The 72,089-nt window shown below is 40.0% G+C and overlaps 1 protein-coding gene across 5 annotated transcripts; it reads right to left on the bottom strand.

Annotated features, from left to right (window-relative positions):
- Positions 1–18,724: 18,724 nt before the first annotated feature.
- TFAP2B (transcription factor AP-2 beta) lies at positions 18,725–71,361 on the bottom strand. 5 transcript variants are annotated; one of them, XM_032214200.1, is made up of 9 exons: positions 71,281–71,328; positions 68,183–68,209; positions 66,463–66,921; positions 58,721–58,787; positions 51,310–51,333; positions 43,107–43,320; positions 38,840–38,958; positions 33,598–33,739; positions 18,725–19,025 (listed from the first exon to the last, which is right to left on the bottom strand). In XM_032214200.1, the coding sequence occupies exons 1-9, from the start codon at positions 71,326–71,328 to the stop codon at positions 18,725–18,727; spliced, it is 1,401 nt and encodes a 466-aa protein (XP_032070091.1). The 5 variants fall into 5 exon arrangements, with proteins under 5 accessions (XP_032070091.1, XP_032070093.1, XP_032070094.1 ...); XM_032214202.1 differs by lacking the exon at positions 51,310–51,333 and having other exon boundaries at positions 43,107–43,326; XM_032214203.1 differs by lacking the exon at positions 68,183–68,209.
- Positions 71,362–72,089: the final 728 nt, after the last annotated feature.

The raw sequence follows: 72,089 nt of genomic DNA, 5'->3' as shown, positions 1-72,089 counted from the left end.
ATCCCACCCTCAAAACATTTTATTCCAACAATGTTTTGTGTTCTATTTGACTGAGAATTTGTGGCTGGCCATTGGTTACCCAATGAATTTTATGGCTGAGTGGGACTTTGAGCCTGCACTCGCTTGAACTAATTCCATTGGTGATCTAGGGATATAGGTCAATGGACTTGTTCAGAAATGGTCCAGACACAATCATTTGCTGAGGCTCTATTTTTGTAGCAAGCCTCACTCAGCTGCTACATTTATCTCCCTACAACTCTCATTAACCCAGCCAGTATAGTTACTGGATTGCTGACATGAAGCCAGCAAACCCATTCGAAATAAAATTTACCTTAATAGTTTAATAAAAACTCACTGATACTGATTCATAGAGGTTCAGTGAATAGGAACAAGATGCTATGCAAGTATTAACAGGATGACAATACACTGGAGAAGTAAATTGTAAAGTAGATATATTTGGAGTAGGAATTGCATATGAGATGGAAAGACAAGAGTAGCATCAATAATAGTTCAATCCTGTTTGTGTCATTATTATTCTATTTAGATTCTATTTGCAGTCACGTAGCTATTATAGTATTGGGTTTCTCTGCCTCTGTGTAATGGCTGAGTCATTAAAAATATAGCTAGGAAAGGAAACTGAACAGTAGCTGTTGCAGAATAACAAGAAATGGAAGAGTTGGTGGTTGCTCTTGTGAGATCACGGTGCCCTTTCCTGGCGTCCACAGCTGGGGAGATCCCCAGTACGGGACAAGCCAGCTCGCCTTTCATTTCCGAAGCGCTGTTTCGCCGGCCCGCGCCATGCTTCTCAGTTCAAACACGCTTTGGCTCTTTATTATTCATAGGCCTTTTTCTCAGTCGGTGGTGCTGAATAATAAAACAGCTCAGGATCAAATGGGCCAATTCTCCACGCCTGACACCAACTGCTACTGTTCGCTGGGCTCTGCCAAGCGTTGCCTCTGATAATGAGTGGGATTTGGTTAAACAGTAAATTAATGAATAATGAAATATCCAGGTTGATCAGTTAGAGAGCACGCTTGCTTGGCCCCGGGCGGAACGCCGGGGGCAAAAATTACTTTCAAACGGGGCTTGCCTGTCTGCTGGGCTGGATAACTATTTTACAGCCTATTGCCTGACAGAATAGGCGGGGAGGGAGAAAGGATGGAAATGGTGCAGGGGTGGGGGGAAAGCTAAGTAGCCGAAAGAAAGCAGCCGGGGCGGGGGAATACTGGAGGAAGCCGGCGGGCCCGTCTAGTTATTACTTTGCGGCCTGCCGCAAGAATGAATAGCCTTAACACTGGGAAAGTCTACGGCGTTGCGAGGCAGGAAAAGATCTGGATAAAAGCGCAGGAGAGAGGGGGCACCATTCGCCGGAAGAGCTCTCGGAAAGACTAGCTTTGTTTCAAACGCTCATTTCGCCCCAAGTGAACCTTAAAAGGCACCGGGCGGCAGCACCAGGTAAAGAACTAACAAGGCCACACCTGTATAGAAAGAACACCTGAATACCACCTTGCTTCCAATCGAGGGGAGCCGGCGGACACAGGTGCTGTAAAAAGCAAGCAATGGGGGACGAATGGGAGAAGAAGCGGGAGCAGCTGGGAGTTTGAATTCGGCTCCAGCTACCTGAAAAACAGCCTGGAGCTTAAATCTTGACTATTTCAGACCGAGGAGAACGATCTGCTAGTTGTGTCTGTTCCTGCAGGTTTTTTTGTATTATTTTACTACAAGAACGCTATGATTTAAATGCTTTCTCTAAGTCCCTGATCTCATTGAAAGGGAAGGAAGGTGTATAAATATAAATAATTGGAAGCTACAGCAGTCTTCTCAACCTTAGGGAGTATTTAACTACAATTCCCAGCAAACACGTTCAAAAATCTCCGGGCAACCGCAGCACGCCAGAGCTGGCGTACAGCTGCCGCGTTGGCGCGCCTCTCCGCGTTGACGGCGCGGGACCCAGAAAGACTGGGCGGAAACAGACAACCTCCCATCGTCCCCTTGTCAACTTTCCGCGAGAACACACCACCTTGAGTAACGGCAGCGGGAGTGATCTTTCCATAGTAATCGACACCCGCAGGTTGCTTTACAAATCAGCAGCACCGGGAAAAGGCGCTCAGAGGCGAGCATAGTCCAAGCAGGTTAGGGGAACGGAAAGGCGGGCTTGGCACCCCAAAGGCACAGCCCCACCCCACCCCTTTCCCCATGGACGGCACGGCCTGCCGGGGCAGGAAAGGCGGGTCCACCGGATAAGCCGTCGAGCTTTGGCTTTCCAGGTTTTGGATTTGCTCCAGCTGCTGCCGTTGCGCAGGGTCGAAGGGAGGGGAAAAGGCTGCGCCCTTTCTTGGAGTTCGTGCCAGCCCGGGCGAGAGGCGAGGCCGCCCCGGTTGCCCTCGCTCGGCGTGTTCCATCTGGAGAGTTTAGGAGGCGTAACTGCTCCTGAATTACAGCAATTCTTGCAAAAGGTTCTCAAGCTCCCGCCTGGGGCTGGCTCCGAGCTTTTGTAAGCCTCGGGCAATGCCGTAAACGTACCCTCCTTCATTCTTGTTATAAAAACATCTTATAAACTAATCGACATAAAGCGAATTCAGATCGATTTAGTAGCGTCTGTTCCTTCGTTTTGAATCGCAGGCCGCGAGGCAAAAATTTCCAGGGATTATTGGGAATTCGCAGGCCCCGAGCGCTGAGCTCCTAGGTCAATATAGACCATCCAGCCCTGGTCCCGCTACTATGCAAAGATTGCTGAGGAGATCGGATGGGGCCTTTCCTTTCCTCCTAATCCTTTGGGGCACAACGAGAGACAGGATTATTGTGCTGACCTGTCTGCGGGGCAGGACAGCTTCAGGCAAAGCGAGGCCTCCCCTTCTACAATGGCCCCTCATTTAAGATATGATTATTGTTACGCAAAACCTGACGGAAGCAGTGAAAATAAATGCAATAAGAACATTCTGTTTTAGCTAGAGAAATCTTTCCAAGATGAATATTGGGTGTTCCTGATAACATGGTTATTTATTATATTAGTGTCACAGTTTGCCATATATTTCACAACTCTATTGCATCTCCTGTCTTAAAAATCTTAGGGAGATCCCATTGTTAGCATTCCTGAGATTCTGAGCAGGTCACCCAATTCAGTGGCAAGCTGATCCCAGAACTTCTATTTATCCAGGATACTTTTGTTTAAAATGAATAATAAGGATCCTTGACTCTTGCCGACTCCTAAACACTGGATCCAAAATTCAGTTTAATTGCAGTTATTGCACTTTTACTTTTCTCTGAATAAAAGTAAAATCATGGTACCATGGTCCCAGTGTCATCTAAAGGGCAAAGCAAACATCCCATGCTTGGATGCTCTTCTCTTAGCTTTTCTTTTATTATTTATCATAAATTATTTATTTGTTTGATTGTATCCCACATTTTGATCAGAAGCTCAGGGCGGTCTACCTACTACTTCCTCCTCCCTTTTCCCCAGCAGCAACAACAATCCTTTTGGGCTGAGGAAGACTGATTAGTCCAAAATCACTCAGTTGGATTTCAGCCAATACATAGCTTCTTTTTCTTAACAAATCTGCCAGTGGAACTAGGCACTAGGGTAATTTCATTTGTAAGACAAGGATATTGGTTATTGTTACTTTTACAGTAGGATTTACATTTTTCCTAGACACACAAAAAGCAACAGCTTTCAAATCTACTAATTTCATGTGTGTGTGTGTTTCTCCCTCCCTTTCTGCTCATGACACCAACAATAAAAGATGAAAGATTCAAATCTAATACAAACATTAAAAAACACGACTCAAACTGGAAAGAATGTGGGCTGAACTACAGGCTGTGCAAGTTGGGATTTCAGGTGTTTCCTGGAAATCAAAAAGGAAGCATGTAAAAATCCAAAGATTCACTTAAATTCTCTTGCAGGTAATTAATTTGATGTATCTACATTTGGGTTATTATTAACATGGGTTGCTTCTCAGTTCCCCATAGAAAAAGCTTTCTAGAAAGCTTATCTGCAAACCTGATAAGAGAAAATCTTAGGTTTAAGGTTTATCCAGAAAGTGGGTGATAAGGCATTTCAACTTATTTTCTTAAGTCACATAAAGAGATCTATGGAAATATAAACCACAAGCTCCCAAAGGAGCATATTAAGCAAACGTGGAAGTTTTCAAAGACCAACCCGTTTGTAGCAATTAGAAACAGAGATTGGTACCTTGCCTTTCTAAACAAAAAAATTATTCCTGGAGATGAGAAAACAAAACAATCCTGACTGTTTCCTAACTGACAAGGAATTTCATATATTTAAAATATTCACCTTTCCAACGCCTAAGCTTCATCTTTGGTAAAGGAGTTTTAGCCATCTGATGATGGTAGGATTCTTCAATAAGAGCTCTTGAAGATTAGATCAGACTTATGAGATCACACAGTTTTAAACACCCTGCTTGTACTGTAAATAGGCTTCAAGTGGCAAGTTCTTCCACCTGATAAGATTAGGCTAGACAAACCATTATTTACTAAACTAATAAAATTCTCCAGGATCTTTAGCAATGGGCAAGTTGAAGAGGTGGGATGGGATAGTTACACTTAGGCAAAGGGAATGGATGTGTGTGTAGATGATTGTATGAAATAGGTCAAAGTAAGGATATTTATGTGTCCCTAAGAAACATGATTTTGGTTTAAGCTGTGTGGGGCCCTGGATCTAAGATTGCTTGCCGTTGCTTTGGCCATGATGATTAAGATTTATGAGAGTTGAGGGCCAGTCTGCTGTAGTCATACTTAGCAGCACCAGACCTCTCTAAGTATGTCCCATTGATTTGCACCTGGATATAGAATCCAGTCACCCTCTTATCAAGGACCAATTCCACAGGAAATCTCTAGCAATAGTGCAGGGGTCAGAACAAAACTTTGAGGAATAATGCCATATCTCTACTCAGGAGGAAGAGCATTTTGCAGAGAGATACAGAGGTTTGCATATTGGAGGCAGTAGTTTTTAAAATGAATAGCTGTCTCTTTTAGTTTATAGTTGTAAAATGAGACTCAGGCAGGCTCAGGTATCTTCTTGTCTGGACTTTCATTCAGTTTTCCTTTTTCCTGCTGCTACTCTCCCACCTTTTATATTGTCATGGAAGTAAAATCCCACTGGGTTCCATAAAAGTTGCTATCTAAATTTGCAGCCATTTCTATTGGCACTATGCCAAGTCTTACAGGTTTAAATTGAACAATCCATTTTTAAGAAGATACTGGACCCAATAAATATCCAGGAGAGATCATTGGGAGAAGCAGCTGAAAGAGTATGCTAATCCTGGAAACCAGTTTCAGCAGGATGAAAATCAAAAGTGCACCTTCCCTTCTATCTTGCAAGGGAAAGTAGAGTTAAACTGGATTTCATCACCACTTATAAACTTCATAATGGTTGCCTGTACCAACACCTCTGTACTTATCTGTAGCTGAGACCATTATGGCTATGAATTATGGGGGTTATAATCCAAAATATTTGGAGGGTGCTGGTTTGGGAAGATAATTGTGGTGGTGGGAAATTTCTGCATTCTCTCTCTCTCTCTCTCTCTCTCTCTCTCTCTCTCTCTCTCTGTGTGTGTGTGTGTGTGTGTGTGTGTGTGTGTGTCTGTCTGCAATAACTGACATATAGAGCTAGAAATAATATAAAAGGTGTTACAGCTTGCAGTTTTATTTGATAGTCTCCACATATTTTTAATGGATTGTTCTAAGGGAAAGGAAAACTTGTTGGTAAAGGTGAATTTTAATGGATGGAGCTGAGGCACACATTTTTAAAGTTTAAGCCTAATTTCAGCCTGTTTAATATACTGTTCTAATTTGATCATCATACAAATCCCAGGAACAATAATTGCTTATTTCCAAGTAAATCTGCATAGCTCTGCAGTCTTAGATTATATATAGTGCAATTTATTCAACATTTTTCATTATCTCAGAAAAGGTGTAGTTTAACTGAACTATTTAAAATCAGTAATAAACAAAATTCATTTCATCAGATTTTTCTAATGAAAATAAGACATTAGCATTTTTCTGAAGTGAATAATTAAGCCACATCATCTTTTCCCTTATTTAAAACAATGGAAATTTTGAATGCTTAATTGATTGATACAGTTCTTCAGATAACTCTTTTATAATAGTAATAAATATAAGGCTATGTACCAGAGGCACGTATTGTAAGACATTTCAGATTGAACTGAGTAGGACTATTCAAATATAAATTATATGTTACAGCACACATTTGCCTGTGACTGGGGGAGGAGGAGGAGAGGATTGATTTGCTCCACTAAAGTCAGTGATAAAATAAACACTTGGTGAATCCAAGCTTTCAATCTTTTGTCTTTGATTTCAATGGAATGTACATCTTCGAAAATAAGTATAATGAAAGCAGAATTCCTAATTATTTCAAACTGGCTGTTCATCACATCACTCAGTGATACTATTTACAAGGAAACCTTACAAAGCTAAGTTCAAGTTAAGCCTAGAGGAGAGTTCTCCCTGAGGTTTTCAAGGAACAAAATGCTGCTTATAGCTATATACATTAAGGCAAAGCTTTAATGACCAAATTGCCACTTCAAAAGGAGAAAATAACAGTTTAGTGTATGCCTTTTCAGAAATAAACTCATTTCTGGATAAGTGTTTAAAATTGTAACACTGAGAGCACCACATGTAAATCAAAGTTTTATTCTAATTCTCTTTATATAGTCATCCTCCAATTTAATTAAAGATAATCCTGGCCAGGTTCTCCTTGGAAATCAGTCCTCGATTCAACTTAAGTCAGGATTAAATTTAGCTATATAAGAGTTCTTCTGCTGCCACCACATAGGAGGGCATTTACTGTAGATACAAAAGCTGAATAGTTACTAGAAAAGCTTAAGAGCAGAGTCTTTTTTAGATTTTGAACTCTTGACCCAATTCTGTCATAAGAAGTCAAGACTGTATTTTACTTATTCAAACATCCAAACTGCCTTTGTCTCATCTATGTCAACTTTTCCACTAAAAGTAAAATCTCTGCTGATTGGAACTCAGCTCCTGGCAACATGGCCCTTGGCAGCAATACTGATGTGGTTTCTCATTGCCTTCTGAGTTTTTTATGTCAACTTCACAGTATAATCTATAGCCCTGGGGTACCATATGATCTCCCATTCAAATAGTAATTGGGTCCATCTTAGAGATGGAGATGAGCCTCATTCAGCTGGTTGCTGCCACCTGTTTTAGGGTTTCAACAATCCACACTGCAGTCTCTACTGCTTGCTTTGGTGTTCTGGCCATTTCCCCTTTATCAATTTGAAGCCTTTTCTAGACTCACCCAAACAATCCTACACCCTTTCAGAAATGAAGGTGGTTTTATATTGCCACAAGATTGTCAAATAACACTTTAAATCCCCAATATATACTTTATGACCGCACTATGCTGAGGAACACATTCTAAGGGGCAATTAACTGTGGATAAAAAAATATTTTGTTCTTTGGTGTACTTTTGATTCTGTTTCTCCTTTTCTATTTGATACAGTGGCAAAACCTGCATGGGAAAGAGACATTTTCTCCCTGCCTAGTAAGAGATGCTATTGCGCTGCAAGCTTAAAAACTTTTTCTCAGTCACAAAAGTTCTTTCTATGAAGTTCTACACAGGATTAGTTTTCATTAATTGACCATTTAAGAAAGCATCAAGTCTACAAAACTTTACACCTCAAGAAAAGCTTTCCAGCATGACATTATCTTGGTACTGGCCAACCATGTTGGACTTCAATTCTGCGAAGGGATTGGGGATTGGGGATTGTGAGAGTTGTAGTCCAGGGCAGCTGGAGGCCCCAGTTTGGAACAGTTTGATTTGGAACACTGGGCTCGGAATGAAAGAATGAAAGAAAGAAAGAAAGAAAGAAAGAAAGAAAGAAAGAAAGAAAGAAAGAAAGAAAGAAAGAAAGGGAATGACTGGATTTTGGCACAGTGTCCTACAGATTTACATCTTTCATCATCCTTAACCAGAGGCTATGCTGGGTAAGAATTATAGGAAGGAGTTATAACTGAATATTTCAGGGAAGTGGGTTTGGCAAAGATTGCTTAGATACACCATGGAAGGAACTTTTGCAGAAAATTCATTTGGAACAGGAAGTATAGTTTCTGTTCCTGTTCCAGTGAAATGTTCTGGTTTCTTCCTACTCCCCTTCCATTAGAATAATAAAAAGTGTAGGCATTTAAATATTTGCATATTATTTTGTTTAGAATTGAAACCGTATGTGTACACAATGCAAATTTGTTATTCCAAATATTTGCCCTTCGTTTGGTCATATTTTCATCTTTTCTTTTAAAAGGCTTTCCACCTGATAGTTTTGCAAAGGACCTTTTAATAAACTTCAGTTAACAAAATGCATTTTGTTGGCCCATTCCAAGAACATCAAAGTTGATGACATCAGTCCTATGGTGCACTTTCAAATAAAACTTGATGAATTCCCTCCTCTCCCCCCCCCCCACCCCGATATTTGGGACACTGAGTAATAAAAAGGTAACCCGCGTAACCGGGAGGAGGATTAAAATGAACATCTTGCTTCAAATGAAAACGGAAAGCTTCCTTCAGTCTTTGCCCTCAACTTATCCTCGCCTTGAAATGCAAAAAGCTTTCTTTGGCAGATATCCCGATGCGGCAGTTTACTGGGCTTGGTCTCTTGGGCTTAACCCTCTGCACTATCTGATTGAACCGCCAAACTACAGTCTTAGGGCTGAAGGGGGCTTGGGGGGGAGGGGTTCTTTTCTTTTCAAATGAGCAGAGTACGACTTTGTTCACACCCATACGCCCGCACTAATTCATTTCAGTGGAAAATAATACATTGGGACCGTCTTCTTATTGGTAGATCATGTCCATTTAATAATAATTGTATTTACTTGTGAGATTCATATGCCCTCCCCTCGAAAGACGTCTAGAAATGAGTAAGGATTTATTTCACTCTATAGGGGCCATTTCCGTTAGTGAGAAAGTCTCTCACAGTATCACTCGGTGGTATTGCCGAGTTAATCTAAAGGCAGCCGACAATACGACTCAAATCTTTTATTTAACTTCAAGGAAAAGCAAAAAAACGAAGGTTTGAAGCCTCTTGGCGCTGGAGTCAATTTCAGAGAATCCAACTTTAAATTCGAAGATAGATTGCTTTAAACAAAGTGCTCAATCCTATCCCCGTCTCCTGAAAAAGAAAATCCAAACGATTCCAATTTTGGGAATAAAACTGATCGAATTCAGTTGGAATTACTCCTACATCACCCGTTTCGATTCAAAGCTGGGCTCTGCAGAAGGTAAACAGCGTTAAATTCGGGTTCTTCCTCCCTTCCCCCCAAATCGCCCCCACAAGCCCTTCGGCCGGAGGTTTTGTTCCCTTGCTGCAGGAAACTCAGCAAACTGCCGAGCGCTCCAACTGAATTTAAATGACAGGCGTCAAGTCCATTCCCAGAGTTGGGACAAAAATCCAATGTAAATCAAAATGCCTGTCTTTAACTCAACCCCGTTAAAATTCCTACTCTCTATGTTTTTTTCTTCGTCCATAGGCTCAACCATGCAGCCACTTAGGGAGGTGGGCATAAAACTTGGGGGGGGGGGCAGCAAGCCCTCTTTTACACGAAATAAGGACTCGAGGGACAATCTGCGGTTTTGGCAGCGAGAGGCTGACAACTCTCAGAGCGTTTAACAAAAGGAGCCGGCTGCGTCTGCCTGTAAATGCCGGTTTTGCTGAAAAGGCAACGGGACTGCGGGCTTAGGAGCCCGGACAATCGCCGCCACCGCCCGCCCCCCGTCTTGGTCCTCGCACATCTGGCCGGCGGTGCGGAAGCAGAAACTCGTCAGAAAAAAAAAAGGAAAGGGGAGGCTGCTTGTTTTTGGGGGGGGGAGAGAGACGGTCAGCAAGTTCAGACAAAGTCAAATGGTCAAACACTTCTGAGAAGCAACGTTTATTATTATTTTTTTGCTTGTTTTTGTTTTCACCGTAGAACCAGGTCCTGAATTTCCCAGAAGCCCAGAATGGGAAAGCTTTTTTGTTTGTTTTCTCGGCTGCAGAAGTAAATCCATCTTCAGCACTGAAGCAGCACCAATGTTTTGTTTTGGTTTTTTGTTAAAAAAGAGAGAGGGAAAAATCTGAAGAGGAAAATACAACAAAACACAACAATCTTTTTATTCTTCTTATTTATGTAAATCAGGTCATCACTGGACAAGAAACCAAGTTCTACCCATTACCATAACAGTTTGTCAATAAAGAATGAAAAAAAAATCAGATTGGGTACTATCTAGTATCAAGCGCTTGTATTTTTTTTGTCTTTTTCTCTATTTGATCTCAACCCTCCCGAGATTTAAATTCCCCGCCCATTCACAGAGGTATAGTCACAGATAAATAATCCCCAAACTACTTGCTTGCTGTATTTACACAATCCCATTAAATTAAGCATAAATAAATATGTACAAACTCATCATTGAATACCTTTCCCATTTTTTAACCCACCCCATTACTTTTCTGGAAGAGACCCTAAAACAATTGATATTTTTTCCACTGTTAATGGAAAGACTATTCAAGAATAGGAGTCAGTTTTATGTTTTGTGATAACATAAAAAGATAATGTAATTGATGTCCCAGTCCTTTTTTTTGTATAAGAATTTGCCTCATTTTAGCTTTACTCTTTGAGTCCTCAGTTCTTAAAAATTCACTGTGAGAGCACAGATTCCCTTCTATGCTCACAAGGGTTTAACTTTCCTAGAATGGGTTTCATAGAACAGGTGGGTGGCAAGGGGTTACACAGACAAGGTTCTTAGCCACCCATTCTTTCTCAGCACACATCATTGTTCATTTTAAATGTTCTTTAAAAAACATAAGATAGAAAATTGGAGAAAACAAATACCAATACTGGAAAACATATACTCACACATATATTTTAATAAACATATGGCCGAGAACATACATCAGTGCAATTAAAGCATTAATTTGTTAACTGCAGATAAGTTGCTTTTAAGACGGGTGGAAAGTTTTAGTCAGAGCTGTCCCACAAAAAAAGGGGGGGCATTCAGTGCTGAAGACATATCATCATCATTGGAAAAAGGAGGAGACTCTCTTCCTTAGAGACACTCTTTCTGGGTAACAAAAATCCACTACATGGAAGAAACAGCTAAGAAATCTCTGTTGTATCTCTGCTGCCATCTAGTCATCATCCAGATTTTTTTTCAGCCAGTTATATATTTGAGTTAACAATATGCTTGTAAGAATCCCCTGCTCCATTATTTCTATTAGCACTCAGCAAAAGAAAGATAAAGGTTTTAATAATACATGGAAATGCCTCTAAGGTAAATCCAGTGGAAGAGCAGGAATCACACCTAGGTCTAATAAGCAACTCTAGAGCAAGGTGCTTGTAATTGATTTAGCAGCTAGTTTGTTCCACTAGTGGATGGTTATCCCTACCACTTTGGCAGTTTTTCTTTTAATGAAAATTTAAGCAGATAATTGGGCAGAAAAGAGGGGGCAAGGATGGAATGGGAGGATGCCTTTAAATTGTCAACAGAGGACACTTTGTTTCCCCAAAGTGTTATTTAGATCACCAGTGACCATTCAGGGCTTTGTGGGGGCAGGGGATTTAGGGTTGGGTGGTGGTTCATTCCTCCCTCTCCCCCCCACACTCCCTTTGAAATGTCTTGAATTACTACTGGTCCATTGTTCTTCCCTTCCAGTCATGCTGCCATTGTAGTTCCATTACTATTTCAAGGGTGATGTTTTGCCCCCTCCCTCTGGAAAACTGCTGAGAACTCAATCATCTAACTGGATGAATTGATTGAGCCAAAGGTTCAAGGGTATGAAGGCTATGAATTCAGAGCTTTCCTTCACTCAGACTGATTGCCAGCTTGGCCATAGGGAAGTTGTGCTTTCCCATTTTCCTTCCCTGTCTATGGGATGTACCTTACAATAACATGTAGTTTTTCCCCAGGTGTACCAAAGTGGTTGCAATAGACAGCTTGGACAGAAAGCAAAGGGAGGCCATTTCAAAGAGAAACCACCCCAAAGGGAAACAGGCAAAAGAGTCCTTTCTTTCATGATTGCTGGTTTCATTTAAAGGAAGCCTGAGGTGAGAAATTGTCACATACTTGTCCATCCATATACTAAACCTAAAGTGAAAAAGTTTCATTTAAAACAAATTTTAGAAATTCCCTTTCAAACCATTTTCCTTAAGATGCAGATCTTAAATATTCATGACTAATGCAACCTTACTCTCTAAATTACTCTAGAAACCATATAGAATGTTTCCAGTAAGGCGATTGTATTACTATGTGGCTCAGAGATTTTATCTACTGCAAAACTGGCCAAAAGACAGTAAGAGGAAAAGTTGCACCTGTTGAATGTGAAGCTGCTGACAGCCAGAAGAAACAACAGGTGACAAGAACCTCTGTTATTCATAGCATCAATTCTTCTTACTTCATTTAGCTGAAAAACAGACTGGGAACTATCAGAAATAAGATTCCTGGGTGAAAATAGCAGCTTTGCAGATGGTATTGACCACTCTATCAGCTTTTGCCATTGATTGATGATGCTAACTGTACTTGTCAGAACTGGAGAGCTATGTAAAGGGACATTCCAAATTATCAGAAGATTACACATGGTAGCACACCTGTTTGGCTTCAGAACAACTACCAGTGGTCTCTCTTTTAAATTTTGGGGGTAGGGGATGGGTTATAACAAAACTACTCCAGCCATATGTGTATTTATTCATACACAACAGAATATTTAAATAAAGAACAATTCCCAAGCATAGAACAAGATGTGGAGGAAGCACAAGAGCCTGAGCACAGTATTTGTCAGGGTGTTCCAAATTTAGTTTTTAAGTTACACAACCAAGGAGCAGCCAATCTTAATTTTATAATAATGGAGAATAAGGTTGATTTAACAATTGGATTATTAAAGAGGGAGACAATTGCTTTATTTCAAGTGACTTTGGGGGAGCCTTTGGTAAAGCCTCACATCATTTCTATGCCTGGGAGGATCTGTTCCACCAAAGACTATGATTTATTGCAGGTCATAGTCTTTGGTGGAATGGTGTTTAAAATACCAGTAAGTGCAATAGATGAAGCATCATAATGCAGAGAATGGGAAAACGTTACATTCTCATCAAAGAGCAGAAATGAATGGCAAGAGAACCAACAGTATACCTGCTTTTAGCTGTCACAAATGTATATAATTTCAAAGCTATATTATTTTTCAACAGAATTTTCTCTGAATTTAGGATTGCTGGTTTTCTCCTACCAGATTCTTTTACAGCAGTTTGATACACAGGAATTTTCAAATAGTTTCTTCTGCTAAAAATTATATTATGAGCTACTTTTAATGATATTGCAAATTTGTTTCTTCCTATTTAAGTATTAGCTGAGACAAGAATTTCATTCTTACTCCCCCAATCCTGCAATAATACTGGGAAAATTAAATGAATTAAAATGGCAATGCTGTGTTTTTCCTGTGTAATCAAAACATTCAGTTTTCCTCAGACATTTTAAAGAGTTTTGATCAAAGATATTTTTTCTACAACTGCAGTCCATGGGGATACCAAACTGTTTCCTCCAGTTATACAATACCACCCCTTTAAGCAGGGGACACAGTACAAAAGTGCTGTGTAAGACAAAATTTTGTGCACTGACTTCATGATGTAATTCTATAGATCAGTAGTGGAACTGTATATGTAGTGCTGAAATGTCATATGGTTTTACAGGATTTAGAAAAGTGAGAAATACTGTTTTATTTTTATTTCACCAAGGTATAATTGATTCATAAATTAATCTTACCATAAATTTATTTTACTCATAAATTAATCTCATGTGTTTACTCATGAGATTTAAATGGTATCAATTACTTTTAAGACTGTATTGATAACTAATATTTTAATACATTGCTTCAAGAAAAAGTTGGGTCCTGCAGCTGTAATGTAACAGTAGCACGGGCAGCCAATTTTTTATATACTTGAGTAATTTACAAAGCTCTTTAAGAAAAAAAACCTTAAAAGTAGATGGGTCAGATTATTAGCTTCTAAGAACACTGATGGGATGAGGAATAAAATTACCAAAAATAAGAGATGGGGGAAGAGTAGGGCTTGGCATAGCAAAGGATGGATTGCACAAAATGTATCTCTGAAAATATGAAGATGCCAATCAGTGTGTAGACAATACTGCTCAATCCATTTGTGCATTCTGCTGCAGGGTCACAGAATCTGTTGGTGATACCAAAAAAAAAAAAAAAACACCTTGTGAAAGAATATTCTCCTGGAATAGTTAACAAGTTATTGGGGCAGAAGATCCTATCCAGTAAAAAAGCACTTCTTTCTATTTCCTTCTGTCTTTCATATGTATACACAAAATTAGTTTGAGGGTCAGCAAGCTGAGATTGGAACATGCTTACCAAATAATGCCTCCAAACACCTGCTCTTTAAAGCTAATTAATAATTGGTCTTCCCATACCCAAATAATCGTTCAATTTTTATTCTAAAACAGCAAATCAGGTTCCCTGGGATGTTATGCAACAAACTTTAGCAGCATTTAAAAGTAAAAGGCAAGTGATTCAGTAATCGATATCAGTTACATGTCCATTAAGAGCAAAATATCTCCTGATTAGCTGTTCAACTTTTCAATTCTTCTGCCTCAATGTCTTGTTTAATTTAATGATAATCTGTATGTTAGGCATAAGCAGTTGAATTTTAAGTAATGGAATATTTCCTCAGTAGGCCTTTTTAATGTTAATTAAATTTGGATCTTTCATGTTCACATCAACAGGACGAATAGTAAATTATTTTTATTTTGCAATAGGAAACTTGCTATATTTATAAAATTGGGCAAGAAAGCCTAAATTCAGAGAAAAGATAAAAGCAATCAATATTGCAATTGCCTTCAAGTACCATAAAGTGTCCTCTAAAATAGTATGAACATAAAGATCCATTGTCTTTCCTACCTTCTTTCTTTCTGGATACTGGAATGGACAAGACATACAAACAAGATACGATTTTCAAGTATGTCAAGTATGTCGTATAAAGGAAGTTATTTTAAAAGAATGCTGTGTAATCCTGTCAATATTAAGCACATTTAAATTCCATTGGCTTTAATAGGATCAAGTCAAACACATACTCAATTCTCTGAAAAATAAATATAGCAAACTGGGTAGATGGAACTGCAGTTTTGACTTCACTGTGTTTCATGATGAACACATTTCTTTTTCCTTAGGGACAGTTCCTACTAAACTGCAATATTTAATATATTAATTGTTAATTGCCTATTAATTGCCTTGTTAAATTGGGCAGCTTTTTAAAAAAACCACTAGTACTCAAGACAGCAAAAATGAACCAACATTTTTTCCTCAAGTAGAGTACAATGGCTACACTAAGATATCACTCTCCAAAAAATAAAAAAGTATTTTGACCATAACTATTGTTTTACTACATTCCTAATTAAAATGAATTAATGCCATATGGAAGCTCAGTTAATATTTTTCAAGTTTTGCAATAGCCATGATCACAATCTTATTGTAAAAATACTGTGTTTAATTACTCATCCTCCTAAAACATCACTGAAATTGGACAGATATGAATTAAGATCAGAATTTACAACTTCTCCCACAACTGAATTTAGTTAGCATTAAATCAATTCCTATTAAAGTCAATAGAACTGCAATTTTAGTAATTAAATACTATATATGGATGGATGCTTCATAGATTGATGAACTTTCCTGCCTAGATAAATATACTCAGAAATGGTGCCTTAAGATGTCCATAGATAAAAATAAACAAAAAGGTAAATTCATGACACCAAAATCACTTGATGTGAAAGAATAGTTTCAAGTACATCTTAATTGGCTTGGTTGGGAATTAGGAATCACAGGGTCACCTTTTAAATGCACAATGCATAATTTAGCACCTATGGTATATAGCTTGCTATATGGAAAAAGTACTGACAATTATAAATTAAAAATATTTCAAGCATCTGCACATTGATATATTTCTGTATATATGCTGCAAAAGATGCAACTGTCTGGCAGATGATATGTGCAGTTGCTTCAAATGAAAAATTAACCACTGCTGTATTATGTGATCGCAGTTTATAGTGTGAAATGATCTAACTTTTATTGAAAACTGCAAGTACCCAAATAGCATTTGAAAACTGCATTTTAAATTAAAAAATGACTTCCGCATGGATGATTAGCCATAGACCCAAGCCTTCAATGTTCCCTTAAGTGGAATTAAATTCCACCAAAATTAATGGAACTTACAGCCATATAATGTGTTAAGGATCAGGGTGGCAGGCATAATACATCTTTATCCTATTCTCATCTTCTAGAATGAATTCAGTATATGAGGCCAAAATGAAGCATAGACACAAGCTGTTGTGACAAAGGGAAACAATCTTTCAAAATGCATGAAATACCATAGCCACTGTCAAATCAACAAAACTTTTGCAAAGTGATAACATGCAGGGTAACATTCATTTTCCCCTTAAGGATGGTTTATTTTCCTACCTACTCCAAAATAGGAGTTAATTTTTTTTTAATGTAATTCATACTTAATCACTGCAAGTTATTGGGAAATGGCTAATTCCTCTTCTTCCACCCCAGGGTCAAGACAACTATTTGTCTTCCAAGGCAAAATTTGCAACACTCCTTTGATAACGAGGGGAAACTGATTTCCTTAAATTTAGATAGTAATTTAATAATGAACCATGATTCTTATATTTCCTCTTTTAGAGAAGGTAATATCTGCTTTTACTCTGTGCATCAAACACTATTGCCCCACCATATATTATATATATATATAAAATTTGGAGGACAAAGTATTTCCTTCTAAATCAGCATCACTTGTTCAGTTAGTGAAGCCTTAATCTATTCCCTTTGAGCTTCTTTAAAGAAGTACACCTACAGAATTCCAAAACAACTGACTTTGATTTGAAAAGGAAAAGTGTCAGAATTGTGGATTTTCATCTCAGTACCTGATGAAATGTGTACGGAGCTCTAGTCCTCTTTGAAGAAGCTCATAAGCCAAGCGGGCAAAGCTTTGGGAAACAGAAGAAAATTAAAAAGGTGCATACTCCTGAGAAGGTTTAACATACTTATCAAGACATTCTTCTTATTAACATTTCTTTAAAAGAACAAAGAGTGTGTCTGTGATCTGAGACATTTTAAAGAGAGGCAGTCATTGCTCAAATTTTAGTATAAAAATGTGACATTATCTGTACCATTACTGTTCCCAGACTAGGAGGCCTAACTGCACTCCAATGCATACATGAGTCTCTTCCATACATGGATTTTCACTTTTGTAGCACACATTTGTGCCTCTTGTTGGGGCACTGCAAACCCTCCCCTTCAATAGGACAAGTTATTTCATAGAAATGTAAAAGGTAGTGTTCCAGGTGAGAGCTCCATGTGTATTTTAGAATTTTTTTTATCAAACAAACTAGGAATAAAGATTACCAGTTTCAGGCACAGGGCCATTTCAGTAGTAACATTTGCCCTCCGTACAACAGTAGTTATGAAAAAAGTTGCAATTGAAAAGAAAAGGCATGTTGATCTTTATATCTATCCACAAAAAGAAATGTTCCTTTTCCCTTTCCTGTTCTTCACAGTTGTTGCATCCCCGTGCAACTTATTTTTCCACAGGTACAACTTCATGAAAATGTTTACTTCATGATAGGCATATATTATTATGAAACAAAGGTTTGACTCATGGTCAGTTATTTGGTTTCAGACTTAGTCATGCTGAGTTGTAGGTCTAGAGTTATAATGGCTAATTTTGATTACAACAGATCTCCTCCAAATATGACCAAGTCTGGAGCCAATCCAATACCTCAATGGAGCATATATACACAAATTATACACATCCTTATGGATAGAAAAAAATGATTATTTGCAGCCCCCAAGTTTCAGGATTAAATATGTTAAGTGGGTAGTTTTTGATTAACACTTTAGGTAGGTATCCAGAGCAAGCAGAAGCACCTGGGAGCAATCCATTAGCTCTTCCACTTACTTATCCATATACTGTAGTTGGTTACATTTTAACATTTTCACAGCCAGAACCCATCCCCTCTGTGTGTAGTTACTAACAATTCTTCTTAAGGACTCATGGTTTGGACAGACCCATATTTCCCCCTTTTTCCCCACTATTAGGAAATACTTTGGCCAAATGCTACTGACCAATTTGAGGCCCAGCTATTCAGACCACACAGAGAGAGAACAGCAAAAATTTTGCACAAAATCAGGAAACTTGCTCTGGATGGGACAGTCCAATATAAAATATATCCATCCCTTAGGGGTTTTTTTCTACTTTAGATAGGTTTTTTAAAAATAGTAATAATACAGAAACAGACTGTGTACCTCGGCCAACATAGCAACATTATCAAAATGATTCTTCCAATAAATTATTGATTGCTTTTATCTGTTATAATTTCATCCCCACCAAAAATTATTTTAAAAAAGTATTGTGGGATGATAGAAGTGAAAAATCCTGGATGTTATCTTCAAAAGTTCCTTTGCCAGAGCCACTCTTCCTGTTCCACTGTGCGCCTCTGAACCTTATTTTCTTTTAAAAATTACTTGCAGATGTGACCTACCTAGTGTAATTCTTCCAAAACCCAATCCAATATTTTAAAGCTAAAATTAAATGTTTTTCCTCCCAAAGGATCGCTCTCAATCTCTCCTTTTCTTTCTGTTTTACCCCCTATTTTCATTAGCTTGTTTTCTGATTTCTCTCTCTCTCTCTCTTTTCATTTTCTGTGCTTTTCTTCCTTGTCTCCAGTTTTACTACCTGGTCCTTCCCCAGAAGTGTGCCTGTTAGCAGAGTTGTTGTTCAAGAACATCTTGTCCATGCCTTTGAGAGCTTCCGTCAGGTAATTCTGGAGAGCAGTCAGGGCAGCACAGATGGCTGGGGAACCAAAGCCATGAGTGATGAGACTGAAGTGAGTCAAGCAGCTCTGGATCCCTGGCTCCAAGATGGGTGTTGGTCGGCTATTGCCAATGGGTGTCCGGTCTTGGGCCAAAAGATCAGTAAATTCTTTACACATTTGCCTGGAGATGAAGAAAGCAGATGACAAGAGGATTAGATCAGTCAGGATTAGAGAACTCTGATGACTATCAATATTGTTTTTTTTGGGCGGGAATCTATCAAAATCTGACAATTAAAGCATTCTTTCAATTTGGTGAAGATATTTCCTTTGAATTCTATTATTTTAGAAATTGTTCTTGTGTAACATAGTATCTCACTTCAAATATCCTTTGCATTCAGAACAATGAAAGCTAATTAATGATCAAGACCAGGGCTGTCAAACTCAAAGCCCACCGGCTGGATGTGTCATGTGCCTACACCTAGTTTAGCAAAGGGGGAAAAGGTTCCGATATGTCATGTGAGGCTGCTGTGACAACATGAGTTTGACACCCCTGATCTAGACTGTAAAAATCAGGACCGTCATCAGACAATGGGGTAGAGTTAGAGCATTCTGTATCTCTGCTCTTTCTAGTAATCGTCTGGTTTTCTGCAGCTCAGATCTGGTACCTGTAATAATGTAATAAGGAGAACGTCCTTATGAAGTTTGACATTTCAGGTAATCTATAGATCACAGAGATAACACAAGCGGACTTGTTCAAGTGAACCAGTGTATAACAGAATGGTTAAAGAGGCATGATGGACATGTCTACAATTCTTTTATCAGCATAACCTGTACAAAGTTTAAAGAAAAAAGTAAAAACTCCTTCAAGATGAGCTGAACTCAGCTTGATACAGACACAGTTTTCTGGAAACAGTACAGAAGTGGTTTGGTATTGCCTTCTTTTGGGCCATTTTTTAAAAACTTCCAGGTCAGTATACAGTCCTATTAGTATCTCCGAGATTTAACCAGAATGGCCATTCTTAGTTTCATAACTCAATGTCAATATTATGATTCCATCAGCCAAGGCAGACTTGTTTTACACGCTCCATAGCTTCTTTAATTGATATTAGTTAAATAAAGTATTAGTGTCTGGCTCTTCACCATAAACCATGTTTCACAAACTATAATGGCTTGGTTCACAAAACTTCTTGGCCCAAAATTAAACAAACCAGTTCTTAAACTGCAACTAACAGGTATTTTTTTTTCTTTTTATGGTAACCTGTGTCTGAACCATCAATTTTAGCAGGGATGATATTAGAATTAGAATCCTGTATCGCCTTCCTCAACAATAAATAAGTATTTATAAGGAGAGTTGAAAAACAATAATGTCAGAGATACCAGAAGTTGAATCTTCAGTGTGCTTTCTGGATTTGGAATCATTATGAGAATAGAAACTTTAAACAGAAAGAGCTTTTTATAATGTCAAATATATATTAAACACTCATACATACAATATGACACTGAAAGCTATGCAGGTTGAATTCATGCAATTGTTTCAATTTTGTTAATTTATTTAGTATCTCTCACTGATGTCAATAATCCATAGGGTGACTTGGATTTCACAGTTATGCATACATATTTTATTGATATTGCTGTACAGCTACCTATTAGTCCTAAACAAAATACAACAGCATGCACATATACCCATATAACATACATTCAGATTAAAAGAAGTACAATGATTGCTGGTTACCACTTTTAAAACATTACAAGGCTTGGTGCTAGGGGTTTGAAGGACTGCCTCTCCCCTATTATATCCATCTGACCCACCAGGACAAGAGGGCAGAGTATCTTCTGGGTTCCATCGATTAGGGATGTACGCCTAGTGGGATCATGAAAAAAGGTCTTCCCGATGACCGCCTGTTCTCTATGGAGCATCATTTCCTCCTAGGTAAACTTAGCCTCCACCTGTTGCTTTTCAAAAAGGCCATAAAATCTGATTTTGTCAGTGGGCCTGGGGGCCATGAATGGAGATGGAGCTGATCAAGTGGCTGATTTGATTGTGTTGCTGAGGCCATGGGGTGAGTAGGGTGAGATTTTTATCTGTGGATTTTTAAATGTTGTATGCCACCCTCCAGTCCTTCCCCGCCGCTTTAAAGATCTGGCTGTCCCGGCTGGCCTGGAGTTAAGATTGTAGCCCCACTCGAATTGTGTGATTGTTGTGTTTTCTTTTTAACATGCTGTATTGTCTATTGTTTGTCTTCTCCCCCTCCCTCTTTTGAATTGTGAGCCGCCCTGAGTCCCCCCAGGGAAAAGGGCGGCATACAAATAAAGGCAAAACAAAACAAACAAACAAAACAAGTAATGTATGTGTGAACTAGCTGACCATATGCCATGAATTCTATCTCTTTAAGGGAGAAATATAATAAATAAATAAATAAATAAATAAATAAATAAATAAATAAAGAAAGAAAGAAAGAAAGAAAGAAAGAAAGAAAGAAAGAAAGAAAGAAAGAAAGAAAGAAAGAAAGAAAGAAAGAAAGAAAGAAAGAAAGAAAGAAAGAAAGAAAGAAAGAAAGATCAGTAGTAGGCACCAGAGGTCATTCAACTGTTGGATTCAATTCCTTACAATCTTTTTTTATTTTAATTTATTTGATTAGCCTTAGAACGATTTTTGTCCCAATTTCTGTACTAAATGAAAAACTAATTACCAGGAATGTTAAATTCCATTGACTAATCGATACATAACTATTTTGACCTTGTTCTTAGTTCTGATGCACAGAAAAATTCAGACAGAATGTTAGTCATGCCCGCTCATTAACGTCCCACTGGTAACACTCTAGTAGTTCCTTCCAAGTTGTTCAAGACTTCAATTAGACAAACGCAGTGCCAAAGTAAATAATAAGTAGGGTAAAATGTGTCACATTTTCTAAATTCAATGATTTATGCTGACTATAGAAAGTTGATTAAAATTGACAAATTGATGCAATCCAGAAGCTGAGATGACAGATGTGCCAGTGAGATGGGTGCACGCCAGTGTAATCCATCCATTATACAAACATTTAGAAATATGGAGCAAGGCAATTGATTGCAACATCCATTTTCTACACAGAGCAAAGTGATTTACAGGAAAGCACTGTATATAAATAGTAATTCAGCATGAAATGAAGTTATAAATAAAGCTGTATTACAGTATGATGGCTCAGTTGTGATACTTTGAAAGTGATGGCAGGTGACAGTGAAAATTTAAAGAATCCTATTTGTGGATCTCAACTGTTAGAAATATTAAAATGGTAAAAAATTAAAAATGGAAATGTTGAAGTTACGTGCCAAATGATAACACATTTGCATCTTCAAAAACCAAAGGCAGGAGTTGGGGGTTTGCGAGCAGTTGAAATTTTGAGACATTAATATTGCCTGGCCTTGCAGACAAGGGCAATGTAATTCCAATCATGTCTAAAAACATCTGGCCAAATTTGGGCAAATGATTTCTCAGTCATCCATATATCTCTTTAAATTATGCTGTCAACAAAGCAACCACATTCTAAGGCACAAAATAAATGAGATCTCTTTGGGACTTGCCTGCAAGATAGAACAAGTGGGGAAACAGGCAGTGCATACTGCAAAAGGCCTAACTCTGATGTAAAGCACCAAACAATATGGGCATGGGAGCCAAAGGGAGGCATAAATCAAATAAACAGAAAAGCTATTGTAAAAGTTTCAATAGACTAGGGAAAAACATCTAAATATAGCTACAGATTTAATATTCCCCCCTGCCAGCTCCCAGCTGCTGTAGTAAAAGCATCAGATCTATGGTTGATTAAATATTGGGAAACATGCATTAAAATTTATTTTGTCATCTTGAATGGATAGCTACAAGCCAGGAAGTTTACAGAAATGTAGATTTTTATGTGAAAGGGAATTAGGCCCAAGATCAACCTTCCTAAGGAAAAATAGGGCAGAGAAGGTAGCATATTCTTCTAGGTCTACACAATACATTTGGGGTGATAGCAGTACACTTAACAATACCTCAACTGTTATGGAAGAATGGCAGAGTAGCTAAAGCCACATTTGTCACCACTTTATTTAGAAATATCCATGTAATAAGGTAGAGTTGTGATACATTTTTGTCCCAGATGCATGGGACTCTGACTCAAACTCTCATAGTTTCAAGAAATATGTCTTCCATGATGGCAGCTGGCATGCTGAAATGTGTTAAAACTGGCTTGTGTGGTTGTTCCAATGTCCAAGTAACAACCACTGTAGAATATTTATATGCCCGATACTAAATTTGAACATGTTTTTTGCTTCCTCATTATCCTGCCTCATTACCTCAGGGCAGTGGAGGGTTTCAAAAATTTTTAGAACCTCTTCTGTAGGTGTGGCCTGCTTTGTGGAAGTGGCTTGCCAGCCATGTGACTGGGTGGGAGTGGCTTGCTGGCCATGTGACTGGGTGGGAGTGGCTTGCTGGCCATGTGACTGGGTGGGAGTGGCTTGCTGGCCATGTGAATGGGTGGGAGTGGCTTGCCGGCCATGTGACTGGGTGGGAGTGGCCAACTTGTAAAATGTGATGAAACTCACTTAACAACGCTCTTGCTTAGCAACCAAAATGTTGGCTCAGAAACTCTGACATTTGAAGCACGCAAGTCTTAATGCTGTCCAGTTACAAGACCCTTGCACCCCTAACCCTTTAGAAAAAAAAACCCGGGGGTATTCAAACTTGACAGCTTTAAGACTTGTGGACTTCAACAGCCAGAATTCCTCCTCTTGCTCTTCATCTTGATGATGTGCAGATGGGCGGGGAGAGGGAGCTGGAACCGGTTCTAAACGGCACTATAGATTTGTGGAACCCACCCCTGCCTCAGGGTAACATTTCAGTGCAGTAATAGTATAAGGCAGTGAAGGATTACATATTTTCTTGCCACATCCATATCTGGATGAGACAGCAGTGATCAGAAACTTTGGGTCAAAGGTTACTTCAGCAGTAATAGAAATAGGATGCTGTCTGCCACCATACAATAGGACTACTCAACCTTTTTGCCTGAGGTGTTGAAAAGGTTAAAGTCAGTTCTGACACACTCATTTTGCAGTGACTACAAAACAAGCAGGTCTACTTAGCTACAATTCCACAATTTCACTATATTTGTGTTGATCTCATCCATACAAGAGGCAGGTTACTCACAGCTCAAACCATGTGAATTAACACACTCAAGCAGAAAAGAGGGGAAACTGCAATAATATTCACAAAGAATGAAGTCTATGTAACATACAGTACATGGAATAGAAAGTTATTCATATGAATAAAACATTTAATTAAGAAACATCAGTCATAATTCAAAAACAAGGTAACACCGTGGGATAAATTATCATATTATCAAAATTGTCAAAATTGTAATTGATTTTATAATTCTTCAGTACATCAGGAAAGAATAACAAACCAAAGCACCAGTTAGAACTGGAATAATATAGCCATCCAGAAAAAAATCAAAATATCAGAGTGACTAAAGAATTATTGTAGAAGTGATGTAGATGATTATAAAACTCCAAATTAAAATGTGGACTTTGTTCACATCTTGCCAAATCATTTTTATAGAACAAGTTGTAATTAGGGGTTGAACAACCCACAATAATCCACAGTCACATATCACATTTTTTACATACCACACTGATCCAATATCTGATTGGGTTGGTTTTGGTGTAGCATATTATTTAAATTGAACCAATTCACAGACAACTGTGTAGGTAGTCCTCAGTAATTAACAATGGTAATTCAATGGTAGCTCTATTGCTAAGCAACCCATCATAAAGTACAATGTCATGTGACCAAACTGACTGACAATGATAATTCCAATTGCCCCAAATTCTGTTCGGTCATTAGATATGAAATCAGATAATCACCATTTGCAAGCTCCGGCCAACTTCCCAATTGACTTTACTTTGAAGGTGGAGGTGAAGGTTGCAAATGGAGATCATGTGATCACAGGATGTTGCAATGTCATAATTGCAAACTGGTTGCCAAACACCCAAGTCACAATCATGATTGTGGGAATGCTGCAATGGCCACAAGAACCAGTCATAAGGCCTCCTCACCCCGTTGTTGTAACTTTGAACATCATGAGCCATAGCATCTACAGTTCCTAGACAAGATATAGAGAAGTCAGTCACCAGGCCAAAAACAGTTATTGTTGTTACTTTACTTCCTAAATACATGCCTCAAGAGATCCCCCCCAAAAAAAGTTTTGTATAACACATTGAATAATCCAAGCTTTTCATGTTTATTATTTCCATAGCCAATATTAGAAGACTTTTATTAAGTTTATCTATATAGTATCTTCCCTGAAAATAATATGTTTTGCTTCCAAGAATAAGTACAGAAAGGAAGGAGGGAGGGACAATTTCTTCTGGCTTTTATTTTACCAGCATTGTAGAAGAGTTCTTAGTACTAAGGTATGGCCACCATATGCAGGCCCCTATTAAATTCTAGCAGCTGTCTTCATAAAAGCAGAAATGAAGCATGCATGGCACCCCAAGTAATCTACCTAATATCTTTAAATAGGTCCACAAAAATAATGCCTAGAACTTTGTGATGAGTCTGTACTTAAAAATTTTAAACATGTTAGAATAGATAGATAGATAGATAGATAGATAGATAGATAGATAGATAGATAGATAGATAGATAGATATAGCTAATCTACTATAAGAGTGAAACCAAAGATTTTGTTAGATTTTGTTTGTCCTCAATTTATGACCATAACTCAGCCCAGAATTATGGTTATAAGTTGTGCTGGTTGTTAAGTAGGCCATCACATGAGTGACCCAATCTTATGATATTTGTTGCAGCAGTCATTAAGCAAATCACCATGGTTGTTAAATAAATGCATGGTCATTAAGTGAAACATTGTCCGCAATGGGATTTTTTTTTTTTGCAGGAAACAAGTTTCTGGTAAAAAAAAACATGATTCACAATCTTATGACTGTGGAATACTGCAAACTCATAAATGCAGGCCAGTTGCCAAACACCCAAAATACATTAACATGAACACATGGGGAAGCTGTTGCAAGTTCAAATCTGGGGCATAAATACTTTTTTTTTGGGGGGGGGGGTCTATTGAAATTTTTGAATCACTGTGGTTGTTAAGCAAAACATCACATGACTTTGATTTATGATTTTAAGTTCACATTCTCCATTAACTCTGCTTCTCACAACCCACTCACAAAGCACACAAACGACAATCATGTGACTGTTGTTGGATGTAATGATTGCAAATGCGAGAACTGGTCACAAAGCTGCTTTTTTTTCACTATTGTAATATCAAATTGTCATTAAACGAGGCAATTGGTAAGCAAAACTGAACTCTAGCCCTTTGTTCTTCCAGCTGTAGTTTTTCCTCTTAAGACGATTGCCACTGATCTTCTCCTAATTTCTCCAGAGCATTTCTTCTTATTCAAGCTCTTACTTTTATTTGCTAAACCTCTTTGTTTTGTACATGCATTCCTTTATTTTATTTACTCATTTACTTATTTGTTGACTCTTGGCAACTGCCTGAATTAGTCCCTATTGTTTTCTTGTCAAGGTTTCCAGAAGCAGCTTATCATTGCCTTCTTCCTATGGCTAAAATGGGTGACAGGCCCAGGGTCACCCAGCTGGCTTTGTGCCTAAAATATGATTGGTAGCTGGTCTCCTGGCTTCTTGCCTGGTACCTTAACCACAATAATAAGTTGGTTCTCTTCTACTTCCATAAGCCAGTGTTTTGTTTTGTTTTGTTGTTTTGGTCTTCTAGGCTATTTTTTTCTGCTTCTTTTTTAGAATCTGAGCTACAAAACAATGACTCACTAGATAGAACTGGTTTGCTAGTGCATTTGACCCTAGAAAGTAATGTTGAAAGATAAAAATATTAATCTTTATAAGCTGTTAGAGTTATGACAAGTGTAATATTGTATTATGTATTTCATTTGTAATATCTGAACTCTACTTTTTTAGAATTAAAAGCAAGTCTCTAAGAGGGAACATTAAAAATTCACTGTTTATAAATGTCAATTCAGTAAAAATACAGTAAAAACAGTACACTTAAAACTGCAATACAAGACCAAAACAGGTAATATAGCATTACCAAATATCTGGGTTAACAGATTCACTATAAGACCCAGGACTAACACTAGAAGACAATTTTCAAAGGCTAAATATATCTTCAGAGTAACTCTTTATTACTTGTTTACTACTAGAATTAGCATAGCAAATTATTCTGTTCAGGATTCACCCTGCCCCCCTTAAATCAACAGTTTAATTTGATACTGATTTTCGTTATCATACAAAGATCCAGAATGGATAAATATTCTCTTTTTCAAATAGTGAATTCTCATAATTGCCTGATCTCATAACAAAAGAACTACAGTGTTTTATCAGCATCATGAATGCACTGTAGCATGTTAAGAACATGGATTGAAAGTGCATAATACAATCTAAATTCAGAAACTAATCAAGTGTGATCTGTAAACATATACTGAGCAGTACATGTAAACCTTTTTGAAGATCAAGTAAGCAAAATACATTTAACATTTCAGTTATTGGATATGTGAATGCTACAAAACTGTATTAACTGTAAAGCTATAATAAATTTGTAATAGCTTACATTCTATTATTCCATAAAAAGGCACAGCATTTAAATCTAACGTGCAACTCGACAATTTGTAAAGTATCCAAAACTATGTTTTCAGTATGAAGAATATTTTTGCACACAGAGGTATTTGAGATTTAATAAGGCATTTATCAATTTCAAGAAATAAGGAAAAGCACTGGAAACTCATTTTAACAGTCTCATTGGATGATTGGTTCTATTGTTTGGAAAATCTCTCAAATCAAGGAATATTTCATGGCAACAATGCAAAATATGTCATTTGTCTAATGACATCATTATGAAAGTGATGCAAATCAGATCATTTAATGATGCCAAATTATGTATTTTGCATCATATGCGTAAGAATGAAGATATGCAAGTACTGCAAATCAAAGTGGGGTTTGTTGCATGCATAATCTGTTCTATCAAGCTTTCACAGTATTACGAAGAAAGAGAATTGAATATATTGTCTATATTCACTTTTTCTTCATAACTATCATACATGATAGAAGTTACAAGTAAAATGCATTTGTTGACTATCACTAAACTTCACATAGCTATATATTATATAGCTTTGATGGAACCCTTTCACCCAGTTTATTGTTTGATCATCAACTCCAGAAGTATTTAGACCTGTTTATGCAGAGGACCATCTAAGCATTATTGTGTTAAAAAAACTGAAACTACATCCTCCATTATCTAACATGGGGGGAAAAAATCTATCTAAATGGATTTCCAAATACATTGCCAAAATGCAATCTTGGCAAGGATATTTAGGTTATGTAGGGAACAATCTGTTGAGTGTCCCTCACTTTGTGATATCAATGGATTATGGGCCAGACAACAGAACTTCCTAGGATGACCCCCTTTTTATGGTCCTCACCTCCAATCCTTTAGCTTTAGATGTGTTAGGACTAACAGTGACTGGTTAGTATGAACTATTTTCTTAAAAGTCTCTGTCAAAGTATTCTTAAACATTTCTGATCTCTCAATATCTTTGCAACTGGGTCTCATTTTGTAATCCATATGATCACTGATGCTTTAGGACCATTTTAAAGAATAATAATATAAGTATGATATAGAAAGCTTCTGTTTTCTACTCAACAGAGTCTACTTCTACGGATTGACTTCAACCTAATGCATAATTTTGCTGATGAATTTCCACTGAATACCAAAGATTTTAACTTAACAATAGTACTGTCAGACTTTGCTACCAGAAAATCTTGATGAACACTGTCACATTTTTGTATATACCACATAATGCAAGGTACTTAATTAAATGGGAGAATGTCATCATCTGAACATTAATGATGTTGTCAAAGTGAAGTTGCTTCCCAAAAATGTTATTAAAAGCCTGTCAGACTAGAGGTAATCTCTTCTCATCTGAGAAGAATATATTCTTTTGACATTTAAAAATGTATGTTTAAATTAAATTAAAACCCACTCATTCCATTCCAGTGTGCTACAGTCCAAAATTAAGTTTATTGTTTTATAAGAACAACAACCTAAATAGATTGATGCATAATACAGCAGAAATGCAAATGAAGATCTTTCAATTCACAACAGATGTTGGTTTCACAGAAAGATGAGATGATGAAATAGTAGGTAGAACATCAAGAATGTATGGAATGATACGGTTAAGAGAGTTGTGATTTCAGCTGCTCTAAGAGCCCCAATGCCTGATGATCAGATCTTCTAATTCCTCAGACATCTGGTCCCTTGAGGGAATTCTAGGATCTCTTTGAACAGGTTGCACCCATGCTTGATTAGGCATCAGGGGATGTTAGGATTTAAGAGGCTATGAAGTAAGTAGCTACTGCCATTAACATGAATTGAGCAATCGATAGAAGACAGATTAAAGGGCTACAGGGGTATCCAGAAGGCACTTGGGGTAAAACAGAAGCACTTGCTTCTAGTTGTGTAACTAGAAACAGAACCACATGAATCATTTAGGATATCGAGTCCAATCCAACGCTAAGTGCAAGAATCCAAATTAAAGCTTCCCAGAGACTGTTGTCTTTACCCACTTGAATACAATCAGTAAAGAAGAACCTGCCAACTCTCCTGGTAAATGGTACCACTTGTGAATTGCTTTTAATATTAACAAGTATGCAAATGCTTCACTAAAGTAAAAATTAACATCTCTTTGGTCAAATACACATTGGCAGTGTTCCTTGTATTGTCAATTACATTTTTTCTGAGATGAATTCCTTTTAACATCTTTATTGTATCACAAAAATACTGGCTTTTCTATACTGTAGTTTTATTATGTATGTGTGCTCAGCTTCTCTATGTCAGCAATAGTAATGTCATGCTTTATTTGCCAATTTAGACCATTAATAAATCAGCTTCAAAGGATGCAAAGAAGGATAAGGAAAATCAAGGAGGAAAACATAAAAATTCTTTGTTGAAAAAAAAGAATTCACTAGTGAGGAGGAAATCTTCTGATTTCAAAAATGCATGAAGAGATAGAAGCTACTGGCTTCTACAATATCTCAAAGTCCTCTGAATCTGAGGTCTGATTTGTGGAAATGTGCTAAACTAAGCTCTACAAATGATACTTGGTGATTCAAATTCATTCACCACGTTATTTGTCAACTCTCATATACTGATCAAATTATTTGTTAACAACTTGGTTCCAATTCAGCTCTTCAGTTGATGGATAGAATGTTCTTAGCCATATTATTTTTCCTCTCTCTCTTTTGGTTGGAGGTTGTGAGATTGGAAAGTCTCCAAACCAAATATTTCACTTATGCTGATGATTGTCCAATTTGTAATCAGGGAAGAGGTATTCAGGAAGATATACCTAATTTTCTTGGAGCCAACTTGTCTAATTGTGAACCATATCTCTTTTGCTCTGTAGCCATAAAATTCTCTACCAAGACAATTATTATCCAGTTTTCTGATGACTTTTGCCATTGTAAATATATCGATTTTTGTCCAGCCTACAGTGTTGTCATATCTCAAGGACAATGTATTTTATGTCTTCAGTAAGAGCCTCTCTCTATGATTGACTTCATAAACATATCATGAGCATATGGATTCAAATATTAAACATCCGTGTTTAATATTAAACAAATATGTGCGGTTAAATGAAAGAGCAAATATCTGTTGTGGCCCACTGGTGGCCAGCGGAACTGGTTTCAGACTCAGACAGTGAGGAGGTTGTGGAAGAACATGGGCCAGTCCCGGAGTCTGGGGAAGACTCTGAAGAGTGCTCTGCATCAGAGGCAGAGATGGGGCCAGGGCTGTCTGACAGTTATCAGCTGCCGTCAGAGATCAGTGGGGCAGAAGAACAGCTGGAGTCTGTTCCCGATGTGCACATGCACAGAACTGCCAGGAGAAGGGAACAATTAACAAACAATGGTCAACTCGAGAGTAAAGGTGAGTGCAGTTTGCAGGAGACAATTAGTTCACTTAATTAGTGTGAAGATTTGTTTGTGACTCTCAGAGACTCCTTGCCAAGTATTTTCTTGTACAGCATTGTGTTTGAAAGATACGGCCTGGCAGCTCTCCAAGTCTGATAAGGTCTGTGGTTGTAAATTCACCCTTGAAAGACTGTTTGACAGGACTTTGCTGGATGTGAATGAGAGGAATTCACATTAGCTTAATAAAAAGGGGTTATGTCAGGACAAGGAGTCTGCTTCATGATTTTGTGAAGCCTAGGTCAGAACAATACCCTACACAGTGAGAATCAGTTTCTATAGGTTTGCATCATCCTGCAGAAAAGCGCCACCTTAGTGGGGCTTTCTTTTTCTCTGGTTTTAGGTATTGCTTTTCACTTCTAAGAAGTCTGATTATAGTAATTTCCACAGGTCTCAAGACTAGTAATAAGAATGCTGGAACACTTCAACTGCAGTTTTTGGTTCCCACACCTGAAAATAGTGCCATATTCTATTGATATTACCAATTTAGGAATTGTTACTTTCAAATTACTTTAACCATTACTTATACAGCTAACATAATCTTGATCATTTTATAAAAATGATATTTTTAGGCTTTTTAGGACCATGTTCAAGGAAATTAGATGTGGTCTTTCAGAACTGTACATTTTGAAACTTCACATTTGATTGACTTACAAGCAATTGCCAATTGTCAGCAAAGGTTCTCCAGCTTCTTTTTGATAATGGTGGGAGGAATCATAGATTATCTGACTGGCAGCACGGTCTGCATCTGTAGATTTATAACATTTATAAGCAGGTGGATAGCTGCATAAGCTCAATTGGCAGGTGAGGCTTATTGGCTAGCATCATCGTTGCAGGTAGTGATTGAGCCATGGTGGCACAATGGTTAGAGTGCAGTACTTCAGGCTACTTCTGCTGACTGCCGGCTGCCTGCAATTTGGCAGTTCAAATCTCATCAGGCTCAAAGTTGACTCAGCCTTCCATCCTTCCGTGGTGGGTAAAATGAGAACCAAGACTGTTGGGGGCAATAGGCTGACTCTGTAAACCACTTAGAGAGGGCTGTAAAGCTCTCTGAAATGGTATATAAGTCTAAGTGCTATTGCTATAATTAGAAACACAGAACATTTGCTTTGGTACATAATTTTTGTTATTTGTGGTTTGGGTTTCAGTTTTTATTTTTATTTTTAAGAGTGGATCAAAATGACATATATTGATTTGTAAACGTAATTTTTCCCCTCGTGTAAGAAGGATATACAAACAGCAAGCATCAAAATAACAATTTAAAATAACTTACATGAAAGCAGAACTACTTTGTCTCTTTATCTGTGTCTTATTTTTATTTTTTGTCTAACCAAAAAAGTAGTGTGCAATATTTAGTTTGGCAGCTTGTGATGCAGAAGCATTTTCAACAGTCACAGTGTTTCTCCTTGAACTGAGGGCTTCATGCTCATCTATTTAGTAGGATTTTATTTCAGCTTGCAGCCTATCACAGGACAAGGACAAGAGCCCTATCTCCTTTTCATAAATACTCTGGAATTCCTTTCTTTTCTGTAAAATAGTTATAGTATGCTGTTGTGACTCAGCAGAAACCTCCTGTGAGTTGTTTTGGGATGCAGGGCTGAGTCACAGGAGAGGATAACGAGCAGCTGTGGCTCATTAGGATCTCCTCCTGCGGATAAAAGACTGATGGTGCCACGCCCTAGTTGCAGAAGTCAATGTTCCATTCCGTTCCGTTCCTGTTCTAGTCAAGTCTCTGTTTGTTTGCAATCATCGAGAAAAAGCACTTGGATAAGTGATTTGATTTATATAAACCTGTTTTGCTGTAGTTTACTTTTGCCAGAGAATCTATCTGTGTTTATTTTGGGCTCGCAGCCAGCAAGAGCCGGGACTGATAAAAACATTCCTTTGCAAGCTGTGTGTGGCTGTAGTTTCTGAACGGGCAAGGTGGGGGTCAGAACAGTATGCTATACGCTCCAGACTGACTCCCACCATATTTCCCAGGATTGTTTCAAAATTATTTCCTAATTATCAAATCTGTCCTAGCATATTTTATCTTTGAAGAAGATGTTTATTAGATTGCTACAACTCTGGAGAGTTCCAAGATGGCGAAGCAACATCTCAAAGGCATTCCAAAAACTAAAACAGGACTTTATCCAGACCCAGTTGGCTGACGTTTTACACATTTATTTGATAGGCACTAGATTCAATAGACCAAATGAAGGACAATCAGATACAATAATAAATGGTGTGCCTGGGATACAGGAAATTGCTAATAACGGGCAACCACAATTTACTTTTGACAAGTCATTTTACACTAAATCTCCATTTATCTCCTTAATATGTTGTAATCATAACTTGAAATAGAAACACATTTTTTTCTTTAAAATCAATTTACCAGATTGTTTTTATTCAGTTATACTCTTTGGGGAGGGATTTTCAGTACCTAGACACAGAATAGAATTGGAAGAGTAATTGAGGGAAACTTATTTTCTTACACTTCTGTTCATTCTTTTTACATCTCACTTTCTCTTTGACAAATCTTTCTATCTGTCTTTTCTCTCTTTGTTCACATTTATTCTTATTTTTCCTGTTCTTCTTTTTTCAGTTTGAAATAGATTTGGGTCAGTACTGGCTAGCTACTTGTGATATATGAAAAAGAAAACATTTATATTGAACCTTGAAATGAAACCAGATGGATTGCTAATGCAAGAGAAAATAAAATAAGGCATGTTCAAGGATTGTATTTCTACTCACTTAGTGGCAAGCAGCATATTTTTTCGGGAGTGGAGATCAGTAGGGTCTGTGTGCTGTCTGTTCAGGTATTCAGAAACTGCTTTGGCTGGGAATTCAGTTTCACAGATGTATCCAAAATCCCGAGCTAAATGTACAGCTTCTCCTAGGAAAAAACAAGCAGCTTTGGTCATCATAACCAGCTCAGGATGATTTGCAATACACCTGAAAGCCAGCAGTAATGTTTACTATCTCAATCAAACTTTTACCTTGAAAAAAATACCTCAAAACTTTATTTTGTCCCAGTTCAGATTTGGAGATTCTTAAAGCAACAATTCCAGTTAGGATGTGGCCTCAAAATGCAAAGTTTGTGAAAAACAAAGGAATAGTGCCTCTGAACACATATTGTACATATTTGTACATTTGTCTTTTGGGGCACAATTCAAGTAATTCATATTCTGAATTATTCAAGTCAGGCCATAGAGTATATAACAAATCAAAGGACTTGTTCCAAGCACTGCTCCCCCTCAGTTCCCAGCAGCTCAATAATTAGAAACAAGGTGCAATGAAATGCAATGATAAAACAACATAAATGCACACAACAGTATATTCATCCATTAGAAATAAAGTTGGTGATACATTAATCCATGTTATCTATCTCAATGAGTTACTACAGACCTGGGTCACATGAATTACTACATAATACAGTACTGTGGCTTGGCTTAACATGCCATCTTAACTCAAACCTTGAATCAAATGATGGTTAATTAGCACATCTTGACCATAATGTATAATCATGGCCTGGTTATCATTAGCAAAGAAGTCTTCCTGTCTGATGCAAGAGAAGCTACATAGCAGAACATCTAGTGATCCTCCTTTATTAATCTCCCATTGGTTAATTGGAAATGGGGGAAGTGGAAAGAGAACAGAAGCAGAATGGGAGAAAACACATGGTGCCTCTCACTTCTGCCAGCACAGGCTTATTGCTGTTGTATAACCAAATAAATACACACACACAAGCACACACAGATACGTGCACGCCCGTGCACCCACACACGTCTAGAATAGAAGCCTTCCTGTGTAGTGTATGTTCACTGGATAACCATCTTATCCATGATTAATTCCAAAGCAAATACAGAGATCAATGTAATCTTACAGCCAGGTTACTCATGTGAAATCTAAATATACAATACATGTCTGAATTTGCTGACATTGGCCTCTTGTTATTTTTGCCTCTTGTCTGTTTCCTCTTCCTCTTGCCATCTTCCTCTCACAAATATTAAGGGTATAATCTGAAACATACTTGGCATCATCTTTTTAGAAACATTCTTATATTTCAATGGACTGGATAAATTATAAACAAATACAATTGAAGTTATTTCTATTCCATTCTCTTTGCCTCTGTAGACTGCAAATACACATCTTCTGCCAATTCTTCAAAACTAATCTAAAAGCCATGCTCCCGGACATACTTACTCCAAAGTTCTACCCTTGCTGGTAGGAATTACTTTGACATACAAAGGATGGGATAAGTATAAAATTAAAAAAAACCTACATTACAACTTATTTTCATATTTCTTTGCTCTGTCAAGCTATAACAGTATATTGCAATTTAAACTCCAAGGAAGAAGATAAACAGAATATACTCCCCTGAATTTTAATCTATAAAAGCAAGTATATTTAAGTAACTTACTCAAGTAACTAACTTACTATTTAGTAAATATTCTATTTCTCATGAATATTTAATTATTGTCGTAAAATATACAAAAGAGATATGAATTCCATTACCTCTGATGAATCCTTGACATAGGGAAAGAAAAAGATCTCTATCATCTTTCATGTTCTTGGCTAACTTTCTCTCTTTCTATAATTCATACAATATATAGGTTGCAAATATTTGGGGACTATTAGAAGCAGATACAATAGTACTGATGGAAAGTACCAATTTCTGACAGATGGATTAAGATTTAGCTTTATAGTGAAAAAACTGGTCAGCCCAGATGAGAAATTACATTGTTATAAAATATATATTAACAATCATAATAGAGCTAGTCTGCTCTAGTGGTTAAGACATCAGCCATAAGCCAGAAGAATGTGAGTTCTAGTTCTGCTTTAGGCATAAAATCCATCTGGGTGACTTTGGGCCACTCACTGTAATCTCTTTCTGGAGTTGAGACTCTAGGAAGAATGCAGAGAAAAGCAACAAAGGTGATTAGGACTGGAGGCTAAAACATATAAAGAATGGTTGCTGAAATGGGTATGTCTACTTTAATGAACAAGGACTAGGGGTGACATGATAGCAGTGCTCCAATATCTAAGGTGTTGCCACAAAGAAGAGGGAGCCAATCTATTATCCAAAGCACCTAAAGGCAGGACAAGAAGCAATGGATGGAAATTAATCAAGGAGAGGCGCAACCTAAAATTAAGGAGAAATTTCCTAACATTGAGAACAATTAAACTGTGGAACGTCTTGCCTCCAGAAGTTGTGGATGTTCAAACACTGGGAGTTTTTAAGAAGAGATTGGACAACCATTTGTCTGAAATGGTATAAGGTTTCCTGCTTGAGCAGGGGGTTGGATTAGAAGAACTCCAAGGCGCCTTCCAACTCTGTAATTCTGTCACTCTGTTATTCTCTCACTCATACCAACACACCCTCACAGGGTTGTTATTGTGAGGAAAATAGGAGAACTACAGTATGTAGTATGGTTTATTCTCCGCCTTGAATTATTTAAAAAAATAATAAATGTGGGATATAAATACATAAAGTAAAAATAAATCATCATAGTATTTACTAGCAATTATCTTTTCCCATTAAGTTTAAAGTGATTACACTGGAGATTACACTCCATAAAATCAATGCCTGCTTTTTAGAAATTTGTTTGACAGGAATGACAAAGATTTGCTAGAAATGTATTGAAACTATGCTTTTGGCCCTCAGCCAGAGGGTTCCTACCAGTTCACACCAGTTCGGTAGAATCGGTTCATCAAATCTACTGAACCGGTTAGAAGAGGTTCTACCAGTGGACCCAGAAAGCAGGCCACACCTATAGAAGAGGTTCCAAAAAAATTTGAAACCCACCACTGATACACACATAGAAACACACACACACAGTCTCACACAGAGAGAGAAAGAGAAAGAAAGGAAGAAATAAATAAAAAAAGAAAAAAGAAAAAGTGTGAGAGAGAGAGAGATGAAAGGAAAAAAGGAAAAAGGGACAGAGACAAAAGGAGAGAGAGAGAGAGAGAGAGAGAGAGAGAGAGAGAAAGAAAGAAAGAAAACACATGGCCGGCAAGCCACTCCCACCAGGTCACATGGCCGGCAAGCCACTCCCACAAAGGAGGCCACACCCACAGAGTAGGTTTGAATTTTTTTTGAAACCCACCACTGCCCTCAGCACAGCACAAACAGCTCTAAGTAACTATTATTCAGTGGTGGTGATGAAGATGATGATGTTATCCATTCAGTCATGCCTGACTCTTGGTGATTCTATGAGTCTGGTCTCTCTGCATCTTCTGATCTTCTTTGAGTTTTTCGATTCTCTGGCTGACTTCAGCTTTGATAGTGTCCAGCCATCATGCTCTTTGGCGGCCTGGTTTCCTTTAACCTTTAACTCTTCCCAACATAATTGCTATTTATCTCTATCAAAAAGGGCTTTTTTTTTTTACTTTTACCTTATTTTTAACAGGCATTTTATTTGCTCAAAAATAGCACAATTGCTCATTAAATGACTGCTTGAAAATCACAATTCAAATTGTGATATTACTTGAAATCTTTATACAATAGTCAGATCCTAATAGATTACTAAAAGTGGTCTTGTTTCTATGGTGGTGCTAAGTCCTTTATTTATTACTGGAGTAACCACGCTATCTATGCTTTGGATTTCTACAACTTCTCAATTTCTGCTAGTTCAGTTTAATTCAGGCCACCTTGAATTCCATTGACTCTTACCTAAAGCCTATTTGCTTTGACCATTAGTAAGTAGTTCAGATTCTTGTAGAGAGCTTTAGGTTACAATAAACTTATATATTAATTTGAACTGATGGATTCCTGTTTTTCTGCACTTGACAGTCTGCCTCTGTATGCAACCTAATATATTTTTTACAATTTCCAGGAAGGTGTCTATGTTGGTCTGTTGCCGCAAAAACATTACAAAATGTTGTTGCCTGTAATGATTACTGAATTAATTATGCATAGGTTTTTGTAAACTAAGTTCACATCCTCAAATGGAGTGTGTGTGTGTGTGTATGTGTGTATACACTCTTCTGTTGTTTTGAAAATAGTTGCTATTGATAAAAAAATATTCTGGTCTCACCTCTATTTCACTGCCTTATATTTTCGCTTGTTATTACTCCTCTTTAACTCCTGGTATATTCAGTATTTAACTATTAATCTGATGAAATGTTCTGTTGTCCAAGAAAATATATGACATAAACATTTATTTCTTTTCTAAGTATTACATGACAGTTTATTTTATTGGGGACCCAAAGGTGGAATACCACACTGGAGATGGTTATTGAATTGATAGCAAATCCCACCTTGCCCCCCCCCTCTCAATTTGTTGCTTCCCCTGACCCATCTTTTAATCTCATGTTCCTGATTTTCATTATTTATTTCATTGTTTATTTTATACTTTTATTATCTTGCTACTGTTATATTTACATTTCTTTTCATTTCTGGTTTTAAGCTGCCTAAAGTAACCCCATTTGTGAGATAAACAGCAAATAAATTTAAATATAAACAAATATTTCCCAGAACTCTTTAGTTCTATGTACATTTATTTGAGAATCTATACTGTGGCACTTCCTTTTTATGCTGTATATAAATTTCAGTATGGTGGAGAAGTTAGTTTGGAGTGAGTGTTATTCCCCCCTCCTCAAAATGTTTCAATTAAAGTATCTTCCTCTTTCAAGAGGACAGATATCATAACCACTCCTTAGTATGTCCTAACAAGTATAAATGACATCAGTGTTTGATTTTAGAAGTACCGTTTAAACATGAATAAAATTTAGCTGGCAATTGCAGAATTCATGTAACACTGTTACTTAAAAGGAAATGCCAATCTTGCTGAATCTTAAACACAGCCCCAGTTGGGATATGTAATGAGCCTTGATTTTCTGCATGGCAGATTTTTCATGCCACAGCAACAACGATTCGATGCAACTTTACAAAATGTCAAACCTTTCCTCGCCCAGAAGTGTCGCCAGAGGAGGTTGGGGATGGGGATGGGGGTGAGAAGAAATCGAAATGGACAGAAAGTCTGCTTACCTTCCACCAGGGAGGTGAGTAAAGTGACATTTGCCGCTTTGCGCCTGCCGGCTGGTAAATTCAAACCAATTTTTTCTAGCCGCTCTCGCAACGATCGCCCCCCGTTTTTCGATTTGGCTCTGCAGTGACGAAAAAAGGAACGCGGGGATTTAAACCTCCGACGAATGTCCCCGGGAGAGAGAGGAGGGAGGGGACTGAGAGGCACCAGAGTCCTGGCTTTGGGCACCAGGATTGGCGTGCAAGCAACGAGCACAGTGGTGCCACAGGACGGGAAAGAAACGCCGCCCTTGGCAAGAGCTCGCTGGGCCCGTTGCAACCTGAACCCATGTTGTTTTTGGGCTGCCAGCGACGCTCGGGTTTGCTGGCTGCAAGTGAACGAGGAGGGAGGGTTATGTCAGCTTGGGCCCTGCTATTACCAGGAACAAACTGGCTGTTCTTGGGAAGCTGCGTCACCAGCAGCATTTAGCCCTGCAACAAGGGTGGTGATTTGTGGTTGTTTCTATTGTAATTCTGCTTACTAAACATTCAAAAGAGGCTAAGAAGTAAAAAAGACTAGGATTGGAGCTGAAGAATGGCCTGGTGTGGAAAGGGAGATTATGCCATCACCCCCAGCAATATAGGGCACATTTGTGAAAGTATGTATTAATGGTGTGCAATAACAAAACCCAGTAGGTTTTCTGCATGCTTTTGTATAGGAAATATTTTGTATAATAATAATAATTTCAAAGCAGCAACGTAATAATGCAAGGCAACAAATGCAACTTCAGAAATGAGGGTTTAGCACTGCCTGAAAAGATGCACTTCTATTGTAGCGGTTGCCTGACACAGTCAGGAAGGATTTCAAAGGCAACATGGCTGTTAGGCCTTCATCAGGAGAGAAGTTTGGGCAGCAGGAAGTGCCTTTTAGGGTTCCATATATGTATTGTTTTTCAAATAATCATTACCCCCTTCTCCTCTGTTTGCATATTTTATGGTAAATGAATGATATAATCACAAATATATGTAGGAGACCACTGGGGATGGGGGCGGGGGCGGGGATACATCAGCAATATATTTTGTTTTTGTGAAGAACTCATTTCCAAGGCAGGGATTCAATGAAATCTAGTGAGGTGGTCAGTGGTTGATCAATTTGGAAGCATAAGATTGATCACTGACTTGGCTGACCATTGCCTGTTAGCTAAAGACAGGATCTCCACTAGCATCTTCTAGACTAGAGCAGTGGTTCTCAAAGGGTGGTCGGGGGCCCTCTCAGGGGTCCTCAAAGTCCAATATTTTAACATTCCCCAGTTTTAATTTCTAATAGTCAAAATCAATAGATACAATAGATTGGGGTCTTCACTGTGAGTTGTATTGTGTTGGGGTGGTGCACTGCAGGAGCTCAACCAATCTCATTGTACATATATTGTGCACTGACAAATAATTCTAATTCTAATCCTCATCGTTTTTAAGAATGTAAAGGGAGCTTAAGGTTTATGAATCACAGATGAACACACACACACCCAGCCCTGTTCCAACCATCATTGGCCCAATGTAGCAGTTATGACAGGTTTTATACTGCCTGAGTGATGCCAGAAAAATACTAGAAGTCACTGGTGGGAAAATGATCGTAACCTTGCAAAACTAGGGAGATATGCTCATGCTCACAGCATGTAGATTTGCAAATGGTCCAAACAGTTAAGTAGCATAGCCCCAGGTATACTAGATAACATAGATTTGGAAATTTGTGATTAGAGTCTGGTTGTTTCTGCAAGACCTTACAGTTTTTCTAAAATTGGATGTGTTGATTTTAGGAAAACCTTTTTCTGACCTTGTGCCTTCAAATGCCACACTGAGAATTTCCAGCCAGTATATAAGAGCAAAGGCTTCTCTTATTATTGTTCTCAATGCTGTTGATCTTGGAGATAACTACTATCATGACTAATAGCCGAAGTATTGTGGCTGAGATGCTGGATTAGGACCAGGGAGATTCAGTTTCACTAAGTGTCTTGGGACCAATCAGTCCTTTAGCCCAACCTATGTAGCAGGTTGTTGTTTTTGTTTTGGAGAAAATAGAGGAAAGAGAGTTGTGTATACTATCTGAAGGAAATGTCTCTGGCTAATCTAATTATATTATTGCTGCCAGGGGAGATAAGGTAGATGTTTGTTGTTTTTAGAAGTTTTGTTATATGATGGATGTTTGTAAAAAAAATTAAATATTCCAAGCCAACTGGAGTCACCTGTGTTTGGTTTTGCAGCAATATATGCTTGTTTAATAAAGAATAAAATTTCCAGGATAAAAATTTAAGAAATAAATATTTTTCTAATCTTTTCAAGCCACCCGTGCTAATAATCCTATGATAGATAATTCCATACTTCAGCTACGGTAGGCATTGTGAAAAGCAAATCCATTTTATTTCTGCTGCATATTCTATCATTCCACTATATTGATGATTCCAAGTTCTGGCATTCTGAGAAAGATAAAAGAATTCCTCTCTATCAATTTCTTTCCTATCATGTGTAATTTTATATTTCTGTTATATCTGCTTTACTCTTTTTTTTTTACCTAAGTTGATATTTCACAATAACGCTATTAGATCCTTCACTTATTCTGGTTCTCTTTTTCCAATATTTTCTCCAACATTATAATATTGTTTTGTGAAACTGAATGATAAGAACTATGCAGTTTTCCAAATATAATTGTATTAAAGATTGTCAGTGAACTGATATTGGACATTTTATTTTCAGAATCCTTCCCAATGAATGCCTATTCAGCCTTTTCACATTAAATTGATATTTTCTTTAAATGGTTCACCACAGAAACAGGACAGTATTCTTATTCTGATTTTCTATACAAAAATAATTTTCCTCTCTCTCATGTGCATCACTATACCATTACTTACAAATGAATAACATTTTATAGTCATTTTTCCAGTTTAAAAATATCCATTCAGAGTTTTTATTAATCCCTTTTTGTTTTAATACCTTCATCAGTTTTGGGTCTTCTGGTTTGGTCACATATCTATAAGTTATTTTTAAACTAACTGGGAAGTACTAGTCCTAACTCATTGTTTACTCTTTTCCATTGTGGAACTGTTCATCCCTATTTTATCCATTCTTTTTGATGTTTAAGACAAATACTGTGTCTATGTTTACTCAAGGGCTTTTCATGAAAGACTTGCATTCTATAAGTCCCAATAATAACATTTTGCCAATAATGCTATCATTAAAACTAAGGGAGTGCTAAAATAATAGCAATAGCAATAGCAGTTAGACTTATATACCGCTTCATAGGGCTTTCAGCCCTCTCTAAGCGGTTTACAGAGTCAGCATATCGCCCCCCACAGTCTTGGTCCTCATTTCACCCACCTCGGAAGGATGGAAGGCTGAGTCAACCTTGAACCGGTGAGATTTGAACCCCTGAACTGCAGATAACAGTCAGCTGAAGTGGCCTGCAGTACTGCACCCTAACCACTGCGCCACCTCGGCTCTAATCAGGAACTTATTCCTTCTTCATAGTTTCCAATCATATTCATAAATTATTATAATAATTATGTAAAAGAAATAAATATTAGAAATTTATACTGCGAAGAGGAACAGAATTCTAAACGATTGCTTAAGACATTTCATGCATTTGAAACCTCATCTGCTCCTTCATTCTCCACTAATGCAATATTCCAAACTAAATGATAAATTATGAAATTCATAACGATTAATTATTTAAAACTGATTCAATTGTGACATTCAGTTAAAATTTTCAGACAATTTGCCGCATATCTTATAACAATATTCAGAAATGCAAACAGAAACAGCCCTAAAGTGAGGAAGAATGTAATGAAGCACATCCACCTCCATCTAAGACAGATATACATACAGTTGACCTAAGAGACTCCATTCACAACTCAGCTACCCTGGGTGAGCAGTAAAGATAGGGCATTCATGAAAGAGCTTTTTTGCCATTTGTTACCTATATCTGCTTAATATCTAGGCAGCTCCAAGTGGGAATACTCTTGAAGCTGCAAGATACTTTAAAAGATAAACTCCAGGATATTGATCTGAACTCTAACATACAGAAATAACCAGATTATTTAAAGAAAGTGGCCAGTCTTGCAGAATTAATGAACCATGTAACATGATTGGCCTAATATATTGGGTGCTAGTGGCAATGACCTCCAGACTGTTATGTATATCTCATATGCATTCACTCTTAAACCTCAACGGCTACTTGTAGTAATCTTAATGCAGTTTTAATCCCATCAGAAAGTACAGATTGGCCTGCCTCATGACTTACCTTCTAAGGACACCGCCAAGGAGGGAAGCGTTTAAGCACTCAGGAGGTGAAAGGCGCCGTTGAACTTCTCCAACAGTGACTTTGTACTTGGACGTTGAACTGAGCAAGGAGAGCCTCCCAGGGACCGAACAAAACACTTCACCTGTGTTTACAGACACACCACCAAGGAAGCCATCTTTGTTCATCATCAGAGAAGTAACAGATTTTGGAGGAACTGGAACTAGGAAGAGAGGAAAGCAGTATGGGGCAAGATCAGCTTGTCAAGACAGCCCACAAAGCTCATAATTGCATTCACCCTGAAGAGTTTCCTACTGGTTAATAAAAGGGATTTCAAACTATTTTTAGAGAAGTGGCTGTTATTCATTTCATGTTTCATTTATTTATATGTTGCCTCTCATGAAAACATCTTCAGGTATCATACAACATCAAAATACATTCATTACATTATTTAAAGAAATAGTTACAAATAGAAATACATTAAAAAGCAATTGCTGGTTTAGAATAGTAGAACAAAATCATCATGAGAAGTCAAATGATTAGTGAGTGTAAGCATTTTCCTTATGTGTTTAAAGTATACAGGTAGTTCTTGACTTATGATCACCGTTACTAAGCAAATCACACCTTATTTTGCGACCTTTTTGCTGTAGTCATTAAGCAAATCACTCAGACAAATTCATTTTAATCCAGCTTCCCCTGTTAATTTTGCTTGTTGGAAGCTACCCTGGCAAGGTGACAAATGGCATTCAAGTGACCCCAAAAGGCTGCAATCATTGTAAATAAATGCCAAAGGCCAGAATTTTACAATGGAGATAGTGTAATGATTGTAAGTGCAAGGACTGGTTCTAAGTCATTTTTTCAGTGATTTCATAATTTTAAACAGTTGTTAAGCAAGTGGTCATAAGTCAAGGACTACCTGTAATAAAAAAAGACTAAAATGCTGATTCAGCTTTTTAATTCTCCCAGCAGACTAAATAACCTCAGAAAACATACATTTGGAAAAGTAATTTTCTCTTTAGGTATGAGGGACCAAAGCACTTACTCTTATTGAAGACTTTACCTTACTCAGGAAGAACAGTATATAGGTAAAGTAGATGTGATCATGTTCTACTAATGTAATAGTATGTGGAAATGATCTTGGGAGACCAATAAAGAGATACTGTCTAGGGAATAGTCAAATAAGAGAGAAGATAGCATGCATAGCGGGCAGAGCAAGCTCTCAAGGGGGGGGGGGCATCCCTAAATTATCAGGCTATAAAGTGATGGGGGGGATTTTACTTCAGACTTACAAGATACCGTTAATGTAAAGGAGAATTAGCTTATCTGGTTATGTTTCTCATCTGGTCTGATAAAATTAATTCAGTAGCACTTGATAAGAAAAAAAAAGAAAACTTATGATTTTATCATGGAGAAATAGGGGAAATCACAGCGATGATGGGCCCCAGATTTAGATATTTATTTTTGCATTTTGAATTCCATGCTTGCATGTTTGAAATTAGCAGATGTGCACATACAGGCCCATGCCCCACAGACTAAGTTACATACCATAACATTAAAAATATATGCTATGTTGTATATCTTAGTGGATTCTAACCTCTTACATGTTTTTCTTATAGCAATCTTTTTAGCTTAACAGTGAAAGTAATGTATACTGTGGCCCTTTTATTAGTCATATTAGAATATATTCCATATATTAGAATATGGCAGAGAAAAGGTGATTCTGTTTTAAAAGTGTTTGCACTTTTTCAGCATCATGATTAATACTGTAGGCCAAATTGATCGATACTTTCCTCAGCAAATGCTGAGGAAACCCCATCTTTCAACTTATAACATAATTGCTAGTTTTTCTGTGCTAGAACTAACCTTGATTATATTGTATTTTTAATCAGACATTTGAATATATATATTTATCAGGCATGTACCTATTTATATTGCATCTGGTAATGTTTTCACAACATTACAAGTAATAAATAGAAAAACCATAAACATCTATTTCACGACAAATAGCCCTCAACTTAGAAACACAGTTTGGAGTGCAACTTCTGTCACTAAACAATGCAGACATTAAGTGAGTCATGTCCAATTTTACAACCTTTTTGCTGCAGAGGTTAAGTATATCATGGTCATTTAGCAAATTCAACTTCTCCCATTGACTTTGCTTTTCGGAAGTCTCCTGTGAAGGTTGGAAATAGCAATCATGTCACAGGACCGCTACAACCCTGATAAATACATGATGACTCAAATTTTGATCATATGACTGCAGGGATACTGAGAGACTGTTAAGTGCAAGGACCATTTTCCAACTCCATTGTAATTTCCAGCAGTCATTAAATGAATGGTCATAAGTTGAGGGGATACCTGTATTTTGCTTTAGACTATAATGTTCAGAACAAATGCAAAAAAGAAAAAAAATATATGATACTAAGTATTAAACTCAAAAGCTGTAATCGGTACAGTATAGTAGCTGAAGTGTTGCTCTTAGACCAGGAGAGCCATTTTAAGTTCACAAATAACCACAATGCATCCTGGGCAACTTTATTCTTTTTCAAATCAGCCCTCCTCGGAAGAGATTGTTTTTGTAGGAAAAAAAATTAGGGGAAAACTTATTGTGCCTTGAGCTACCAGAGAAAAGTAAGGGTGCGAAATATTATTATTATTATTATACAATTGTATCACAGCGGCCAGTTGTTTCGCCGGATTTGGCATTGGTTACTAGTCGGGCCCCACCCAGGGGCTAGGACGTCATAACGTATTTTCGTAATATGCGTGCAGATCCAAGCAGTGCGACCATCATTTGACTGATGGTGATTTTGTCAATTTTTAACTGTTTTAAATGTAATTCCAGTGCTTTTGGAATAGCACCCAGTGTGCCAATTACCACTGGAATTACCACTGCTGGTTTGTGCCATAGTCGTTTAATTTCGATTTTTAAGTCCTGGTATTTTGCGATTTTTTCATGTTCCTTCTCGGCGACCCTGCTATCACCTGGTATTGCGATGTCTATGATTGTGACCTTATTTTTCTCAACCAGTGTGATGTCTGGTGTATTATGCGCCAGTATTTTGTCCGTTTGTATACGGAAATCCCACAAGATCTTGACCATCTGATTTTCGGTGACTTTTTCAGGCTGATGTTCCCACTAGTTTGTTGCTGTTTTAATATTATAATTTTTGCACAAATTCCAATGGATCATTTGTGCTATTGAATTGTGCCGCAATTTATAATCAGTCTGCACGATTATTATTATTATTATTATTATTATTATTATTATTATTATTATACAATTGTATCACAGCAGCCAGTTGTTTCGCCGGATTTGGCATTGGTTACTAGTCAGGCCCCACCCATCATCATTATTATTATTATTATTATTATTATTATTATTATTATTATTATTATTATTACAATCCTGTCTAAATAGGGATCTCTGCTGATGATATTGGCTGTAAAGGTTAATGTGCACTGAAAAAAAAACACATTTTGTTGTAAGCTGTTTATTATTCCACTAACAGGAAAAATAACCCAAAGAGCTTGTAATTTAAATTTGAGAAAGAGAATGACCCAGCTAGATCATTTTTCGTTGCATACTGACTTAATATGCCTTAAAATGTATTTTTTTATTTAACAAACCAAAAAAGCCAATATTTCTCCTTTGAAAACATACTTTTTTATGTATCTATTTAACTGGGAAGGAGAAGAAAGAGAATAAATTTAATTATACAAAATGAATAAAAACTGTTTGTGGCATATGTGAAATTGTAAAATATACTGTTCATACTCCTTAAGATCCTCTTGTTTTGTCAACATGTTTCTTGCAGGAACAATGGATGCTAAGACAATTACATTGAAACAAACGTATTTCTTCAAAGATGATTTAGATATAAAGCTGTATGTGGCCCTCTCCTTCCCCTTCAAAAAAGAACCCACCAAAAACAAATATAAGCAATTTGTTTCTGACGTGAATTTTATTTGCAATTGAATATTTAAAAACCCTATCATATTTGGGAGGTGTATGTATAGTTTAACAGCAAGTATGCCAATCAACCAACAAATCACTTTAATTTATGTAAAGGCTCCCTGAATATCTCCACTCTCCTTATTTCTTTTTCTGCCAGTCATTGATAACAAAGTATTCAGTTCTTGGTATATTTGTGTATCTTTGGTAGAGTCCCAATCTATACAGAACAAAGACTTATTTAATTGGGACTATTGACTCTTAAGAATGTGTTTAATAAACGAAATAATGAAAGTACTGTAAGATAAGTAGTCAAATATCTGCATACAAGAATCATCACCTCCTGGGTATTCATGCCAGAAGACAAAGTAATTTAAACATTATCAGGTGCAAGTAGTGTGGAATAGCAGTACTAGGACCTCTAAGCACTAAATAAACTTTCTATTGTTTTATACAAATTCTATGTAATTACCATGACAGAAGCCCTCAATATACCCTGTGCCAATTGCAGAAATCCCAGCTCTGAAAGAAATGTCCTAAATCTGAGTTCAGTGTAAGCAAATGACCAAATGGGCCTTCTTCAAAGAAAATTGTTTCTGATGTTGGTTTTCTCATTGCTGTTGATTGTGATCTCATACTTAAGTAGATGAACTTTGAGTCTTCTAGGGTGAAACTTTGAAACTTCAGCAAATTCATTCTCCATCCTAAACTGTTTCGAGGCCAACCTCTCTGATCTCCACCAAGCATTCACTTTCAAATCAAGTTCTAGGAAAAGGCATCAATATCTAGACAGGTAAGCTTTGTCCAGTTTCACTAACATATGGCAGAGGGAGTCATGGGATGAAGGACAAGGGAGCTCTCAAAATGCTTCTTGCAATCTCTCCTCCACTCTCTGCTCCTGTCAACTGGACTATTTTTATCCACCATCCTCAATACCATATTCTTCAATAGACCAGGGTAATGGGAATAGAAAGAAGTGTGAAATGAATAGGAGCTTCCTCAATGCCCCTGCTAAGTCCAGTCCTTTCTTTGCATCTGTTACCTGCCAGTCAGGCTATTTCAGGACACGGGTGCAGCACTAAACCTATGTTCAGAAATAGCCCAACTGCCAGATAACTCCTTGGTAAGGAAGGAGAAGCAAGACAGGAAGAAGAAGGATCACTGAAGGTACAATCCATAGCATGAAAGCACGGTCTTCAACTAATGTTGGAAAGCAAAGGTGATAGTGGCAATGAGTGACCAATGACTCCAATTCTGATATTGTGCCTAGCTGCATCCTGATGGAGCCAAGCAATGGCTAAAAATATTTCTGGAATTAGGCAACAGGTTGCTACATATAGTTGGAATACAATGCGTAAAATGGTTCCCGCATATCAAGAACAGAAGTAATTGCCGTTTGTTACAGAAAGAGGGATAGGAACCAAGATCGGACCAGGGAGATTCAATGGTTAATTAACAGGTCATAGTAATAGGTATAGCAGTCTTCCATGAGTCTTTGGAGTTTTTTTAAAAAAATAATAAAAACTGTAGTTTTATGAAACTTTTTTGGAAGAGGCAGTTGAAAACTTATAATGTACTTAGGATGGCAGAAATGGCAACATGCACTTGGCAGAAATTAGCTTCTTTCACATCTTAAATTGACTACCTGAACATTATGGAACTAGTAATATCCTTTCTGAACAGCACGATTGGTAGCCTGTGCCTGACCTGTCAAAGTGGTTGTTGAAATATGGCTTTTGCTGTGGTTTTAATCCCTAGTCAATGTATTCTGAATTGTGGCAGTCCTGGCCAAAGTTCTTGGAAACTGTGAAAGGTCATATTTGATTAAATATTCAGAACACTAGCAGACTAGATGGAACATTTTTTCTATATAAAAAAAAATATCTGAACAACTAAATGGCAAACTACTTCTGTATTGATGTGAAGAAAACCGACATAGTTGTATCTATGTAGGTAGCTGACACTGAGTTCAGTCTGAGGCCATCTTTACCTTCATTCTCCATACTAGCTAGGTGAGCTTTATAGCAAAGGATTTCCCCATCGCAAGATTATTTAATCATTGTTAAAATAGGCACTGAAATCATTATGAAATCATAATAGGCATTGATCATTGAAATCATTATGAAACTGTTCCTTCTGGATTTGCTAATTGCCCTTGGCAGCTGCAATTGTGGGAGAGGAGGCCAGCTCAAAGGGGCTGCCTATTTCTAATGAAAGAACCTCATTGCCTTCAACAAGATTTACAAGGGGATCCGGATAAAGTCTTAGCTACTAACACTTCTACTATAGAATTGCTATTACAACAAAATACACTCCTGCAGCCTGATTCTGCCCAGACTGACTCATAATTGTGCTATGTGGGTCTTCCTATCAAATAAGCACAAGCTTATCTGCAGCCATGTAAAGGGAATCAGTCTTATTAAATCAATAAGACCTACATCCCATCCTGCTTAAGCTACAGGCCAAAATTAAAATATAGCAAGACTAACAGCTATCAGTCCATGTTTTCTTTCCCCCAGACAAATGTTTCCAGCAGATGCCTCTTATTGGTAGGGCAGCAAACAAAAAAGTTAACTTCTATTTGTTTTTACATCAGTCTTCTCCAATGTGGTGCTCTGCCTCTGATCTCAAATAATCATGAAATTTTGGGAGTTACAGTATATGATACTCTAACAAATCTGGTGTGAGCTCTAGATGTTGGAGTTCCAAGTTCTTTTAAAGCAAATAACTGGTTCGCATTTTTAAAATGTGGTTAGTGTAAGATAGGATAGGTGTCCTTAGTCCCACCCCTGACTCCCAAACCAGTCTACTGACTGAATCAGGAGTTATCTGAATCAGAGGATATGATCCAAACCAGTTAATGGCTTTGGGTTGACAGGACAAGGGAAAATTCAGTACTGCAGACACCGCTTATTGGTTTTGAATATTTACAGGCTGCATTTAATTTTTGTCAAATATATATCTTTATTGAATAGTTTCCATAGAGACAGATGAGATTGTGTTTGCCTGCTTCCTGCTTTATGCACCTTGGGAGAAAGGAAAACCCAAAAACCGTCAGTTCTTTTGTAAACAGCTTGATAACTTGTGCAAATATACCAAGAGTTCCTCTAAGTCTCTGCCTCATATCTACTGCTACTTCATAGCACCAGGGATACAAGCTCTAATCTGTATTCCATCTTTTGTGCATTACTTAACGCTTCTTAAAAGAAAAAGGGAAAATGCAAGTTTCCCATGGAAGAAACAAGGGGGGGATCAAATTCTATAGATCTGTGTAATTATTTTAATATTAAAGCTGTTGCCAGAGGTAATGCAATATTGGTGATTTCAGTTACTCAAGATACATGCATTAGGTATACACATCAGAGCAAGGGTGTGTGTATAATAGAATAAAGCTATTAAAAAAGGTTCATTTGGTAATTGATGCTTCATTTTAATTTACATGTGTCTCTTGCCATTTTTTTTAAGATCAAGGGACATTTATTTTGTTACTTATTTCAATATGCAGTAAATATTCCAGACAGACCCAATTTAAAATTCGAGAATTACGCCCCAGAACATGGGAAATAATGACAATTGTTTCAGAGGCTAAGTAGGGTAAGCTCCTGTCCTAAAATTGTAAGGTCACACAAATGCACCCATATACACAAGAGATTAAAATCCCACTCAAAGAAATATGGTTTATTAAGATTTGTTCTTTGCATTATACCAAAAAAGCAACAGCATTCAGAAGTGTTCAGCTTCAAAACTGCAGAATTTCAGAATGCTTTCTCCAACAACCCTTGAAAAGGCACAGCAGACAAAAAAGTAGATCATCCCTTCTCTCCCCAATGAATGTGTGGTGTGATGATTGCCAGGAATCTCAAAACCCCTCGTGTACCGGTCACATTCAAAAATACCAGCCACATCCACAATCTAGACTGATCTCGGCTCATTTTGCAAGGCATTGATGTTCCCCTAGCTGCACGTCCATAAGTCCGTCCTTTAGACAAAGCCTATGACTTGTAGCCCCACTAATCCCGGAATAAACTCAAGGTTAGGCTTGTTCCGCAACGCTTTTATGCGTGGAAGAAATCGTTACAAATATTTACACCCGATAATTGGGCCTTTGTGCGGGATGCAACCGCAGCTCTCCCTCCCTCCCGTCAACACTGCAAATAATTCACGCTGGAGGGAAGGGCGGGTCGATCCCATAACTTCATTTGTACTGCGCATCAATCCTCACCGCCTCCGCTCTCATGCCAAGATTCAAACTTTCGTTCACTTTGGAAATGCTTGCTTTGCTTCTTCTCCTCTCCGTTCCCCCTTTTAAATGGCACATTTGTGAAGAGGATGGCTACTCTGAATTTCTTCGTCCGTTAGGGACCGTCCCCGTTCTTGTTCCGCCGCCTTGCCCCCCCCCCCCGTCCATTTCTCTTGAGCTTCTCCATAAAAGTGAGAAAGCAAAGTTAACCACAGTCGCCGCTTGGTTTGTTAGTAATTACGAAGAATGCTGTTTCCGACAACGGGAGCTGGTCGTCGAGCGAAGCTGGCTTTACAACGACAGCAGCAGGATACAGCGAGGAAATGGAGCATGAAGCAACCCAGCGTGACACTTTTGGCTCCATGACATGTTTACCATTTCCCGCTTATATATTACAGCTAGGTTGGAGGGCGGCGGCGAAAAGGCAAAAAACGAAGCTCTCTTGGTGGGGCTTCCCCAATGGCAGAGCAGAAATCCAGGAAGCAGTTGCGCCTCAGAGGATCGCTGTGTGTCTCTGGCTCCGCGAATCGCGAGGGGAGGGGTTTGGGTGAGGGAGGGGCGTTGGCTTGCTCTTTGACTCGTACATTAAACGTTTAATCTACCCAAGTAAATACCTTCACGTCTGCAATAGAGAAATAGTTTCCTATACGGGTTCCCCCCCTCCGCAAGAATGGCATTCTGACAGATTGTCTTTATAGGGCTGGCTCTGGGACATGTAGATTCCTTATTTTTTCCCCTCTCAAGGAAATATATTTTGAAACACTCGTTGAAGCAGCACCCCTCCCTCATATGAAACCGTCTAATCTCACTCGTAGGTAGGCAAGATTAAGGCTCCGTTAATTTAATTCCCTCCCATTTATTTATTAAATTTCTGTGCCACCCACCTCACAAAGACAGCGACTTTGGTCGGGTTACTATATAATAAAAAGTTTAAAAGTGCTAAAAGAAAAATGAAAAGATTAAAAGAACCAAATTTCGGATATTTGATTAGGCAACTACCCCCCATCCCTCAGCTGTCTTTGACATGATCTAGTCCTCTCAGCACACAGACAATTTGGGGAAGTGTAGAAGATGCTCTAAGTTCTCAGCACATCTCCACTACCATTTTTAAAAGCTTCTTCCTCTCACCCTCTCCTCCAGCCACAAACACTGCAAATAGCATCTAAGTTTTATCTATAATTCTAGATTATAAAGAATTCGATTTGGTTAATAAACCTGGTGGAAGAGGTAGGGAAGTAACAGGCAGAAATGTGCATGGTTTAGCTTGATGTCTCGGGCTTGCAAACTCCATATTTACTCGAGTTACGTCCTTGGTCACAAAAAGCCTTCTTTGCCCATCCCTTGATACTTCTGACTAGCTGGAAGAAACTCAGCTCAGCCACTTTCACCAAGCAACCAAACCAAGGGGAATTACCGAATGCTGGATGGGCGATCCTAAATCATATATGGATACACGACCTGGAATGTGGGTGAAAAACCACAGCTGCAATCCTATATCAGCTCCTTTCAGAATAAATCCCATTAAAGGAATTAGACTGCAACTTATTTTTTTTTGAGGACATAAGTATCTCAGTGTGTCTGCTCCTTTTCACATGGAGTGGATGGAAGATAAAATGCTCGAGTTTCCAGAGTCACCTGTAGTACAAAAAAGGCAGATTTAACTAAACTTCCGTCTCAACAGCTTTAGGTTTAAACGGTTCCGAACACGATGGTTACTAAGGCGATTATATCCAGGCTACAGAATACCGGAACTCTAACGTGAAAAGAAAACGCGAACTCTAGGCTGCCCACTAGCGATCATTCAGATTTTAACAGATAATGTAGCTCTAGAGTCTAGAATTAACAATTTCTTATTGAACCGGAAGGTGCCAACCTTCGTATTGGCAGCAGAGGGCAATTACGTCCTCGGGCTGTTAATGCCATCCTAGCATTATGCTTCTCATCCACTTGTGCCGAGGTCATCACCGTCCCGTATTCGAACACTAGTTTCAGGAGCTTTCTTTAAAACCCCGGGGGGAGTGAAGAATGGCAAGCCTTCCCACCCCACCCCATATCCTCTTAAGACACTCAGATTCCCCAGGCGTGTTGATTTGCCCGCGGCCTCGGGATGAGTAGCTGGAATTCTTTTAAAGCTTCTCTGCCCCCCCCTGTCAGTCATCCGCATAATATTATTTCCCCCTAAAGCCAGTTCCAGCGATAACTCCACTTAGCCGGGAATAATTGCACCCTTGCCGCATCCAGAATGATCAAACCGTCCAGCCTATTGTTATTGCTTACGAGAGTAAGGGCGATATGGCACTACCGTCACTGTCCAAAGGAACCCATCTGGTTCGGGGCAAATATTCAGGGTCACCCTCCATTCTTGAAGCAGAGACCCCTTCCTCGCCCACAGACCGGGTAAGGGGCATCACCAAAGCGGATCTCTCCAAATCATATTGCACCTTGTTAAGTATGGGGTTGCAGCCTAGGTATCTCGCCCCAATCCAAGACTGGAAGGGCTGCCTCATCTACTCCATTCCGTGAAGTGGGATCCCGATCTACAGTTCCATGTAATCAATGTAGAAGCTGAGCTGGGGAAGGGGGAGGGGGTGGATAAATTATCCCAGGATAGAAGCAGCACATGACCTGGCAGAGATAATTGCAAGAAAAAAAAAGCTTGAGTGGAGAACCAATTCTGCCGCTTAACTCAGATTAGTTCTTCCTTAAACACACACAATTAGTTTAAGGGGATTAGTTACTTATTAACGACTCGTGAGGGTGCAGGGCTGGAAAACATGCTTACTCAGAAGTAAGCTCCATTGGAAACTATGTGAAGCCAAGTCAGGTAAAGGCTGGCAGGAGTCTCTTCCCCCCCCCCCCCTCTGAATGGATGAAGCAACTAATACCCCTTTTTCTCTCTCGGCGAGATAGTCATGCAAATTAAAATATCTGCGATCGGGGTCTGGCATCGCACCGAGCCAGGGCTTTCTTAGCTTACCGACTAAAGCAAGGTTGTCTGAGTTCACACAATATCTAAACCAGCAGCTATGATTTCTTTTTTTTCTTTTTTTGTACAGGCCACCAAGACGGGATTTGCATAAACTATTACACCCAAAGGAAATACCCCCGCTCCCTTCCATCTTCCGGCAGGGGGAAACCGCCCTAGAACCTCCCGCTCCGCCGCCCCGTCGCGGTCAGCTTTGGCTTAGGAGTTTGGGTGCCTCTCTTTCTGGGGACAGCCGTTAGCCCCTCGCCGAGCCGCTCGCCTTAATACGGTAGCGAGAGTTCCGAATGATTCTTTAATGTCTCGTTGGATTTCTAGCCTGCTAATGTAGCGCGTCCCTCTCATTATTACTTTATTGATTGCTCATTGACCAGCCCCCTCCAAATCGTATTAACCCCCCTTCGCCACTTTAGATTAAGAGAAGGGTGGGTGTTTTCCTCCCCCAAGACAGAGCCGTTCGCTCTTCTCCTCCAGTCCGGTGGCCAGGGATCAGCTCAGATGCTCTGCGGGGGCTTTCCTGGCGGGGCCGCCCCGAGCCGAGGAGCCACGCTCGCCGCCTGGTGCCTTAATAGCTCAAAGGGGGCTAATACAGAAAATGAGCCTTAAACGAGCTCTGGAGATCTCCAAATGAAAGCGCCGTTTATCACGCTGGCTACTCCCCTCCATTCGTTTGCTCTCTCTACTGGGAACAACTCATTTCCCCTTAACTAAATTACTTCAGAAATGTCAAGGAAGCCCGAATCGCAAACATCACCAGACCGGGAGGGGGCGGGGGGGGTGAAGAGAGGGCTGCGCAGCCGCGCCATATTGCATCTCAACCCGGCAGCGATACAGAAAATAGTCAACGAAACCATCTTTTTTTTGAGAGAGAGAGAGAGACAAACAGACAGACAGACAGACACTCAGCAAGATCAAACCTTAAAACAGGGAAAAGTCAGTGTCATTTAGCATGGATTTATTAGGAAAGAGGCCCTGCATCTTAAGTGTCTGCTATAAAGTCTGACCAAGGCCAGGAAGGAATAAACTTCCAGGCAGCTAAATTTTGGATGCCACGGAAAAGCCAATTTTTATTTTGAAACACAGTGCAGAAAATTCTGTAGAAATTTCAATCCGGATCGCCTGTTCTTCATGTGTAAGGCCATCTCTCAAGTGTCCTGCCGTACTTGGTGGCTGGGTTCACTAAGCCGTGGTTTACAAACCGGATTGGCTAAACTAAAACCCAACGATTAAATGTTTGGAAAACAAATTACCATGTTGTTTATCGTGGCTTAGCAGATTGAGGAAACCGAGTTAAAACAAGTATTATTACTGGTAGAAGATATTAGATTGTGACTGGGGAGAACTCAGCCATGGAAGCCCCCTAGCTGATTTTGGACCAGTCACATTTTCTGAGCTGTCTACCTCGCAGGGCGGTTGTGTGAGGCAACATAGATCTTGTACTGGGCTCAGATATAAGAGCAGGCTAAATGAAAACAGTACAGTACTAAACACCACCACTGAAGTTTGTTAACCATGATTAATAGAGCACTTTGTGCCACGGCAGCCACGAGTGAGCTGTCCCTCTTGAAATGGAGCTGTGCTCGAAAGATTTTGGTGTGTGATGGCTGGTAGAATGTAACGCAGTGTTTCTCAACCTTGGCTACTTGAAGATGTCTGGACTTCAACTCCCAGAATTCCCCAGCCAGCATTCGCATTCGGGAAATCTTCAAGTGGTCAAGGTTGAGAAACACTGATGTAACATATGAACTATTATTGCTCCGGTTACAGGACAGGTTGCTATCTTAAACTTTTACTTGGATTTTAACCCGGTTAGCTGTATATTTTTAATCTGGGAGACAAGGGAAGACGTGGATAACTGTAGAGGAGGAAAGGAAAGGGTGGGGGCTATTAAAATGTAGAAAAAGCGATCTGGGAGAGAAAGGAGGGCCATACATTCCGAGGCCAATATTTTTGTGCTAGGTAGGAAAACCGGGAGAGGTCTGGGTATGAGAGGAGTCAGCAGCCCCATGGATTCCGCGGATGGGAGAGAAAGGAGCCATTCCAACAGGGACGCTCCACTTCGTTGTAGCAAACGCCCAAAACAACGAAACAGAAGAGCCATAAATTAGCCGAGGTATTTTAGCCAAATGTGTTGTGCGAACCTGGACATAGTTAATTAATTGGACGAGTAACTGCTCAGTTAACCAAGTTAAAGCCCCACGATCCGAGATTTAGTGGACAATAGAGGCTAGTAGGTGATACCTAGCGTCGGGGTGACGGACTTTCTCAAGCTAGAGAAGGAGTTACCTTCCCAGGAGATATTTATAAAGAATAGTTAATACATTTCAAGACGAGGATAATAAACTTATTCACCTGGAAATTAAACCCAGAGGCTTTTGGGGAAACAGATGTCCAATAAACACTCTATTCCTAGACTATTTATTCCGAAGTAAGCCCCACCAAGGCCATTTCTTCACTCGTGATTTACAGCGTTATCCACCCATCGCGGGGCCGACATAATAATGAAGGCAGGCTTCTGTGGCCACCACAGCGATAGTTAGGGCGATGCTATCAATCACTTCTAAGAAAATGCCTCAAGGCTAATTTTCCAACCCTAAACACCCTTAACGTTCATGGGTGAAGATACTTCGGATTGCGTTCTCTGTTCAAGCAACAGTATCTAGATTGAGTTATTGAAGTAGATGAGCAGAAATCAGTTTCAAGCTGATTTCTGAAGGCTGCATCAGGATAGCAAGCAGCATCTAGGTGACATCACCGCTGCGTCTCCATATTCTGCTTGTTGCCCAACTCCCATTTACTTAAGGATCCGAAAAGAATAGAGTTACTTAGGTCAAGCGTTCCTGAACGGATGTGTTTATTTTCCAAATTCTGCCTCGCCATTCCAGAACAACGCCTCTTATTAAGCAGGAGTTTTATGAACTCTTGGAAGGTTGATTTCAAAATTGACTGGCGAGAAAACTAGATCCCAAGTTATACCTGGGGAGATCAGTGGGATCTTACGACAGGTGGCCCGTAGCAGAGCGAGTTGCCTGCGCGACTTTGGACCGGGCTAAGCCTCTGGAGCATCCAAGTCAGCCTGCGGAGCACGCAGAGACAAGACCAGGTCCTAATTCCACCCGAGAGCCGGAAGGGCGGAGAAAGCACTCGAACTGGCCTAAACGCCGAGAGCTGCTTAATTTGTTCACAAACAAGAATTCTAGGTGAGGGGGAAAGTCCCATTAGTTCGGATAAGGTTGTTCCCATTGGGGTAAGCACAGAGATAACAAGGAATACGCTTTCCCCTCTTCTCGTGGAGACCAGCTGAATTTCAGCGCGCCTTTCCGCTGCTAATTAAAGCTCGCTCCTTCCCTCCTCCCGCAGCTTTGCGCAGGGAGGAGGCGTGTCTCTCCCCGAGCCTGCCTGTCAAAGAAATTCAAAACGGGAAGGAGGGGGTGGGCATGAAGCAGCTGCAATACGCCCAAAATGAGTTATTGTAATTACATTTAATTAGTTTAATTAGTTAATTATTTTGCTTACAGCTGTACAAGAGATTGCAAACATTTGTTAAGATCACGTTCCCTCTACTAGAGTGGGGCGAAGCCGCACACTTACACTAAATCACGTATGCCTGTGTAGACAAATGGAGTGCGGGAGGAATCCCCCTCTCCTCGCCTTTTCCTCCTGAACAGAGAGACTCGGTCCCCTCATTCTGGCCCACAAGTACCGGGAGGCTAAAAAAAACCCCATCGTATCGCCAAGGAAGACCAACGCCCCGCCCCCCACCAATCCCCCTGACATAGAAGAGATTGTGCCCTTGCTGTCATACCAAGTGCAGCCTTCTGCTCTGGGAGGTGGATCAAATATTTCCTATCTAGATATACCGTAGGTACATGCCCACAAAAAAGGTGGAATCCCCATCTCCCCCCCCCCCCCCGCTTCCCAGGAGCTAAACTAAACTTAAACAATGGGACAGATATTTCATCCATCCTGGAAAATTATACTTCCTCTGTGGAAGCAGATTCTGCTCATATTCACACAACCCCTAAATATTACTTGGAAAGAAGCTCCAGTGAAACCAAAAGGACCCTGGTCAAGAATTTGGCCTCTTGCAGGTTATGCTAATTCCCACAACGACAATGAGCAACGAGGGAAAGTTATTTCCTAGAACTAGAGAAAAAGCTTCACACAAGCAGGGTGGGTAAGATTCCAGCCAATGGGCTGCTTCGTTTAGTATGTCCCCCATACTTCAGAATGGTACCGTCATGTTGCAAATATTGAATCAAATACAAGGGCTTCCTTTCTGGAACTTGAATAGCTTTCTCTGTATACAAAGCACATAATCCCATCCTCAACGCTACCTGGAAGAAAGCCCCTCGTGAAGCTTACTTCCAAGTAGGCCTGAAATTGCCTCTGTACAGTGCCCACAAATACTCAACAAACTGCAACAATTGAAAAGTTACCCATACCTTTTTTGATGACCGACTGGTCCAGCAGGTTCATGCCGCTGTTATTAGCATCTTCTACTGCCTAAGGACAGAGGGGGAGAAAGAAGGGAAAAATCACTGTTCAAATTTCCCAGCACTTAGCAAAAGAACAAAGAGGTGCATAGAGCTGGACAAAGTCCCACACTATCTCAAATTCATTAATGAACGCTCATTATTTCCACGAAGAACAATTAATTGAGGAAATATACTTTTTCTCCATGTTAAAATGGCATGAAAATGAAGCTTCCTTTTCTTAGGGGATTTAGGGTGAACACAAAATGTAAGGTGTGATCCTTCTAATGATTTAAGAGGCCAAAGTAAGTCACCAATGGTGCTCAGCCTTTATTCCCTGGAGCCTTACAATTTTGGCTTTGGTATCCGTGCAGCCCAATTGACACCTGCAACTAAACTTTTGACGGGCGACAAGAAATTAGCAGTGGGTGCAAGTTTGCTCAGCAAGAAAACTCTTGAATTTATCGCTGTTTATCCACTTTCCTTCTGACCTAGATTTTATTGGAATTCCGTTTGCTCAATAGGGCTTGTCCCAAGAAAATAGGCACAAATAGGCAAAAAATAGAGTTTTACTCTGGGAGAAAATAAATGAGGGACTCTTTGCATTCCTCCTTATAAAGATAATAATTAAGAGGTTTGCTGTTGATTTATTGCACAATTTATGCCGCTGAGTCTCTGATAGGTGTTGGAAATAGATCTTGAAATCAACCAAATTAGCACAAACTTACATAAAAGTTACCTAACTCCGTCCAGTCCACCAACTTCAAGGATTTCTGACTGGAGGAGGGGCATCACCCCAAACACAGTTCAGTATTTAACATGATCAAGCATTTAAGATTTTTTTTTTCATTCAAAGCAAATAACTGAACAAATAAAAAATTATTTCAAGAGTTATTTCAGTGTTTTGAGTTTATTGCAACACTCCCTTTTGTGGGACAATTGACTTCAATGGATGAGAAGAGGGAGAGGAAGAGAAATTATAATGACATAGAAGGCAATGCAAAGAAAATGAATTGTGGCAGGTCTCAAATATACATTATGACACTGAGTCGTGGGAGTAAAGAGGTGATTTCAGCTTTTATTTATTTCTGTACAGTTGGACTCCAGCCCTCCTGGAATTTGAGAGGGAACGAAGAATAGATGGGGTGGGAGTAGTAACTGATTGGCATAATTATCCTTCTCCCTATAAGGGCAACTTTTACTTTTGACGCAGGGGTTTCCTTACTGCCTTGTGGCTGCTACCTATGGACAAGGAAGCAAGAGGCCCTCAACTTTTACAGGGAACCGCCATGTATACAAAAATGAATTAGAGCTCCAATGAGGATTAATTTTAATATTGGTTCAGGTAGCCTGAGCTTTGTTATTTACCAAAGGCTGATAAATTTTGTATCCGGTGTGCTTAGAATGCAAATCAAAGAATGGTAAACTTTGATTAATCACTAGCCAGTAGGGATAGTAGGAGACCAACACTTTTGGACATTGTAAGGGGAGAGCCATGTTAGCGTAAGGTGGCAAAAAGAAATCAAGACTGACAGCCAAACAGCCAATGTATTTCTGACCAATACATTTCATTAGAAGTAATTAGCTTTCATGACATGCAGCTCACGTAAACCTCATGCCTTTTGCTGAAATGCTTTCAAGCACTTCAGAAGAGCATCATTTTGGGGAGATGTCCTTTCCATATTGGCAGAGGCAGCATTGCACCATATCGTACTCTCTTGGGAACCAGTCCTATGGAATGAAGGGGCTTCTGCTGCTAAGCAATGGAACTGTGCTCTTAACATTCTCCTGAATGATAATTGCAGCTCCTTACATGTAGCAACTCGCAGTGGACAGAAGCATCTTGAAAGGAGCAGGGGATGCCCCCTTCAATCAATTAAGTCCCTCCCATTTGTATCAGAAACATTTCCTGCTACAATTGTATGAACACAGCCCGCCTGAATCTGCCTCAGTTTATCAACACAGATTCTTAATTTCAGAAGTAGGTTCCCTGTTTTCTCTGCCATTAAATAGACAAATTAGCTATCATGGCTCAGTGATAAAGAAGAATAGAGAGGCCAAATGTAACTAGAATATATCCTACTTTCTTATACATAGGAAGAACATGATATTCTTGCTCTTTCTTGTTCTTTCTCTTTTGCTTCTCAGCTCAACTTAAATATTGAGTTCCCTTAAGTTTACATCAATTTAGGTTGTTGTTTTATAAAAGTTATAGGCTGTCTCACACTGCCCATTATCTCAGAAATAGTTAATATATTTTAGATCAAGGCATTGTGTGAAGCCAACCATGGTAATTAATTCAGTACATCCCAGAAATTCAGAAAATAGTATTGAGCAAACCATTGTTCAATTAACCATAAATGTAACCACAGTCATATTTCAGAAAAGGACAGCTGAAATCCAAGGAATTAACTTTGTTCCTCCAAGGCCCTAGGCTCATTCAGAGCTTCAGAGAGCATAAGCAAGCTTTGAGCAGGACTCCCAATAATTATGCATGATAGTCAAGGAACAAGATTCAACATAGAACTGTAAATTGAACATATGTGTATGAAAACAACCCACTCCAGAGTTTTGGGGCTGAGCCACTAAGAGGCCAAGTATGGTTCTAGACACCTTGTGCTCTAAACCGAGGCCTACATTTCTGACTCTCCATTTGGCTGACAGCCACCATTCCATGCCATTCAAGGTTTTCTGCATCACCCAGGTCCAGTCACTTATAATTTGGTCCTAAATACATTGACCTGGAAGCAGGCACGACAGATTGAACAGACAGAATTGCAAGCAGCCTTCTTCCAGTTCCAATGTCAAAGACTCATTTGCACCATCTGGAAATTTCCCTGCCTTCAGAGAGGTTGTGATCTTGGGCCACATTTTACTTTGTGGCTTTTCTTGGCAGTGGCACATTGGCATGAATGCATCACAAACTTCCCTCCATTTATATAGCTGCTCATCACAAAAGGGGTTTGCATCCTACACTGACCCCTAAACTCAGCCAGAACACCATATCCCATCCCCAGTACTCAGTCAGTGTGTGATGGGTGAACCTCATCTGTAGTTCTTGCATCTGCAGTGCTATTAAACCTGGGGTGGGGGACTTGCCCACCGCAACCTCTCAGCTGGGAGGAAGTTAGTAGCTCCCATAAAGTGATTAAAGTTAAAGTGATAAAGTGTTGCCTTGCTCCTTCTCCCTCTTCCCTTTTATGGTTTCAGGTGAACTTTAAGAATGTAAAAAGAGTTTCACTGGCTCAGAAGTCCTAAAGCGGCTCTCCGAAGACCCACAGTTGTCTAAACAAGATCCCACTCTCTTCATTGGTAGGTTTACTACCAATGTGTTTGAGGAAGAGGATGGGTTTTCAACTGCATGGGTCATTCATAGAATGAAACGCGAACCTGCCAATTTGGCATTATTCTGGGTTCTTTATACTAACAACCTTCCATCTTCGGGGAAGTGGAAGGCGGATGAGTGGTGCTAACTTCGGACAAGGGTTTCACACGACCTCCGCTCCTTTCCGACTCCCCTCTCCCCCACTCCACAATGTGGTTGAGCTGTTGTAGTTAATGAGAAGAGTCTTGTCTGATTTTCTATCTAATTACGGCCGCCTGCTGGGTTTTTGTACAAGATATTCGTGCAGCATGCTGGCAGTTAATAGTCACAGAGAGAATCGTAAAGATTTAATTAGGACTGGGCGCGGAAACGTGGAAAGAAGCATGCACGTGCACGGATACCCACCCACCCATCTAACACAAACTCCCACACACCCCTCACACTTTTAATTGTCAGGTTTCTTTAATTGCAGGGTTCACTTCCAGAATTCCTTTGCAGAGGCACTTCAGTTCCCAGAATTCCCTGGGCCTTTCCGGCTAGGGAAGATGGGAGCTGAAGTCCAAAAGCTGAATTGGGCAGTGGATTAGGGAAAGATTCGGATGTTTCGCCGGCCACAAAACCTGATCTCTTCGACTCCCGGTAGGAGACGCGGCAAGACAGAGGAGAAAGGTTGGAGCGGAGAGAAGAGAGATCAGTAATGACCCATCACCAATTGAAGACATTTATCCCCAGTCGACTTAATAAAATCAGGGTGAAAGGGGGTGGGGACTGGGCGCGAGGGGAGATTCTCTAGCTCTTCGCTTCCTCTTGAACGCTTGCTCGGAGGTCAGCATCTTGCAATGCCAAGGGATTCGTTTCCCCATCAATTTGCAAAAGTGGGGTTGCAACCTGATGCACGCTCCTTGAGCTCCGTGGGAGACACGTGCATGAGAACGCCCCATCAAGGGATTTCTGTCAGAGGAAATTCCTGGGAAACCCTTCCCTGCTCGAAGCTCCATCCAATTGGACGGCGAACCTGTCTCTGAAACAAAATTGACCCACAACGAGAGAAGCCGAAACGCACGCTTGGCAAACTTGCAACACCATCTACTTGGGAAGCAGCAAGGCCCACGGCTGAAACTGTGGCGTGGGGAGTAAGCATCCTGGTTTCCCTTTCATCTTCTTCCAGGTAATAAAAATTGCAACGGAAGTGATAAGCGAAGCAAAACCAGTGCACGGCTCTCACGGAACTGTGAACGGCGATGTGTGCCTGAGAGAACTATCCGATGTTTCTAATAATAATCTCATACATATTTACCTTAATCTCTCTCCCACACAGACGGACACGCTGTCATGTAGACAGCACTCTGCCTGAGTGTATATCAAACTCGATATCATAGATAAGTTGACCTTCATATTTTAATTAAAGGCCAGCCAAAATTGCAAGCATCTTCCTGGCCTTCGCACGTGGGTATGTTGTAACATTCTATCGATCCTGTTCTCCCTTCTAATTTTAAATTACAAAGGAAATTATGGAATACCAAGCTCCCGGTATAGGTATATATATATTTTAAGAGTCCAATTCTATATCGATTTAGAAATAAGTCTCACTGAACTTCGAAGTGAAATTACAAGAATTCCACCTAATAACCGAAATTGTTAACCATTCGTGAATTCCTGCCACGGAATTCTGCAGCTTTCTGTAAAGAATCCGACGTAGAATGGACAGGTCATAGTGTATATCTATGATGCAGCAAATTTAATCCGTTTAACTATGGCACCTGTCAGTCTCACTTCAGCCAGCGTTATTTACAGCAGAATAAATGGAATGGACTCATCAAACCCATTAACACCAACATATATTTTTTTAAAAAATTGTCTAAAACAACTTAAAATTGGATCTCTTGAGGGGATAACGGAATGTTTGGACAATCTTATTCTCCGCTCTTTCAACAGTGTTTTACCCTTAACAGGCATTGTTAGAGGAACCCAACTCCCACCGAATTGGTGGGAAAGATCCTAGTCTATGATCTCAAACGGGAATTAACTTTTCCCGAGATTACATAATTTTTGAGCCGATCCATGACTTAAATAGCTTCTTGCCACTATTTCTCACAGAGAAATCTAATTTCTTAAAAGAGAGAGAGAGACAGAGAAACATACAGAGAGAGACAGCATGACTGGGGCGATGTGTGGAGGACCCAATCTTATTGACCCAAGACTCTGCAACTTCTGCCTTCCCCGTCTTGATTACAGCAACCCACAGGCCCTGTTGGATCAACTTTGGGGCACTCTCTCCGCTCTGCCGCTCTAGGCACCTTTGGCTTAGAAGCCAGTAGCTTGGAACGCAATTAAATTCTCTTTAGAATAAGCCTGCAAAAGCCTGGGCTGCACGTGGCCAGGGGCAGAAATCGACACACCGGAAGATCCGCCTTTCTTTCAGAAAAACAGAAAGTGATGGGGCGCGGGATGCGTATTTCTCCTTAATTTCTGTCTCCTTTCTCTCTCCCATCTCTACTTGCCTGATTTCTTTTGGTCACAGTCAGGCACATTCCAATTTCGCCGACTTTAAGTGAAGGGGAACAAGATGTATTTTCTTTTAGCTTTCTCTCAACCCCCCCCCCCCGCCGCCGCCCCCAGAAGTCAAATAAAGTCGTGTATTATAACATGGGAGACACCCCAGGTTCTCCTTATCTCGATTCAGCTAAATTCTAAATAAACAAACACTCGACTTAGAAAGATGAGAAGAACTATTAGGAGGGAAAACAAAGTATATAACTTAATCTGGAAAACTTCCTTGAAAATGTAACATATCGCAGGGCCTTCCCTTTCTCTGCTTTTACTCCCTAAGCGGACGGGTTGATTTTCTACGATAATTCCTGCTAAGTAGTTTCTTGTCTGCAAAGGCATCGTTTCAGAAATTTTATAAGTGTATTTCAAAATTAAATTGCCTTCCTTTGCAAAGACACTTACCCCTAATCGGGAAATAAGGGAATAATTGGTTATTATAATATCGATCCTCGATTAGAGCCCTCTGGGACTCCAGGTTTGGGATAGAGTAGGGGGTAAATCTATGATCAAAGTGGACAGTCAGGTTCTTTTTCAAGATCTTATGATCTGGCTCAGTTCATTGCTTTTTCTCATTCACTCTGGCAGTTTTAAGAAAAAGAAAGGCTCGGTTTTGCCTAGCTGAGGTTACCCTTCAGGGAAAAAGGCAGGATCATGTCTGATAAATCGGAGGAGCTTGCCTCAGGCAATTGTACGCCGAAATCCGGAGAGGGTTAGCGGAAAACGCAGCAGAAAACCACCCCGATTGCGGGGAAAAGCAAAATCTTCGTGCTCCCCCCGCGTCCCACTTCCTATCCGTTGAACTACAAAACATGCGGTTTTCTCCATACTGTTCGCTTCTCTGCTTTTCACAGCTCCAGTTTTGCTTCGGAAGGTTATTTACAAACACACGCACACACACAGCCGGCCACGGGCAACCAAACGCAGGAGATGCGCTGACTCTAAGGCATTCAGCCGCCAGAAAGCACACCAGAGAGAGTGAGAGAGAGGTGGGGGGAGATGCCCAAGGTCCGGCTTCAAGGCCAGAATCCATCGAAGCTCAGTAGCTAAGAAGAAGCCACACAATATAGGTTGAAGGCAACATCCTTTTCCTCTCCCTTCCCCACCAAAACACACCACATAAACACTGCCAGCTTCTTTGGTCAGGTTAACCTGTCAGGTTCTTCAGACTTGTTTATCTAAATTGGAAAGGGGGAAAGCTGACTAAAACTGAGCCAGGCCCCCGGTGTTGCAAGGGACTGGGACACTAAGTCCTGGACTTTCCCAAGCTGGCCTGGTATGTTAATCTTCCTGCCCAGCCTTTTTCTTCGAAGGCCCGGCGGTTCTAAGCCACCTAGGAGGATAGGGAAGAATAGCATGGTAGGAATTGGGATCTCGCCATTTCTTTGACCATCCTCGAGAGTCCAGAGTCGGCCCAGCTGGGTGCTCGCCCCTTCTTTGAGAGCCGCTTCTACTTAGAAATGAATCCCTTGTGGTTAGGGAAAATGTGACAGGGCCAGGCCTTCTAGAGTTGAGCAGAAACTTTGCCGCCGCTGGCTGGGTCTGGGTCTGTAACAAGGCAGCCCAGCAGTTCCAGTGGAACCCAGTCGCCGCCGCACGAAGGCGGCGGCTCGCCTCTTGCAAACGCCAGGCCTGCTCCGGAGCCTGGCCCGTCACAGTTGCCTGCGGCAGAAGAGCCCTTTTAGGCCACTTGGCCGGACTGATGGATCGTGGCATCCAACCCAGGCTGTACTGGTATCAGGGTGGCTTTCTAGCCTCAAAGGGCTCCCGGAGTTCCAAGAAACCCTGACGGGGCAATGACCCTCGCCTTAAACGGTTCCGGAGCACGACTTACCTGCACATCCTCCATGCCAGGATGCCCGATGCCGTGGAGGGAAAGCGCGTCGCCCATGCCGGAGTCCAGGCCATGGTGAGCTGAATGGAGAAGGACGTCTGGCCGCCTGACGGAGTGGTAGTCCCGTCGCGGGTCGAGGCCCGAGAGCTGCGGCAAAGAAGCCCGTGGCTGGGGCAGCAGCGAGCCGGCGTCGGAGCCCACTTCTTGCCGCTGTCGCTGCCCCCAGGGATGCTGCTGGGGCTGATGCAGCGGGTTTAGGGCGTAGGGGTCATTAACGTGGGAGTAAGGGTCCTGGCTCTGGTGGTAAGGAAGAGGCTGGTAGGGCGGCGGGAAGTAGGGCGGCTGGAAGTCCGAGGAGGGCGTGTGAGAGAGCGGAGGGGCGCTGGAGTAAGGGCCTTGCGAGACCGAGCCCAGCTGGGACAGCCGGGAACTGTGGCTGGGGACTCCATCGTGCCGGTCCTGGAGGGAGCAGTTAGGCCCCAGACAGAGATACAAACAAAAGAAGCAGAGAGAAAGAGAGGCGTTTTAAAAAAGTCATCCTCTATGATTGAAAAGAAACACCCATCCTAAAGTGCTCCTATTTCTCCCAATGTAGTGGTGGTGATGGTCGCCATGTGCCACCATTCGAGTCAATGTAAATATTTCCCTGGGATTAATAACCGTTTGTTTCTTATCTTCTCCCCATACATTCAACTATAACCATAACACCCTAAATGGTATTTTAAAGCCCAACGCTCAATGGGGATTAAGAGCATGAGGTTGAGGATGATGATAAAATTGATTATTTTAAAAAAAAGTTCACCAAAAGGCTTAAATTGCACCAGTAAGAATGATGATAACAATAATAACACTATAATGCTTATAATGCTATAATGCTTAAACTTATACTACATACTACTAATGCTGCTTGAGCAACTAGATAGCTTATGAATAAATATGAATGTATATATAAAACCATCAATTGCTTCAGGGGAAAAAAATCTTTAAAACGTGAGAAGAAATGAACAAAGGGGCCATCCACTCATGTTTTGGATGGCAGGACATATGACCAAGAGGCTATAATTCTAAGGGCAGGAAGATATGAAAACAGTATTAACCAAAACGATTCTCAAAGAAACTCAACTTCAAACAAATAAAAAATGGTTGCATGGACAAATAAGTCTATTTCTGGTTCAAAATAAATGTATTGGTCTTGGACTCTTTACACTCTCCCCCAAATTACATTTGTGTCTGACATAAAAAATACTATATGACTATAAAAAGAGTATATATTAACGATTATCCCTAACAACCCGAAAAAAGTAATTAAAAAGTCAACGAATATTCTTATAATACTGATACATACTATAACAGAAACAAAGCTGCAATTTTAGACACCCCCACAAACACATACACCAGAAAATGTAGGTCCTTTTCTTAACAGCAATATCTCCTTCCTCCCCTGAAAAAGTTTCCCCCCATTGATCCCCCTCCCCATTCCCAGATCAAATGAAGAACACACAATACAAAATGGAGAAGCAGCTGCAAGCGTCTTCCAATTATTGTGCTAAATTACCAAGCCAAAGGCGTTAAGAGAGAGGGAGAGAGAGAGAGAGAGGGAGGGAGGGAGGGAGGGAGGGAGGCAAGCTAAAAGAGAAGGAATGAGAGAGGGTCTAGAGACAAGGCACGGAGGGGCAAAGAGAAGAGGGCAATTTTAAATTATAACACAGACCCAACTCACCATAGCGGAATAGGTGTGGACTAACATCTGGAAATTTGTTTAAAAAATCTTGAAACAGGTAAAAATAAAATAGCAGTAGAATACTACTACTACTATTACTACTACTACTAATAATAATAAATTAATATTAATAATTCTAGTAACAAGGAGAGGGGCGGTATCAAGAAAATCTGCAAAGGACCTTGGTGCACCCAGGAGAACAGCTGGAGGTATTTCCGAGTCTATCCATCAAAACCAAAATTTGGAGGAAAATATGTATGGAAAGAGTCTACGGTCGGCGAGGAGCGTCCTCGTGTTGCCCCCCCTCCCCGCCCGTTGCGCTTCCAAAAGCAATCCTCTTCAACCCAAGGCAAGCTTCAGACTGCTCCAGTGCCCCTTTCTCCTTTCCCTTCCCTACGCCGCCTCATAATAATTGATATTCATGACTATTAATATTACACGACTACTTTAAAGGGAGAATGCAAGACCAAATGGAGCGTGAAGGCTTTGCAGGCAGCTCGAGAGCTCCCCTCGTATTGTAAATGACGTTCATTCAGTGGAGAATTACTAGATGTAATCAGACGAGGGGGCTGGCGGAGGCAGAGCTGGGGGAGAGCGAGAGGGAAGGGACAAAAAGTTGAGCGGGCAAGAGGCAGAACTTCTATTAATTTGAACAGGGGAAGACGTGTAAACGAGGCACTACTGATCTGAAACAAGGAAGTGATCTGGAGCAACGCTAGAGGCAAAAAGAAAGGAGGGAGAAAATCATATTTCCCTTCTCTCCCCCCCCCCCGTTTTTTTACATTTAATTATAGATTCCAAATACGAAGGAAAATCGATTGCCCTCGGTGCTTTTGTTCTGATTTTTAAAGCAAATAAGAGCTTCTCCAATCTTGTCATTTTTTTAACATTTAAAGACAGCCAAAGCGATTTGTTTACAGAAGCAATTAAGCTTATGAAAAGAAAGGGAAAAAGAAAAAAGAAAGGGAGGTCAACCGAACCCTGCTATAGATTGGGGAGGTTTTGCAACAGGCTACCGAAAGCCAGCCAGAATACCTGACCGAGTGTGCGCCCGCCCAAAATTCACTTACTTTGATTCTGGCAGCTGCTGTGGCAAAAAGGCGCCCAGCAGACACCTGGTCAGAACAGGTATGCAATGATTCCAAAGGGGGAAAAAAACAAAGTTATAGTTCTCTGGCAAAGCCAGAGGCTACAGAAAACCTTTCTCACGTTACAAGAGCTGCTCTCCTACCTGGTAAACCTCACCAGTGAAAGTTCAACCACGAACACCGTTTCCTAAACGCCTTCTTGGTCGGCAAAGCCCCAAATCAAGTTTCAGGAGAAACTTGAATGCCTGAGTTCCGAAAAATTATCATTACTTTGCCACGATTTAATCTTGCCTTTTAAAGCTTGGCCGATTTGATGTTCGCAAGGAAAGCGGAAGGATTCCCTACACGGGGGTGGGTGGGTGCGTTTACACGCCCGGGCGGGCGCACACCCATGCACACCTGTCTTAAGAGTAAATTGATGGCGTAGTTAGAAAACTCGAAAGAGAGCGGTTTCTTTCTAGAATTTGCAAGGATCTTTCGATCCTTTCAGAGCCAGTTCAACGTTATTCGGGTGAGGAAAAAGAACGAGAAGTTGACCAAAGGAAATACCTCGGCGTATTGCCCCTTCGCTAGCCGGCTGAAGGATCCATAATTTGATCTTGAAATCGAGAGGCAGAAAGAATCTTTGCTTCCCTGGCTCACCTGCCCTCTTAGAGACGCAGCTCACTTTGAACCTTGCCTTTAAGTGAGTCGATGGGAAGTGGGATGCCGAGGGGAAGACCACAGAGAGCGGCGGGGATGGGAGAGAAGTCTGCGGTGGGGAAATGAAACAGAACTGAGCATCGTTGCCGGCGCTCCGTTGATCCCTGTCTTGAAGGGCGCTTTTGGAAATCTGCAGAGCTGTCCCGGGGCTGCAAGACAAGGCTACACGAGGAGTACCTCAGCCTAGCGCCTTGGAGGGAGACATGGCGAGGCAGTCTCACTTCTCCCACAAGTTTAAGCTTTGAAACATTAACTGGTAGGGGCAAGCCGGAGGCAGACTTTGGGTTCATTCAGAAAGAAACGGTCAACTTAATCCGCCGGAGGAGAATCCTCCTGTTGCCTCCGGCGCGGTGCTTTCGCCAAGGGCGCCAGCTGGTCGCCCACCCGAAAGAAAAGGGTCAGGGGGAGAAAAAAAACCCCGAAACTATCCGGAGTCCAAACGTTGGAAATTAGAGAGAAAACTCTTTTTTCATCACCCCGGAATAGACGTTGCAGTCTAACCTGACGTGTGGAACCTGAGCGCTTAGGGCCAATGGGTTTATTTCGAGGCAGGGCAAATGGAACGGGATTGCAATGTTTGCCCGGTTCGGAGAAAGCCGGGTAGTGCCTGGCAATTTAGAGGAGCGGTTCGAGATAAGAGAGCCAAAGGTGGGAAGTAAGTGAGCCGGCTCTCGCCGCCTCTCGGGCGCGGAAGGTGCCTGCAAAGCCAAAGGGAAAGAGCCGAGATCATAGCGAGGGCTCTTCTGGCGGGCGAGGGTCTCCGGGGCACGTCTGGACTTGTGCCTTTCCGCCCTGCTTCGCGCTGCCTCACAAAGAAAAGCGAGCCGAGCAAAGCGAGCCCCTTCGGTTCCGCAGGAAGCTGCCTTTGTGAAAATAGTCGGAAAAGGAAAGGCGGCTGCGGTTCTAATCGAATTCCGGTGGATCTAAAGCGAGCGCGGCGTGCCAGGGAATCTCTGCTTTACCTGCCAGCTGAGTGCAGAGCGCCTGCCTCTTTCATTTCTTGAGAGGGAGAAGGAAACGAAAGGGGGGGAAAAAACCAAACCGAAAAAATAAAGTTCCTCTTTGGATCTAAGGCGCTGGTTAAAAAAAGCCTCCGAAATCCCTTCCTGCTTGTCCCCCTCCGCCCCGTTTCCCTTTCCCCTCCACGAGGCAGGCAAACTGCGCCGGGACTCCTGGAGTCGAGTGCCCGGCTCGCCTCGGACCCCTCTCTGGTTTGCCTTCCCGAGATCTCAACGCCTGTCCGAGACTCTTGCCCGGTTCTGTAAATCTTCTTTGCCCCGCCAAGGTGCCTCTTCTCTCCATACTGACCTCGTAGATGTCTTCGTATTTCACATTTTCCACCAGTTTCCAGAGCATGATGGCGGGCTGTCCTCTAGGAGGTGAGTGCATTCATGTGAAGAGCAGATGTCTGGATTCTCAGGACTTCTCTGTCTGTAATGATCCATCTATAATTGGAAATGGGGGACAGACACCAAATCCGACGTTCCTCTCCCATCGCAACTTATATCTGTTGTCTGAAACAATAGGCTGGAGAAGGAAGCCTCAGACAGAGAGGAAAAATCATTCCCATCTGTGGAGTTTATATAGAACATATAGACATATTGAACACACATAGATTATGCATATAATTACTCACCCACCCTTGATACGGCTATATGTTCATACACACACGCGCGCGCACACAGGCAAGTTATGAAAAAGAACGCTGGAGATATTTCTGTAGGTAAACATTCCGATTTGTGCATATGTTTGCACACACATACATACATGTAAGGGACACACTCAAGGAAAGGAGCAAACGTGGATCTCAACTTTCTGACCACAAGGAATGTGTATTACACACATTTCCTTTTACAGATCGATTTGTTTATGCACTCTTTCAAATAATTTAAAGATATAAGTTTATATTATCTGTAATACGCACACACAGGTATTTCATATGTGTGAAATTTACAACTAAAAAACTCACACGCGCGCGCACCTAGGCACATACAACACAGAGAATTAATTGTGATGTAAATAGACATTTTCCTCCTTTTTGGTGAGGTGGGAGAGAAACACAGAGTTTTATAAATTCTGATTGACTGACAAATGCAAAGACCAGGGGCAGCAACGAC

This window comes from Thamnophis elegans, chromosome 3, assembly GCF_009769535.1.
Source record: "Thamnophis elegans isolate rThaEle1 chromosome 3, rThaEle1.pri, whole genome shotgun sequence".
In the NCBI taxonomy this organism is placed as follows: domain Eukaryota; kingdom Metazoa; phylum Chordata; class Lepidosauria; order Squamata; family Colubridae; genus Thamnophis; species Thamnophis elegans.
Note: the sequence above shows the minus strand (reverse complement) of the source record. Positions and strands in the feature narration are given on the sequence as shown.

Bases quoted from the DNA above. Each gene is read 5' to 3' on its own strand.
- TFAP2B (XM_032214200.1), bottom strand. From the start codon at position 71,328: ATGCTCTGGAAACTGGTGGAAAATGTGAAATACGAAGACATCTACGAG. The intron at 66,922-68,182 runs GTGAGTTGGGTC...TGCTCCCTCCAG, and splicing joins TCCACACCTATTCCGCTATG to GACCGGCACGATGGAGTCCC. The intron at 58,788-66,462 runs GTAAGTCGTGCT...CTCTGTCCTTAG, and splicing joins CTGGCATGGAGGATGTGCAG to GCAGTAGAAGATGCTAATAA.